This window comes from Mesoplodon mirus (genome assembly GCF_964341445.2).
Source record: "Mesoplodon mirus genome assembly, chromosome: 14".
NCBI lineage: Eukaryota > Metazoa > Chordata > Mammalia > Artiodactyla > Ziphiidae > Mesoplodon > Mesoplodon mirus.
In genome coordinates this window covers 10,127,091-10,197,664 of record NC_138990.1, presented here as the reverse complement: position 1 = coordinate 10,197,664, position 70,574 = coordinate 10,127,091, and the positions used below count along the sequence as shown (strand labels likewise).

General features: G+C 53.9%; 1 protein-coding gene across 2 annotated transcripts; it reads right to left on the bottom strand.

Annotated features, from left to right (window-relative positions):
- Positions 1 to 15,652: 15,652 nt before the first annotated feature.
- Positions 15,653 to 49,423, bottom strand: ATOH8 (atonal bHLH transcription factor 8). Of its 2 annotated transcripts, XM_082642784.1 has the most exons (3): positions 48,161 to 49,419; positions 38,572 to 38,763; positions 15,653 to 16,736 (listed from the first exon to the last, which is right to left on the bottom strand). In XM_082642784.1, the coding sequence occupies exons 1-3, from the start codon at positions 48,920 to 48,922 to the stop codon at positions 16,731 to 16,733; spliced, it is 960 nt and encodes a 319-aa protein (XP_082498910.1). In that variant the 5' UTR covers positions 48,923 to 49,419; the 3' UTR covers positions 15,653 to 16,730. The 2 variants fall into 2 exon arrangements, with proteins under 2 accessions (XP_082498910.1, XP_082498911.1); XM_082642785.1 differs by lacking the exon at positions 15,653 to 16,736 and having other exon boundaries at positions 38,577 to 38,763; positions 48,124 to 49,423.
- Positions 49,424 to 70,574: the final 21,151 nt, after the last annotated feature.

The window sequence follows — 70,574 nt, the reverse complement described above, 5'->3', positions numbered from 1 at the left end:
ACACTAAGGATAAATAATGTCTGATCCCACATATATAAGGAATCTAGAATAGGCAAAGTCATGGAGACAGGCAGTAGAATAGAGTTACCTGGGGCTGGGGAAGGGGGAAATTGGGAGTTACTGTTCATGGGTTCTGAGTTTCCATTTGCGGTGATAAAAAAAATTCTGGAGATGGATGGTGGTGATGGTACACTGTGAATGTATTTAATGCCACTGAATTGTATGCTTAGAAATCGTTAAAATGGTAAATTTTTGCTAATCCACAAATAAATAATCTCCCTCCAAAAAGAGGGACAAAAATCCCTTAATGCTCAAAGTGAACTTTGTGCAATCATCTTAGCAGGTAATAAGACTAATTTGAAAATAAGGGCCCAGAAACAAGAAAACACCCGGTCCCAAGACCAGCAGTGTCGGGCTGGCACGAAGTGAAGGGTGTGGAGGGTGTGGACGGTGGAAGGGGGCAGCGGGGCTTCACAGGAGAGGAGCCCACCCTGTCCAAGCCTGTGTCATCTCCCCGCCACACTCCTCAGGGTTCCTTCTGGTCATTAGTGAGGAGCCTCTGGGCACTGCCCAGAATGCACTGGGAGTATTTCTAGTCACATAGATTTGAGTCTGTGTTTGTATAAGCCGTGTCGTAAAATGCATTCTCGTGTCACAACGTGAGGTCATTCACGCTAAAACGAATCCTTTTGTTGAATTCGTATCGTCCTGAGTTTAAACAAAAGGAAGGACCCTTCAGCTGATGCCCTGGATCAGGGGAACCTTACCAAGCTATAAAAATTCAGACTCTGCTGTTCTGAGTGGGGAAATCAGGAAAGCCCCAGGCCCAACCCTCTTAATAGAACTCTGTCCAAGTGAGGCTTGGTTCATGGGTCATGTGTGACCCATGACTGTCATCAGGGAGAAACGACATTCTTAAACAGCCTATGAGAAGATGGAAGGCACCCACCTCAGCTCTGCTGCTATCTCTGTTCCTGAGGCGGGCAGAGACCGAAGAGAAGGTAGGTTGGGGCGTGGAGGCAGCTCAGGGGGAAGAGAGGAGGAGTCCAAGACAACCCAAGTGGTTCTCTGAGGCTGGGGAGGGGGGTCGCTCCGGTTTGCTGAGCTAGCTCTCTGCGCAGGCAGGGGGAGTGACCATCACGCTGGGGCTTCTTGCCCCTGGGGAAAGCCGAACCACCTATAGCACCCACCAGCCTCGCCTGCCAAGATCTGCCTGACCCCTTCAGGGCATGACCACCCAGGGGCCTTATCAAGGAGAGAAGCACATGTCAAACTACTAAGCAAAAGCTCACTTTGCAGAGAGTCTTCGTTAGGATAAAATTTGGCTGCTGTGACCGAGATCCAAAGCTTCCCAGACTGTATTCCCACTCTGGCACGCAGGGGAAATGACAACAATTATATAGCTCCACTGGCCCAGGGATGGCTCTAGGCAATCAGTAGCTTCACACACCTGTAACCCACACACCAGGGAAGCCCAACGTTGGTGGGGAAGCTCTGACCTTATTAATACAGATGTTTACTTCCCTGTCAGATAGAAGAGTGAGTTATTATGGTGATTTTGCTCTCTGAAGCTATCAAGGGCCCACACCCTGTCTATGTTGTTGCTCCTCCATCCTTAGCATGTTGCCCTCATCTGAAAGATCCAGGATGGCACACCCACACCCACCTTCCATACAGAGAGAGGGCGAAGGGGAAACAAAGGCCCACCCATCCTCTTAAGAGCACGTGTTATCTGTGGCCGCATAACAAATTACCCCAGAACTTAGTTACTTCAAGCAATATACATTTATTATCTCAGTTTCAGCAAGTCGGGAGTTCAGAAGTTGCAGTCAAGATGTCAGCAGGACTGTGATCATCTGAATGCCAGCTAGACTGAGGCTTGAGGATTTGCTTCCAAAATGTCTCCGTCATGTGGCTGTTGGCAAGAAGCCTCAGGTCCTTGCCACGTGGGCCACTCCATAGGGACTTCTTGATTGTCCTCATGATATGGGAATTGGCTTCCCCATCGTGCTTATTACAAGAGAAAGCAAGGAGGAAGCCAACTGCTTCCTTGCCCTAACCTTGCACATCACACACAATGACTTCTGCCATATTCTGTCCATTAGAAGCAAGTCACTAATTCAAAAAGATACCTGCACCCCAATGTCCATAGCAGCATTATTTACAATTGCCAAGGAAGCAATTGGAAGCAGCCAATTGTCTTTGGAAGCAACCCAAGTGTCCATCAACAGATGAGTGGGTAAAGAAGATGTGGCATATATATACAGTGGAATACCACTCAGCCATAAAAAAGAACAAAATATTGCCATTTGCATGCAGCAACATGGATGGACTTGGAGGGCATGATGCTAATGTGGCATAAGTCAGATATAGGAAGACATAAATATTGTATGACGTCACTTATATGTGGAATCTAAAAAATACAACAAACTAGTGAGTATAACAAAAAAGCAGACTCAAAGATATAGAGAATAAACTAGTGGTTACCAGTGGGGAGAGGGATGGGGGAGGGGCAATATGGGGTGGGAGAAAATAGGGTTATTATGGGATTATATGAAATCAAGTGTGTGAAACTTTTGAAAATTGTAAAGCACTATAGAATTTAAAGAATCTTTCATTCAATTTAAAAAATTCAGAAAAAAAAAAAGCAAGTCACTAAGCACAGCATAAACCTAAGCAGAGGGGAATTAGATTTCACCTTAATGAAAGGAGTGTCAAAGAATTTATGAACATGTGTAAAACCACCACAGGACACATCCAAAAAATTGTACATATTCCTCTTCTGCTCACCCCGCATTGGCTAGAACTCAGTCACATGACCAAACACAGTCCAAGAGGAGCTGGGATGTATTGTCTTTGTGGTAGTGGCTGGACACCCAGTGGGTGGTCTGTTACTATGGGAGGGAAATGGAGCGTGAGTAAAGTTTCTGCCTCCAAACAAGCAAAAATGCAGATATGCCAGGTGAAAAAAGGACCCTGTGGAATATAATTTACATTCTAGGCAAGGGAAACCATGTTTCTCATCATTGGCATCCTTGAAAATGCTCATGACATATGGACAAGTGAAAAACGCAGGTTGAATAACAGCATGATGCCATTTAAGACAATTGATATATGCAGATCTCAATGGGTGCGGAGGATGAGAGGTGACTGGAAGGATGTTTGCCAGCACAATAATTGTGCTTATCTCCAGGTGGCTGAATTACTGGCAGTTTTTTCATACATTTCTGTCATTTTTCTATATCATTTACTATTTTTCCCCCAAATAGAAAAAGACATAAACAGTATTTCTTCCTATCCTTTCTAATCAACCCACCTCCCCAAGCTGGTCTAAAAAGAATGTCGGTGAGAAATTCCTGGGTGTCCTGCCATGAGTCTTGCTGGAAAATCTGTCAGTTCAGAGGCAAGCCAAGCACAGGGCAGCAGGAGGGGAAGGGCCAGGGGTCTGGTTAGACAGTGAGGATGTGCCAGTGGACATAGTACCAGGGCACGAAATCACAGCTGAGACCATGAGATCAGTGGTGGGAGGCATGCCGTGAGAACAAAAGTCAGAACAGAGAGTCAGACCAAAAGTGGGAGCAGCCAAGGTGTGGTGCCCGAGGGAATGTGCCAGGGTCTGGGCAAAGTCACAGTCTAAGCATCCAGGCTGAAGACAGTGTTCCCAGTTCCAATGAGCCCTAGGGAACAAGAGGAAAAGAGATTTCAGAAACTGATGCTTGGTATTAGTGATGAGAGCCAATGCAGGTTGAAAAGACCCCTGGAACCTCAGCCAGGGCACTTCTGGGGAGACGCAGCTAACTGGCAGCCCCAATGCAACCAGGAGGCTGCCGGGGAGCATGGTATTGCCCCAGCAAGAGAGGCCTCTGTGGGGCTGGTGCTGACCGCACTGCCTCCCGCCTGGGCAAGGATGGGTGAATGGGTTTAATCTTGCCTGCCAGCTCTGATCTACGACGAGTAGCTCCCTGTACTCCTGGGTTGGGAAAGGTTCTAAGGCTAAGTTTGGGCTTAGGAGGAACCACTGAAGTGATTGATTGGTGATGTCTGCCAAGGCCCAGAGGAGAGAGTAGGCCAGGTGCCATGATTCCAACAGCTTATCCTTCTCCGCTGGGGATTCAGCACCACGCTCTCTTCCCCCACTTGCCTGTCTCCCATAGTAGGGAAAAATTATCCATACTCCCCCCCTTTTCACTTTGGCTGATTCACTGCTAGAGTTTCTATATACAGAGAGCCTTTTTATGTAGCTGTCATCAAAAAGTACATCCTAATTATAAATGTTTTTTCCACTTGGCAATACAACACAAAGATTTTCCTATGACTTTTTTTTAATATCTTTTTTTTTAAACTAACACAAGTACATTGTAGAAGAGACAAAGAACCAACAAGAAAAAAACCTTAAAACATCTTTCATTCCAAAAGGCACAGGGGGCCCCAGAGCATGACAGGAAGTGGCAAACCAGGAAGATGTTCACTCTAGACCAATCACTCCAGAATCTCCATAAGTATCAGAATTGTATGGGATTTTCTTTTAAGAAATCAGGATTCCTTCTACAAACTCATGAGAAAACGTAAACCTCTCCCCCCAACAGCAACAACAAAAAAGGGGAGCAAAGACTATAAAAGAGACAATTCATAGTAATAAAAATTCATGAGGTCAATAAATAAGAAGCACGTTCTTCCCTAATCAGTCAGGAAAATGAAAATTAAAACAATGAGATGGGGCTTCCCCGGTGGCGCAGTGGTTGAGAGTCCACCTGCCGATGCAGGGGACACAGGTTCATGCCCTAGTCCGGGAGGATCCCATATGCCGCGGAGCGGCTGGGCCCGTGAGCCATGGACGCTGAGCCTGTGTGTCCGGAGCCTGTGCTCCGCAATGGGAGAGGCCACAACAGTGAGAGGCCCGCATACCGCAAAAAGAAAAATAAATAAATAAATAAATAAATAAATAAATAAATAAATAAATCTATATGTACATGTTTTAGAACAACCTCACTTCCAGGATCTCCTCTACAGAAGTAAAAAAACCCAGAACATGAAGATACATGTACTAGGACATCTACTGAAACACCCACCTATTTGTTCAATAAACAGTTGTTGATTAACTACCATGTACCAGGCACTAGGAATACAATGAATAAAACAAACACACATCCCCGATCCCGTGGAGCTTATCTTGCAGAGGGAGGAATCAACTTAAAAACCAGATACGTTTAAAAGACATAGCATGGAGAAAAATACAACAGGGAAGAAAGACGGAGAGAATGTTAGGGGAAGTGGAGTATGCGGGGTGGGGGGAAGAGGGTTGCACTCTGAAACAGAGTGATCACGAAAGGCCTCACTGAGAAGGTGGCATCTGATCAAAGAACTGAGGAAGGGGAGGGAACAAGTCATGGGGACATTCGGGACTGGAGCATTCCAGGTGGGGGAACGGCCGATGCAAAGGCCAAGGGGCAGACTGGCTCTGGTGTGTCCAAGAACCAGATAGAGGTACAGGTGGTACAGGCTTTGGAGGCCACTGCAAGGACTTGGTTTTACTCTGAGAGGGATCTAGCCGTCTCTAGGATGCAGATAGGAATTTGGAAGTCAGCAGCCTACAAAGGGCATGCAGCCCTGAGGGAGGGAGGAGGGGGCGATTGTGGGAACTGAGGACCGGGCCGCAGGGCATCCCAACAAGCAAAGGAGGCTGAGGACGAGCAACCAGAGAGGTAGGGAGCAGCCCAGGGAGACTGGGCTCCATTTCAGGGAGGGCAGATGGGCTGCATCCAATGCGCTGGCTGACAGGTCAAGTCTGATGAGGACTAAGGACCAACATCCTGAAGGAGACGGGCTGGTCCAGCCCTGACGGAGGACTTCAGTCACTGAGGGTGGGCCCTTGTACAAGCCCCCCAGGAAGGGAAGGGCAAAGAACAGCGAGAGCAGAGGGGATCAGAAGGCAGCAGCTGAGCAGCCTGATGAGGGGCTGCGGGGGCAGCTGGCCGGCTCCAGAGAACAATGGAGTGCCCTGTGTCCTTGAGCTCCGAGAAGGGCGCCTCTCACCCAGGGCTGGGAGGAAAGCGGATCCCCGCGTTAATTAAGTCCCATCAACAGCAGGTCGGTGCTTGCCAAGCTGCAGGGCGGGGCCTGATCCAGGTCCTGCCTCTAAGGAAGCATCCAGGCCGCCAGGACAGGCACTGGCTCCTCGGAAAAGTGCTCATGCCTGGAGGAGGAAATGAGTCCCTGACCGAGAGCCCGGCCAGAGGAAGGCCACAGCCCTGGGAGGAGCCCGGGTGCCTGGGGAAAGGCCAGGCCAGCGGAGGCCAGTCCTGAGTGAGAAAAGCAGATGGAATGAAATGCCTCTTCCTTCCTGCTGTGGGTGATGCCTGGTGGGGCAGGGCAGGCTGAAAAGGGTGAATTTAAAATAGAAATGAGACAGATTTTTAACTCAGCCTGGTGCCGAGTGATATTTTCTGGAGAGAGAGAACTATATCGCTGGAAGAGGCTTCAGGCGTCATGTCCTCAAACCACATATTTTACAAATGGAGAAACTGAGGCTCGGAGAGGGGAGGCATTTGCCCTGGGTCACACAGCCAGTGAGCAGCAGGGCTGAGAACCAGCATCAGGGCCCCTGGCACCTGTGACAAACTGCAGGCCAGGGGGTGCCTGGGAAATGTGGCTGCCACCTGAATCCATGTACTGAGGAAAGGAGCCTGGGGAGGGGAAAGCAGGAGACATCAGAAGCCAATGGGCAGAGGATCGGGAGCAGGGAGCAGGGAGCGGGCTCTGTGAGCGGGGAAGACCCTGGGAACAGCCTGGCCCAGCGGGGAGAGGGGGCTAGAGGTCTGTGAGAAGGTGGGTCTCAGTGGGCTCAGGACCTAGAGGGAGGGGCAGACAGGCCCTGGGAGGGACGAACACCCTGCACCTCGGCCTGTGGGCACGTCCATTTCACTTCAATCCTCTGAATACCTTCAGGCTGGAGAAGCTCAAGTACTCCTGGGGCTCCACTCCCTGTGTGTTCCGTCTGGCATCCGCTCCTTATTTATTTCATGCTGAGGACACTCATCCTGTTTAAGACTTTCTCCCTTGCCTGAATCTCTGCTGGGCTCTGCAGGACAACCTGGGCTGAAGAGGGATGGGCAGGACCCTCTGGGCTCACCCTGCAGCTCCTCACCAGGGCAAGGAAACCCCAGGAGCCCTCCCAGCCCAGGCCAGCAGTGCTGTACGTCGAGGCCACAGGGCCTAGGACTGTCCTGCTATGTGTAGACGGACAGACCTACTCTCTTTCCTCCAGGAGCCCACAACCAAGCCAGAAACATAGATGGAGAGGCAAGCAACGGTGCCAGAAGGGGGAAACGTGGGTGTCCTGAGAGGCCCGAGGCATGTGGGGTTTGGACAAAGGTTAGAGGACCTTTCGTTGAGGCAGGAGGTGTGGAGTCTGGGGGTCTGGGGAGGTGAGCTGTACCCAGAGGAGAAGGACGACCACTTGTTTATGTGTAATTTCTCTGAAGATGCTCTGTTGGTGTTTGTTGAACAACTCTGGAAGGTATCTGCTCCTTCAAATAATTCTCCGGTTCAAAAGGTAATCCCTCAGGAGAAATACAGCTGTTCTAGCAAGACGGAGGAAGAACCTCAGGCTCCGGGTGGTGGGAGAGCCCATGTGGGGAGCTGTAATCTGAGCCTTGAACTCAGGAATGCAGGCAGGACAAGGCAGTGTGGAACCCAGGATGGAAATCAGCTGTGAGGGACCTTGGAGGTCACAGAGCCACTGTCTACTTGTCTACTAAAGACGGTCACATGGGGAGTTGAAGGTCTGGCCAAGCTGGACCCCGGGCCCCCAGGTTCCCAGAGGACCACACATTCTCCCCCAGTCACAAGGGGCTTGGCTCTGGGTGTTTCCTCCCTTGCGTTTCCCAGATCCCTGAGCTTGGGAGAAGACTGCACAGCAGAAGGCCCTCTGGAGCGGGGTGAGCCCAGAGGGCAGGCACTTTGCCCCAGCAGGTCTGCCCATGGGAAGTGCTGACTCCCAGTGCCCGTGGGAAGGGCCGGGAGGGGCAGTGGTTCGGAATAGTCTGTCCAGCTCCCTGAGGAGCAGGACAGGGTGCACCTGTGAGGCTGCCAGAAGGGGGCTGGGGCCTCCCTCGGGCTTGGCTCTGGTCCAGTCCTGTCATCAAAGCCAAGGGAGGCCGCCCTGACAGATGTCACCAGCACGGAGCTGTCAGTCATCCCAGCAGGTCTCCTCAGCACAGCCACCATCCTGTGAGGGTTGGAGGACAGGGCTCTTCCTGGCTTTCCCCCAGCGCTGATCACGGATCACCCCTCCCGGGTCCTTCCCAGACAGCTTCACCTCTTGGGGCTTTAGCCTCTGCCTTCAGTTTCGAGACTGAGCCGATCAGAGCGCCTCTGGCAGTGCCTGGGGCAGCCATGTGGGTAAGGAAATCCTGGCCTATCCAAAATCCCCATTAACCAGCAGTCCCCAAACTGTGTTCCATGGACCTCCCCACATGGTGTCCAGCGAGAGATTGGGGCATGAAACAAAGAATAAATGCCCTGCATCAACAGATGAATGGGTAAACCAAACGTAGCGCACACATACAACGGAACATTATTCAGCCATGAAAAAAGAATGAAGTTCTGATACACGCTTCAGCATGGATAGACCTTGAAAATCTTAGGCTTAGTGAAATAAGCCAGACACAGAAGGACAAATATCGTATGATTCCACTTATATGAGGTACTAAGAATAGGCAAATTCATAGAGACGGAAAGCGGAATTGAGTTTACCAGGGGTGTAGTGGGAGAGGCGGGAAAGGGGGAGTTATTGTTGAATGGGTACAGAGTTTTTGTTGGGGAGGATGAAACAGTTTGGGGTATAGATAGTGGTGATGGTTACACAACATTGTGACTATATTTAATGCCACAGGATTGTGTACTTAAATGATTTAAATGATAAATTTTATGTTATACATTTTACCACGATAAAAAAATTTTTTTAAAGAGTAAGTGCTCAAACAACTTTGGGAGACACTGTGTCCTCAAATTTAAATGGAGGGGCAGTACAGGGGTAGGGGATTAAATTTTTTTTTAGTAAAAAATTTTTTGAATTTAAAATTTTTTTAATAAATAATTTTTAATTAAATATATATTTTTAAAATGTTGTTATGGGATTATATGAAATCATGTGTGTAAAACCTTTGAAAATTGTAAAGCACTATAGAATTTAAAGAATCTTTCACTCAATAAAAAATAAATTTAAATGGGTTTTCCTTGTGCAGGACTTTTCAGAGCCTTTATGAAGGAGAAATATTAGCTATGGTTCCCGGTGGAGAGGATCACTGAACACTTTGTTCTTAGAAAGCCTATTCATCTTTTTTTTTTTTTTTTTTTTTTTTTGCGGTATGTGGGCCTCTCACTGTTGTGGCCTCTCCCGTTGCGGAGCACAGGCTCCGGATGCGCAGGCCCAACGGCCATGGCTCACGGGCCCAGCCGCTCCACGGCATGAGGGATCTTCCCAGACCGGGGCACGAACCCGTGTCCCCTGCATCGGCAGGCGGATTCTCAACCACTGCGTCACCAGGGAAGCCCATCTTTTTTTTTTTTAATTTATTTTTGGCTGCGTTGGGTCTTCGTTGCTGTGTGCGGGCTTCCTCTAGTTGCGGCGAGCGGGGGCTACTCTTTGTTGCGGTGCGCGGGCTTCTCATTGTGGTGCCTTCTCTTGTTGCAGAGCACGGGCTCTAGGATCACGGGCTTCAGTAGTTGCAGCACGTGGGCTCAGGAGTTGTTGCGCACGGGCTTAGTTGCTCCGCGGCATGTGGGATCTTCCCGGACCAGGGATGGAACCCCTGTCCCCTGCATTGGTAGATGGATTCTTAACCCCTGCCCCACCAGGGAAGTCCCCTATTAATCTTAAAGCTGCCCCCGAAGTTACAACATTTGACTTCCTAGGCTGCCTCTCACACCTGAAGGAGGCACTAAAATCTTTGTCAAACCCTTTGTCCTGATTTTTATTTAGAAAATAAAGCATAGCATAGCTATCCCAAAGCGTACCCGAAGCTTGATTTTTTTGTTCTATTTTCTTCTCCAAAAATAGAAATTTATTTCCTGGGACTTGGAAGGGTTTTGAGTTCTTTATTAAAAAAAAAAAAAAAAGTGTGTGAGTTGCATGCATATGTGTGCCTGCAAGAGGAAAATTCTCTAGAAACTTCTGGTTGTGGGGATGGAAATGAAATCCCGGAGGAGGAACGCATGTTGTCTGTGGGCCAGATGGCTTTGAATGTGGTTTGGGGTATGGGCTTGGCACGGGGCTAAGGTCAGGGCCCTGCTTGCCTCTTGGGGGAGGGGGGCAGGCTCTGTCCTGTCCCGTCCTCCCCATGGTATCACCAGTCAGCTGCCTTTGGTTATAGGAGAGCCTGGGGAAAGGAATGTGCATCTCTCCAGGTCATGCATCTCTCCTCCCAGAGGCAAGACCCTGGATGCCTGCTCAGCTGAGTGTGGGTGAGAGGCCCGGCCAGCTGTCATATGTGCTTGTGACCTTTCCACTGGGCATCATATTTTATAGTCTCCTGTGTTCAGGCTGGGATTTGGTGGTGACCTGGGGTTGGGTAGGGAGATGTTAAATTGAAGAAAAAAGACTGGATTCAAGCCCCAGCTGTGGGACAACTTCGGTGAGTCACAGCCCAGAAATGTAGTGTCAGAGAGTGAAGCCAGAGGGGAAAATATTTATAACTGCCGGAAACATGATGAACCTGTCAAAAATACATGAAATCAGCTAAATAAATTGGGAAGAAAAAGGCAAGGTCTTATTTGGTTTTCTGTGAGTGTAAACATTTTAAAAAATCATCAGGAAGGAGAAAAATAATTCCTCTATACACAACTGCCTTGTGTGAGTGATGTTTTGGGGAAATCAAGGGAAAGTGGCTGTGTTCCCTTGAACTAAAGCAGAGTAAAGAGAAGGGATCAGCCATAGGAGGCGATTGAGAGAGAGATAATTAGATCAAAGCAGAGATAACCATGGGGATGTAAGCCCCTCAAGAATCCTCAGAGATCTGGGGCAATGCTGGCTTCTCAATGAAGGTGGGGCGGCGAAGTGATGTTCTGATTAATATATATGAACAGGAAAGACGAGTCCTTAGGATAGGAGGACATGCGCCCAGGCCATTGCTGTTGGGTTAAGCAGGGCTTCTCTGCCTGTCCAGGTTCTGGGATTGAGAAACCTAGATTTCCCCTAGGGAACCAGGGGTCCGGGTGGATGCAATACAGAGGAAAGTTAGATCAAACAGGAACTGTTTCCATTGCAGTAAACATGAGGGTCCAGAAAGAATCTTGTTTTGTGGGCAGCCAGAGGAAAGGGAACTGAGACATGAGTAAGAAAGAAGGGCTGTTAACACCTGGGGATAGGATTCAGCCAGCATCCTTAGATGCCCAAACTGGGGGTCACTGAGTCTGGGGAGGCATTGGAGTCACTGGAGGAGGGGATGTGACCATCCGTGACAGGTCCTATAGGTAGCTAAGGAGACTGGACTTTGCCTGGAGACGGTGGGCCCAGGGCAGGAACTTCAGGAACCACCTCCATCAGCAGGAGGGAGGGGCAGCAGGGGACAGATCAGAAAGCGGGAGGCCAGCCAGGAGGTGGCCGCATAGCCCCATGGGCATAAGGAAGGTGACCTCCTAACATATCCTCAGTCACATCAACCTGATGGTGCCCCAGGAGGCTGGTCTGAGGGTGTCCCCACCTACCACTTACTCCAGGATGGCCCTGAGACCAAGATGGCCAAGAGAGCACATCTCTTCAATGGATTAATAGTGACTGCCTGAAGCACTGTCCTGAGCTCAGGCAGCTTCAGGGACCAGGGAGAAAAAGAGCCACCATTGATTAGAGATGTCTGAGGAGGGGCATGAGGGTGGGGCAGCGTTCATTCATTCATCCACACACCTTCACTAAATGTTTATTCAGCACCTACTGCATGCCAGGTGCAGGTGCTATGAAGCTCTCCTCTTTGCAGGAGCACAGTTCTCAAAGGCTCAGCCACAGAAAGAGCAAAAAGCCCCAAGCCTGGGCTCCACTCTGCTCTGGACATTCTCCCTTTGAGCCTCTTTGAAGCCTTGGCAAAGGCCTGTGTCCGAGTCTCTCAGGGTCTTGAATAAATTAGCTGCTTGGTAGTTATTTGCGGAAGGAAGAAAATACATGCGTGACTTACCATATTTTTCATTTTTATCCATTCATTCAACAAAGAAACCAATATATACATTTTGCAAGGCCTTTTCAAGGATTTGGAGATGTATTTGATCTAATCTTTGCCCTCTAGGAATTCATAGCGCCATCTGGAGATTAGACACATGCCTGCATAGCCGTAACACAAAGTCATTATTTATAAATCCAAGTTCCTTGGAGTGCCTGGCTTCAGGGAGGCAGACATAGCTTGTCTGGGGTCCAGGGGACCAGAGGGGACCCGTGGGAAGTTGAGGACCCTGGGGCAAAGGGCGAAGCCAGCCGCCCCCTCGTCTCCGCCCCTCGCCTGGGCAGGGTCTCCTCCATGCCTCCCTGTCCTCCTGGAGCCTGGAAACAGAAAGCAGCTGTGCAGGTGGCAGAGAGACAGAGGGAGAATGGCAACACAAATCCGCTTGGAGATGGCTGAGTCTGGCTTTGAGAAGGCCAGGCTATTTGTCAGCCGGGCTGCTGGCAACAGTCCCTTTTAGCCCAGGAAGCAGCGTGGAAGGTGGGAGGCAATTGCAACCCCTGCTCCAGCCCCCTAGCAGGACTGCCCTGGCTGCCTTACAGTACGACTCAGCCTAATTAAGCGGTACCCAGGTCTCTGCCCTGTATCCCGGGCACAAAGGAGCCCTGTCTGCACCTCAGTTCCCTACACGGTCCCTGCTCACGGCTCTGCTACGCAGTTCCCCGCCCCTGAGACCTGCTGGCTCCTGCTTCTCTCACTGGCTTGGAAGAAAGGGGAGATGGGCGGGAGGGATCAGGAAAAGAAATAGGACAGCACAGGACAAGGTGAGGTGGAGGGGGGCGGGGGAAGGAGGAGGTCCAGGACAGCGCGGTGGGCCACGGGGCCGGGAGGAAGGACAGTGTGGGGACACAGAATCCACCGGGGCCCTGGCCACGCTGTGAGACGAAAAAGGGGCCCAGGGACGCGTGGAAGGCCCTTCCCAGAATTTACACCTCTCTTCTGGCATTGTCCGAGGCCGGAACCAGGAAGCAGCGGGCGGCCTGTGTGCATGGAGTTTTTGAAGTCTTGGAAGGCTCAGCCTTGAGCTGGGGAGATCTCCGACTCGCAGAGCCTTTCTTTGTGGTTTTGTCCTTTGGAGAGCAGGAAGCAAGCATGCTGCAGGAACCAGGCATGCGCCACAGGTGCAGACACGTGTGTACACATGTGGCCTCCAACATGGACACCCTCCCTCTGTGGCTGGTGGCTGATGAGCCATCCCCGGCGTGTGGAGCCAGGACCCAGAGCAAACAACGGAGCACAGAGGGTGTGTGTGCAAACAGATCTGCAGGGGCCCTGTGACCACACCCTCGGCTGGACCAGGACAGGCGCTGTCAAGGCCCCATGAGGGTGGCTCTTCATAACTTTTATTTTGGTGAGGGCCTTCTTGCATGGTTGCTTACACAAACTGTTGAGAAGGCTGACGATGAAATCTGAATCCATGTGAAATGGATTTCCCTTCCCTGGGAATGTACACAGTGGGTATCTGGGTGTGCATATGCACACAAGAAGGAGTGTGTGTGTGTACATGTGTGTGCACAAGAACACAAGCTGCTGTATTGGGAGAGAAGCTGGACAAGGAAAGAAAAGCCTGGACTTTCAATCACTCATATACACACATACCTGTGTGCGTACATTCATGCCGTCGTCTGACGGTATCACAATTATTACCTTGTCTATTTGTATACGCGCGCGCGCACACACACACACACACGCACACATATCCCTGTACGTTTTGGGCACAGCCTGTATCCCATATCAGTGATTCTAAGTCACTTTTTTGTCAGAGATCTCAGCCCACTTCAACCAGTAACTCTCAACCTTGCCTGAACATTGGAATCACTTGGGGAGCTTTTAAACATCCCAGATGCCCAGACCACACTCCAGACCAACACAGCAGAATTTCTAGAGATGGAACTTTCGTATTAATACTTTATGTCGGTATTTTTAAATCTCCTCAGGTGATTCCAATGCCTTTCGAGGGCTGAATACTTCTCTGCATGGAAAGTCCTCCTTCCTTTCTTCTGCTCAGAAAACTTCTATTCAACCTTCATGACCCACCTCACATAGCTCCTTTCTAGGAAAGCCCTTCATGATACCTCCCCAGGGAGAGTTACCTTTTTCTTTCCCGAAACTTCCAACAACACCTTAGTCATCCAACTGTATCACAGTTATTTGCTTGTCTATCTGTCCGTCCCACCTTCTGTTCAGAACTCTGAGCTCCGTGAAGACGCTGCGTGAGATCCATCTCTCTATTCCTGATACCCAGCTTAGAGTCTGCTATGCAGCTGGTGATCAGTAGATGCTTCAGAACGGAAGGGAAGTACATAAAGAAGGCCATGAGCAGGAGAGGGGTGGGGGGTAGAGACCATCATGGTTGCTGGGTAGAAAGGCCACGGGTCTGCTCCCTTGTCAGCAGGATGGGGGTATCTCCCCAAACCGTAAGTAACAGGGTCCTCTTAGGTCAACAAGTTTGATGCAGGTTGGTCCACATTTCCTGCTTCCCTAGGAAATGCCACCAGTGTGACTCAGAGGCTCAGAGGGACACCAGAGTGAGTCTGTCATCTGTGCCTAGAGGCCTGGGGTGACTGACCACCTCCCCTCCACCCCGCCCCACTCCAAGCCCACTCTGCGCCCACTCTGCATGGCCTGTTTCCAGGGCGCTGTTGCTCTGAGGAGCTCCATGAGCAGCCTGTGGCCCCTGCCTCTGCCCCAGGTCCAGGGCCAGCCCACATAGCTCGGTCCTCGGCCAGAGCCATGTCTGGGAAACACCGGTGTCAGAAGAGGTGCAGACACTGCAGCCCCAGCCCAGGAGCCCGGGAGTAGACAAGAGAGGGTGACGGTGGCCGGAACCATGGGACAGGTGTGTAATCTGCAAGGGCACAGCCTCCTTCCCTCATCACCTCCCCTCTCCTTGGGCAGCCCTGCCCCTCCTACACAGCCCTCTGCCCTGACAGTCCTTTCCTTGTTCTTCTCTTATTAACCCTCCCCCAGCCCCACTGAACCATTATGGCCCCGTCTTAGGCCAAGGCCACACAAAGACTCTGGGCACGAGCTGGCCTACGGGGCTGGAGAGGCGCTAAGAGCACAGGCAGTGGAGTGAGGCCGCCCGGATGTGAGAACTGTTTCCGTCACTGCCTGGCCCTGTCTCCTCCCCTCCTCAGGGTCCTCACCTGTACAATGGGATTAAAAATTCAGTCCCCACCTTGTAAACTCACAGTATGGAGTAAATGAGGCACGAAGCCGAGAACGCTCCTCACATGTTCCTGACCTGGCCTCCCGGTCACTAGTCCAGGCCGAGGCCATGGCGAGGGCCCCACCCCCTTACACACACACACACACACACACACACACACACACACACTGCTCACTTCCTGAAGGGTTCTCAACCTCTCCCTCCCCTCACAACCCTCTCCAACTGACCGGCCAAAGTCCTGGTCACCCACAGAGTCCATCAACACAAGCAAGTGTTTTCTTTACATGTTGGGGCTTTTACTTCAATTTGAAGCAGATGGTTGAGCACAGATGTGAACAGCTTTGGCCTTGTGAGCACAAGGAAGGAACGGGCCTTGACTTTGACCATGCCCACCTCCCCACATACTGGCCCATTCCCCTGGTCCCTTCCTCCCCTCTGCCCCCCTGCACAACCATCAGAGCCCGCCGGCCCCCAGGCAGGGCGCCATCTTGTGTGCCCAGTCAGGAGGGCGGGCCCCTGGCAAGGAGTGGCTGGCTGGACCGGCTGGGGGTCACCTTGGGGCAAGTCCCTGGGGTGAGGTATGGGTGGTCAATATTGCCCCCCACCCTTCCATTCACTTCTCATGATGCTTAGGGCCCAAGAAGGAGCCTGGGCCCAGGGAACATGGGAAAATCAGGGTCAGAGGCCTGGGCAGCCAGCGGGAAGGTGAGGGGGGCCGGGATCTCAGGTCTCGCTCCCCACAGGCGCCCCCAGCCTCCCTATCACAGCCTCCCTATCGCAGATAAGCCAGAAGGCTTATCTGTGTCCAGCCAGCTCGGGGCCCAGCTGTAGAAAGGGAGTTCCGGGTCAGAGGGTCAAGCGCTTCCAACAGTCACCAAACGTCCATCTTTTCCCCGAGCTCCTAGTGGAACTGCTGACTCGTCTTTGGCGTGAGATGGGACCTGGGCAACGGGAGGAGTAAACATCACAGAGCAACAGTGTGGCTTTTCACTAGGGGGTCTTCTCACCCCATGTTGTTCAGTGTCTCTGTCGAATCTTTGGCAATGAATTTCTGCAGCCAGACGGTGGGCCTCAGGCCCGGGCAAGGGGAAGGCTTTGCTCTCCCCGTCCCACCAGGCAGAGAGCAAAGTGCAAAGTCACTGTGGAGTGGTTGCGGGGGTGGGGGGGAGAGGGCGAGGGTGGGGAGAGGGCGAGAGGGGGGCAGGCAAGCTCCTGTCCTGAGAGGTGGTGGTCTGAGCATCCGGTGGCAACTTAGAGAGGACGACAAGGCTGGACTTGGCGAGCTCACCTTCTCCTCAAGCTGGACTGGAAAGAGGGCCCACAGCAGCGTCCTTGGACAAGCCCATGGCCGGTCACTCCTGAAAGAAACAACCAGTGGGAGGACAGGGATACATTAGGAGGTTGGGATTAACATATACACACGACTCTATCTAAAATAGATAATCAACAAGGACCTACTGTAGAGCACAGGGAACTCTACTCAATACTCTGTCATAACCTATATGGGAAAAGAATCTGAAAAAGAATAGATATCTGTATAGATATATTATATATAGATATAAAACTGAATCACTTTGCTGTACACCTGAAACTAACACAACAATGTAAATCAAACATACTCCAATATAAAAAAATAAACTAGGGCTTCCCTGGTGGTGCAGTGGTGGAGAGTCCGCCTGCCGATGCAGGGGACGCGGGTTCGTGCCCCAGTCCGGGAAGATCCCACATGCCGCGGAGCGGCTGGGCCAGTGAGCCATGGCCACTGAGCCTGCACGTCCGGAGCCTGTGCTCCGCAACGGGAGAGGCCACAGCAGTGAGAGGCTCGCGTACCGCAAAAAAAAAAAAAAAAAAGGACAGTGTCCTCAGCTGTAGTAGAAATGAAGTCTGACCTGGAAATTCTAACACAGAAAACAGATGAACACGGTTCTAGTCTATTTGGATCGGGAGAGTACAGGGGACACAGAGAGAGGGGAGCCCAGAGTCTACAGTGTTCCTTCCAACGTGGAGCCTGGGATGCTGTGAGAACCCAGGTGTTCTGGGGCAAATTGGAAAGCCCCTAGGCTAGACTGTCTTTCAGTTCCTTGCAGTCCTGACCTTCAGAAACTTCACTCTGGCAGCTGAACTTGGTGTTGCTCATGAGAAAACTGACCAGAGGGCGTGATTTGCTACAGGAAGGGACCGGAGATGTGAAAAGGTCCTGGGGCTGCCGGGGCTTTAGCTTTGGGCGAGGTCAGAGCTGGTGGGGAGACTCTTCAGGGGCTCCCAGTCCACCCAGAACACGCAGGAGAATAACGGGCATCCATTAACTGGGCACAGCACACCCCTAATACCACAGTTCCAAATCCTTCTCTCCTGTTTCCTGCAACAACCCTGAACAAACAGCTAAGCACTTAGTTTTGAAGCAAAACATCTGTCAGGCACCTCTGACATGCCAGGGAGCTTCTCACGTCCCCAGCTCAGAGGTAAGTGCTACGAGTTGGCAGCGGCACGATTTGAATCCAGATCGGCAGTGTTTATTCTACCACAAAGAGCCTGCTCCTGCTGAAAGGGAGGCTCGGGGAGCCGGGCTGCAGCCAAACCACGAGGCTGGAGGGGCTGCTAACCACAGGCCCTGGTGAGCCTCAGGCCTGGGCGGCACTGGGCAGGCAGCCAAGGTGCGAGGCCGGGGCAAGGCTGGAAGTGAGGTCCAGGGAGGGCGAGGGAGCCCAGCCAGGAGGAGGGAGTGTCCTCCAGCTAACAGAGGCTAAGAAGGGGAAAAGGAAAAGTGAGAGGAGGTAACATCTTGATGTGGTGAATCCAGGCTCACATCCTCCGAGCCCATGGTGCGTGGCTGGCCCCAGCAGGAATCTGCTTTTTGTTACCGAGTCTGAGGAGGAGGATTAAGAAGCGGAAAGGAAACCCGTGGGGATGGCACTGGGTCTGTGGTCCACGGGGTGATTTACAGCCGCGTCATCCCGGCGCTGGCTGCCTGGGCGGGCCCTGCCGAGGACTGGCCCGGAGTTCCTCCCTTGTTCAGTCTGCCTGCGGTCAGGGAAGGCACGGAAGGCTGGGGCAGCTGAAGCCATCCCACTGGCTGCCCTGTAAAGGCGGCCGCCTGGCCGGGCCCAGCCCCAAGCCCTCAGTCGGCTCTCAGACTCCACTGAAGCCATGGCTGCCACCCAAGAGCGAGGGAGACAGGGGTTCCTCTTGCCAAGGCTGACCTGCAGTTCTCAACCCCACCCTTTCCCTAACGTCTACACTGGACCTGCGTTCCCACCACCCACCTTGGTCCAGGAATGCCAGCACATGCATCATCCGTCCAAGGAAGCCTTATGTCAACTGGAGCGTGGCGGGAAGAACACTGGGAGGCCTTAGGTGCCACGATCTTTTTTGCAATTAATCAACTGTGTGACCTTGGGGAACTGACTCTCCCTCTCTGTGCTTTAATTCCTTCACCTGTACGGCAAGTACATGTACATGGATTAGCACTGCCCAAAGGGTGCTCTTCAGAACACTAGCCAGGTGAGGTATATCCCATGAGTTTGGGAAACATCACAGACCTCGGCCCTACTTTGGAAAGTCACTGTGTCTATGAACATATTAAAGTCTCTGAAAAGTCCTACAGTAAAGAAATTCGTGTGGCTTTACTTACCCAGTGTTTTCCCAACCCATTAGACTGTGTGACTGCAACCGCACTGCGAGCAGTAGAAACTCACTCTGCTCTTCCCGTTATTTAAGGCTGCACAAGGGCATTTCAGAGGGGCCGGGGGAAAGTCTCAGGAAAGTCTGTGAACCTCAGTAGGGGCAATGGGCCCAATCTCTCAGAATCCCAACCCCAAACACCCAGTGAAGGCAGTCAGTTGTTCCAGCCTCAGTCAGATTTCTTCCCCTAGACCAATCTGGTGTGGCTGAGAGACCGGAGACAAACCTACCTATGCTATCCCTTCAGAAGAGGTGGGGTATGTGTGTGTGTGTGCGTGTGCGCATGCATGTAGGTGTAGGTGTGGACGTGTATGTGTGTGCACACACACATGCAAGCATAACTGCAAATACAGGGGAGAGGGCTGGACATACTCCCCACTGTGACAACCACACCACAGACCCCCTTCTCATGTAACTCCTGGCAACATCCTGCTTGGGTCCATGCGAGAAGCACAGCTTGAAAGGGCCTCTGGCTCTGGCCTTTTGTGGGTGGTGTTCCCACTGCGGCCAAGCCTCTGATTATGGCTGGGTAAGGCTCTCACCGTCCTGAGGAGCCCCCTGCAGCATGACCCCTCCACACAAAAGATGCCCTTTAAACCCAGGTCTTGCTGCTCACTAATGTAAACTTTAAAAATGACTAGACAAGACGTCTCCCAGGTCCCTTTCAGCAGGTCTGAGGTGCTGAGTCCGACTGAAGTGATTTGGTCAGGGTGACACAGTGTCTGGGTTGATCACATTCAGAAATCATCTTTTTTTCTTTTTTGGCCACAGCATGGCATTCAGGATCTTAGTTCCCCAACCAGGGATCAAACCGCGCCCTCGGCAGTGAAAGTGCAGAGTCCTAACCACTGGACCGCCAGGGAATTCCCAGGAATCATCTTTTTTTTTTTTTTTTTTTTTTTTTGCGGTACGCGGGCCTCTCACTGTAGTGGCCTCTCCCGTTGCGGAGCACAGGCTCCAGACGCGCAGGCTCAGCGGTCATGGCTCACGGGCCCAGCCGCTCCGTGGCATGCGGGATCTTCCTGGACCGGGGCACGAACCCGTGTCCCCTGCATCAGCAGGAGGACCCTCAACCACCGCGCCATCTGGGAAGCCCCAGAAATCATCTTTTTATCTGCTCACTCATTTGTGGTCAGAATGTCAGCTCCACAATGGCAGGGACATGGTCGTTTTGTTCGCTGCTATAGCCCCAGAGCGTAGAACAGTCTGGACACACAGTAGCATCTCAATAAGTATTTGTTATTTGTTGGACGTGTGAATAAATATTTCCAGTTACCAGGCATTTTATTTACTGTAGCATTTAAGTACCACCAGATATGTTTCCTATTTCAAATGTAACACTGAGCATTTTTGTAACTGTGCCTATGCTTTAGGGGAACTTTTGGTAATTGTTGTGAACCCAGGAACAATGTTGTATCTTTCTGCTTTTGTTCACTTCCAGTTTTTAAATTTCTAATTATACCTCCTCTGCTTACTAAGTTTGTCCCTGGCTTTAAGTGGATTGGTTTCCTCTCGTCATCACTTCTGTGCGCTGCAGGGTAATTTTATCACTTTGGGGGCATTTAAAAAAAGCGATTATTTCTGCCTATAAGTTATTTTACCTTTTAAGTTCATTTTCAGTCACTTCACCTATTTAACTTTTTTTTTTTTTTTTTTTGCGGTATGCGGGCCTCTCACTGTTGTGGCCTCTCCCGTTGCAGAGCACAGGCTCCGGACGCGCAGGCTCAGCGGCCATGGCTCACGGGCCCAGCCACTCCGCGGCATGTGGGATCTTCCCGGACCGGGGCACGAACCCGTGTCCCCTGCATCGGCAGGTGGACTCTCAACCACTGCGCCACCAGGGAAGCCCTATTTAACCATTTTTGACTGTTTTCAAATCATACATCTTTCTGTATTTAAGCAATCTGTATACAGCCTTCTATGTGTAGAAAAAGACATCAAATGGGATTGAAATCCTGAGTTTTTTGTTTTTTATGGTTTGTCCTAAAAGGAGCAGTCAGATTGAAATGTTACTTTAAAATTAAAATATAAAAGACAAGCAGCGAGGGCATGGGAGAAGTCTTTTTCAAGACCCACACTATCAGGCATTATTCTACCTTTCACTTTTACGTACACCAATATATGGGCTAGAAAGAGTTTGGTTCTAAATGCTGACCACTAGGGTTCATCTTGGCCCCAAAGTCAGTGGGACTCTGGGGCCCTGGGTAGGCTGGTTGATCTCTCAAAGCCTCTGTTTACTCATCTTTAAAATGAGCACAGGGGAGGGATAAACTGTGAGATCGGGATTGACATATACACCTATTATATATAAAATAGGTAACTAATAAGGACCTACTGTACAGCACAGGGAACTCTACTCAATCCTCTGTAATGACCTATATGAGAAAAGAATCTGAAAAAAAGTGGATATATGTATATGTATAACTGATCCACTTTTCTGTACACCTGAAACTAACACAACATTGCGAATCAATTATACTCCAGTAAAAATTAAAAAAATAAAATTAAAAATATAAAATGAGCACAGTAATAGTATCCACTTTCTAGCTCAGTTGCAAAGAATCAATGGGACAAGAGAGCCACATTCCCAGCAGGGCCTGGTACACAGTGTAAGCATCAGCTCCCATTCCTGCAAAGAGCTGGGTCCTTGGTGTGATTCACTGGTGTTTGAAAACATAAAATGGCATCATAGGCTGAAAAGTCTCAAAAGAAGTAACCAGAAATAGTCATATGGAACCAACTGTCATCTTGGCCAATCTGCTTTAGACGAATTCTTTTTTAAAAATAAGCACAACTATTAAATTACTTAAGTCACATCCATGACGAATGAATAACCAAAGTGTGGTATATTCATACAATGGAATATTATTCAGCCATAAAAAGGAATGAAGTTCTGACACATGACAGAACTTGGATGAACCTTGAAAACAGTGAAAGGAGCCAGACACAAAAGCCCACGTATTACATGATTCCATTCACATGAAATGTCCAGAACAGGGAAATCCACAGATTAGTGGTTGCCTAGGGCTGGGAGGGAGAAGGAGACTGCTAAAGCATATGGGGTTTCTTTGGGGGTTGATGAAAATGCTCTAAAATTGGCTGGGGTGATGGCCACATTTTAGTGAAAAAACTAAAAAAATCATTGAATTGTACACTTTAAATGGGTAAACTATAATCTCAATAAAAACGTTAAAGTTCTTGGGGCTTCCCTGGTGGCGCAATGGTTAAGAATCCGCCTGCCAACGCAGGGGACAGGGGTTCGAGCCCTAGTCCGGGAAGATCCCACATGTGGCGGAGCAACTAAGCCCGTGCACCACACTACTGACCCTGTGTGCCACAACTACTGAAGCCCGCGCACCTAGAGCCCGTGCTCCACAACAAGAGAAGCCACCGCAATGAGAAGCCCGCGCACCGCAACGAAGAGTCGTCCCCACTCGCCACAACTAGAGAAAGCCCGCGCACAGCAACGAAGACCCAATGCAGCCATAAATAAATAAATAAATTTACAATAAAAAAACTGTTAAAATTTTTGTAAACGCATAAGTAGTATTTGTTAATTATAGAAAAGTTAGAAAACACAGAAGAGTGAACAGAAGAAAACCATCTAAATCACCTCCATCTCCCTGATGAGAGAAACCATGATAGTGCTGGGTGATTGCTGTTCCACATACTTTTCCTTTTTTTTTTCCTAGTTGATATACAATGCTGTGTTGGTTTCAACTGTAGAGCAAAGTGATTCCATTATATATATATACATATATATGTACATATATATATTCTTTTTAGATTCTTTTCGATTATAGGTTATTACAAGACATTGAATATAGTTCCCTGTGCTATATACAGTAGGTCCTCACTGTTTATCTCTTTTATATATAGTAGTGCATATCTGTTAATTCCAAACTCCTAATTTATCCCTTCCCACCCTTTTCCCCTTCAGTAACCATAAGTTTGTTTTCTATGCCTTTGAGTCTGTTTTTGTTGTGTAAATAAATTCGTTTGTATCATTTTTAAGATTCTACCAATAAGTGATATCATATGGTATTTGTCTTTCTCTGTCTGACTTGCTTCACTTAGTATGATCATCTCTAGGTCCATCCATCCACATACTTTTCCTATGCGTAGGCAGACCTATGTTGGATTTCATGGGAGTGAAATCAGCTTGTGCAAACTGCACGGCAAGCTGATGTTTGTGTTTTCTCCAACACTCCAGCCCATACATCTTTGCATCTGGCAGATCTGCTTCCACATCGCCAAGGGCCAGGCTCTGCTGAGGTTATTCTGGGCACAAGCATAGGCCTGGGCTTCTGGCCTCCAAACTTCCCAGGGAACTGGAAGCAGGTATGGACCAGCCCACCCCCAGCGCCTCCCGCCTCGCCTGGCCTGGGCGCCACGGGTGACAGGCAGGAAATTTATGAGCAGTTGGAGCTGGCTGCTCTTTGCTGAGGGCGGGAACATAAGTGTGAATCAACGACCACACTGTGTCCAGGCTGGGAGGGCTCTCAAGGTGCCAGGATCTAAGAGTTGCAAAGTTATAGCCGGAGCCCCTTGTGAGCCAGGAGAATACGCCTGGGGACCATGAACTGGGGGAAAAATTCATTTAGTCATCAAAGATTTATTGAGTTCCTCCTTTCAGCTCTGTGACAGGCATCAGGGTTGGAGGCCCTGCCCTGCAGCAGCTTACAGTCTAACCCCAGGGCAAAGCAGAAACCACCAAAATGCTATCCTGGTAAATGCTGTCGAGTCACCTCTTCCCCCTGCCCACCCCGTGTCCTTCCAGGCCACTCATCAGAGAAGTGAATACGATTGCCAGGGGCTCCCGGCTACAGGGTGCAGATTGCTTCCTGCTAGGAGGACGTCCTGCCCTGCTGGCCCAGGTCAGGAGCAATGGTGGCTCCAGCAGTCTAAAGCGCTCGCTGACTGAGGCCAACATTTATGTTCAGACCTCAGGGTCAGTCAAGGACATGCAGAAGAACTTTCCTACTGTAGGAAACAACCACTGAGTAACACTGGGGACCCCTCCTGTGCTAAGATGCTGGAGCTGGAGCTGGGACCCAGGCACCCGGGCCAGCACTAAGAGAGCACCGTCCAGTCCCGGGCGTCCCCTGTGTTCCAGTACAGCCTTGCTCGGAGTTACTTCCGCCCACGGGAACGGAGGCTCCAGGAGGGCAGGGCTCTGCTGGCTGTGTCCCTGCTGTGTCCCCAGTCCAGGACAATGGGGGCTCCAGTCCAGCTGCCTGCCCCGAGACCCACCTCACTGCAGTCTGGGGAAATGTGTTTCCCCTCTGAAGCCTCCAAGCACTTCATACCGACTCCTCCTATACCTCTCTGTGCTCGAGTTAGGGTTGGTGCAACTGCCGTCACCCACTTGCTCACCCCACACAGCTCCACCACGAGCTCCTGAGAGAGGGGGCCAGGTCATCCTCGGCTCCCTGTCCCCCCAGGCCTGGGGACAGAAGTCAGTGAATTGGCTGAGGGCAGCCTCGTCCGGAGCCCAACACACTCCTTTGCGTGTGCGGTTGTACAGTCCTTGGGAGGTGCTGTTGCCGCTTCCATTTTGCAGATGGGGAAGTGGAGGCCCTAGGTCACATGCTAGGATGCAGCAGAGCAAGGCAGACCCCTCAGTCCCTAGAGGATTCGGCTTCTTCACTGGCAATCGGCACTAGAAAGTCCTCAAGCCGTCCCCCCAGCTGCCACCTTTCTTGGTGCTAAGAACATCTCAGCCTTCATCCCCTGGGGCCTAAGGGAAGGTGGGAGGCCCCGTGCTCGCAGAGCCGGGCCAGAGCTCAGAGGGAGAACCCGCGCCTGCAGGGGACGGGCAGGGAGACCCCAGGCGCCGCCGGGCCGACCCTCCTCGGGCTGCAGGCGGACAATCTCTGCTTCTCTCTCCGTGCTCCAGCCGCGTCTCTGTGCCAGCTCCCTCTTGGCCCCCCCTCTGCTTCTCTCTCCACGTCTGTCAGCCTATCTGCCTTTCTTGGTCCCCACCTCACCCCACCCACAGTACAGGGCACGGCAAGGGCCGAGCTGGCCTGGGTGAGGCCTGAGGCCCAGCTGCTGCAGCTTCCCATCTGGCTGCTGTTGTCCAGCCAATTCCACTTCTCTGCACGCTGCCCGTCCAGACCCCAGCAGCTCAAGGAGCTCCTGCCCTCGCCCCATAGCCAGAGAAGGCACCCGGGCCGGAGGGCAGCCGACAGCTGGGCAGACAGGTGGCCCAGCCAGGTGAGGAAGGCCCTGCTCCCTGGAAGGGTCCCTCGGGCCCCGACTCATGACCCTCACACACGCGCCCCCCCCCGCCAACACTACACATATACACACACCCCCAACCACAGTGTCGGGGGTCCCCGGGGCCCCCATCGTGCTTCTGCATATCTCTGTGCCTCCCCTCTCCCCAATCCTTTTTTTTTTAATTTAATTTATTTTGGCTGCCTCGGGTCTTAGTTGTGGCACACAGGATCTTCGCTGCAGCATGCGGGAACTTCAGTTGCAGCATGCGAACTCTTAGTTGTGGCCCGTGGGATCTAGTTCCCTGACCAGGGATCGAACCTAGGCCCCCTGCATTGGGAGCGCAGAGCCTTAGCCACTGGACCACCAGGGAAGTCCCTCCCCTCCCCTCCCCAATCCTTATAGCAAAGCGACAGTAGGAGTGATGGGGCACCAGCCAGACAAGCCAATTCATGCTAAGGTGCTGGCCCACAAGCCTTTGCAAAGCCCACAGCATGTCTTCAGGAGACCCCCAGGAAGAGTCTAGCTGTGGATATTTCAGGATCAGTGGGGGCAATAATGGGGTGGCTGGGAGAGGCCACGAGGTCCCTGGACAGCCCAAAAAACCAAATGATTTCTGAAAAAAGTGTGCAAACCCCTCCTCTGCCCCCCCCCATCGTCCCTAAGCCCCTCATAGCTAGATTCTGGAGCTACCGTGGGATTCGGGAAAGGGTAGGACATCTCTGGTCAGGGCTCTTTACTCACCACCACCCTGACCGTCAGTGACACCACAAAAGTACTGGGAAGAGAAACGGATCTTTCACCCACACACACACTTAAGCGCATGTACATACACTCCCTGACGTACAGCACCCTCACTGACGCAGTGCGGCGTAGTGGTTAGATATGCTGGCTATGGCATCAGACAGCCTCTGGTGAATCCTGACATCCCCATTCCACCAGCCGTGGGACTCTGATCAGTTACTTAACCTCTCTGTGCTCGGTTTCTCCACCTATAAAATGGCAATAGTAGTCTACTGTCTGAGGTTGAAGAGAAGATTAAAGATCACAAAGGCTGAGAAGCCAAGCACTCAGGGTTAGGCAGCCACGTGTCAGTACACACACGTGTGTATGTATGTGTGTGGGGGGTCTCCCCCCATTTGCACGTCAGCTCATCAAGGCAGGAACTGTGTCTCCTCATCAGGTGGCCGGGGCCCCACTGGGGACACGGCAGAGAGGAGCTAGCTGCCCATGAGATTATGTGGAAGACAGCTAGAAACGCCTCACTTGCTTGGGCTTTCACGCTTCCATTCATTCGGCAAACATGTACTGAGTGTTCAGACTGTGCCTGGCTCCATTCGGAGCATGGGGGGCCCCCCGCAGTGAGCAAACTAGACAAGGACCCCGACCCCCCCAGCGCTGCCCCCGCAGAAGAACGAGCCCCTGAGCAGGAGCGAGTTTCCCTAGAGAAAGGAAGCCGTGTGTTTTCTGTGCCCAAACAGCTTGGACAGGTCCCAGTTCCCAATAATTGATGCACTTCCCTGCATTCTCCGTCAGACGCTACTGGATGTACTTCAGCTTCCTCTTGACAACTCAAGGTCAAGCCCGGGAACGTCAGTCTACAGAAGACTCCCCAGGTCCTTGAGGCTTCTGGGGCCCTTTACCCCGACACTAAATGGCTCCAAGCCTCTTGGCTCTTCTGAGCCCCTGGTGTTGCTTTTTCTGTTCTCTGTTTCTTCCCACGCCAGCAGGCCACTGGCTGTGATTCTGGGGGCTGTCACTGCACCTGCTCCAGGAGCTGGTCTCCTGGTGGTTTCTGCTCAGCTGCTCTGACGTGAGCCTGCAGGGAGTCAGGCTTGTAAGAACTGTGCGCAGAGCTGAGCACAGTGGGCTCCGAAGAAGGTCCTGCAGGGCTCTCCTGTGAGCTTTCCTGCCTGGCCTTTGTGTCGTTCAGCCTGAGTTCCAAAGGGTGGGGCCTTTGTTTTGTTCTCCAAAGTGACCCAGCACCTAAAACAATGCCTGGCACATAGTAAACACTCAAAACTGTTTATTCTTAAATAAATGTACAGCGTCCTTCAAGCTTAATTCATCTTTCTCTGCTTCTGTTGAATAAATGAAGCACCACTGCGTGTATACGTGGAGGGGGTGGGTGCCCAAGTGGATCCTGACCCCTGGGGGAGAGGGGAAGTTCTGAAACCCTTGAAGACCTCCGGGCACCTCCCCAGTGCCAGACACTCAGTCCACCATGTGGGAGGCCCTCCATCTGATCCTGGCAGACAGTGCCTACAGATGCCCCAACAAACCTGCACACACACACACACACACACACAGAGCAGAAGGACAGACTCGGTGTCTGCTGCCTGGCAACAGAGTCAAGTCCACCCAGTCTAAGTCCCTGGGTGGGGAGGGGACACTCGAGGTCCCTCTGCCAACCTTCCGGATGGACAGCAGTGTCCTCCAGGAGCCCCGGTGACTGCGTAGTGCATCCAGTTGATGTGGCCCTTTCATGGCCATCATTTCCTTGAACCCTCCTCACCCACGGACATTTCTATCCATGTCTCATGAGGAAAGCGAAGCCTGGAGAAGGCAAGTGCCCGAGCTGACAGAGCTCATGAGTGGCTGCGCTGAGACAGACCCACGTCACTGCTAGACCCCCTCACCTTGGGAGAACAGAGAGCAGCGATGGTCTAGATTCAGGAGCACTTGTTTCACGGGGCTGGATGAGCCTAGGTCCTGCCTGGCGCCACCCAGCTGTGTGGCACTGAGTGACTTCACCTCCCTGGGTCCCAGCCTCCTCATCTAGCTCCCATGGTTAGTGATGTGGATCTCAGGAGGTCACTGCAAAACTCAGGAGGATAAGAGGCATGAGAAGGCTCTGCAAACTGAAAAGCACTGTGCAGAGGGACCAGGTCACCAGGGGCCTGGCCTAGTCACCTAGGTTCTCTGAACCCCAGTGCTGTCAACTGAAAACAGGGCTACTGGCCCTCACTTTGCAGGGCTGGGGGGAGGAGTAGGTAAACTCGCAGAGGTGGGGTTCTGACACTGTGGTTGAGGTTATGACATTGGTCAGCCCCGTTGGGAAGAAAACCACTCGGTCAAAAATCAGGGTCAACTTTCCACGGATGAGCCACGTGGCCGTTTACCCTGCTGTCCTCCCGGATGAGAAGCCCCAATGTCCTCCTCAGTTTCAGGGAGAGCATCCCTTCTTCCAGGGCAGGTAGGGGATGTCTGGACAGGACTGACTGAACTGGTGAGGAGAAACGCTCTTCCCGGCATGGCCCTGCCCTGCCTTGGATGTAGCGTGTGGATGAAGTGCTCGGTGCTGTGGCAGCCACTGTGCAGTCATGAGGTAAAGACCAAGAAAGAAGCCCGAAGCTTTAGCATCACCAGAGCCTTGGAGCCAGGGAACAGTCTCCTCACTTCACCTTTCCTAACTGTAAGAAACAGGAGCCCTGTTAGTTTAAGCTGCTGCTAGAGGGGTTTCTGTGATCTGGAATGCAAAGCTTTCTGCACTGATTCAAGGCAACAAAAGCCCAAACTCCCAAACTCCCCAAACAGGAGCCTGGGGGAGCCCAGGGGCACTTCCCTGTCTGTGTCCTAAAGCCCCTAGTTCACTCTTCCCTAGAGTCTTTGCCTTCAGCTCAGGAATATTCAGCCCCAGCGTGCGTGGATTTTCGTGGAAGGAATGCTGTGCATTGTTTGGCAGCTTCCTCTGTGCCAGGAGCTGGGACACAAAGATGAAACGGCTGACAGTCTAGCTAGAGAGGTGTACTGAACACACACTGTGTGATATAATGTAATGTAGTATAGAGTTTTAATATCACATAATTTATCAGGTAACATATCACCTAAAAATATAATATAGTGACATAAAATGAGCTCTAAAATCTCACATAATAGAGTATCACATACTATATCATGACTTCATACTGTATCATAGGATGCTCTCCTGAATTAGACTCCACACACCCCTATGGTAAGGGCAGGGAGGTGGCCATGCTATGGGGCCCTGAGGTGGAGGCTGGGGTAGGGGTCAGGGAGGGCTTCCAGGAGGAGCTAAGCCTTCCAGAATGAGCAGGACTTAGCCAGCCAGACAGGGTACAAGGGCATTCCAGGCAGAAGGGACGGCATGAGCACAGAGGCCAAAAATAGCCCCTCTGGGCGAGGAGTTCCGCGTTGATGGAGTGTAAACTGGGATACCGGGGGTGACCGGCTGGAGCCAGGTCACTTGGGGGGAGGGGCAGGTGCCCTGTCAGGGAGTCTGGCCTCTACCCTTGGCCCGTGGAGAGCCCCTGAGGGGTCCTGAGCAGGGGGAGTGAGGCAGTCAGACCTGGCTCTCAGCAGAGCTGCTGGGAGGGGCTCAGGTGGGTACGAACTGAGCCAGGGAGCAGCTGCGCGGCAGGGCCAGGCCCCAGGTGGCCGTGAAGTCTGGGCAGAGAACTAAGCACCGTGAAGGCAGAAAAGGCTCCCTGCTTCACCCTCTAGAAACATTTATACTAGGAGGTCAAGAAGGCAGGGACTTACACCTTCCCCTAGAACCAGCCTCCGGTCTGCAGGGGCAGGTAGAAAAAGACGACCAGGGCCTGCTGGCGCCCCCTGTGCCAGGCGATCCACTGTGCCAGGGGCAGGGCTTCAAGGCTGGGCAGTGGGCAGGACAGGCCTGGTCACTCCAGTGGGAGGGCAGCCCTGCCCTCCATTCTCCTCCCACTGCTCCTCTGGAAGCCCCAGGGCTGGAAAGCAAGTTCTGGTCACTGGTCGGACCGCACATCATCACCAGGGGCCTGGGGCCAGCGGCCACTCCTCCTTCCCCAGGCCCTCCTCACCTTTGGCTCCACGGGGACCAACTTCTCAGGCAGGAGACACGGGAGGGAGGACAGGGTTCACAAAACAGTGTCACATCCTTTGAGCCACTGACCCCTGGATAGGTGGGCAGTCAGGCTGGCGTCTCCCGGATACGACACTTGAGCAAGGCCACCCAGTTACGCAGCCCCCTGGGCAGAGACGAGAGCAGCTTCAGAGTCCAGACTGGGTAGCTGCCCACCAAGGCCTTAGCAGGGAGGGGGGATCTCGGCCCATGCCCAGCCCTGCAGACGGGGAGATTAATGGCCCTGAAATTGTGATAAACTTATATATATTTTGTCCTGCCAGAGCTGCCACCTCTCCAACCGAAAGTGGGAAGAGAGGAGAAAGGAGTGAAGTACGGCCCCTGAGTGAAGCGCAGATGAAACGCCCTCCAAAGCCCGAGCCTCCGCTTGTGAGGACCGGCCACCCGTAGCGATGTGGACGACAGGCTTTCTCCACTGCTGGGGTGAGGGGGAGCCGAGCTTCTGGGTCTCACGGGACAGCGTTGGGGCAGGCAGTGAAAAAGCGGTGCCGGAACTGAGAAAGGAAAGGGGAAGCCCCCAGTCCCCTGCTCCTGCCCCGTGACTCCCCCATGAGGTCACGCCCATCTGACACCTGGGAGGTGTCCCTCTCCCCACCTCCACCTGGCAGCCCTGGGCCTGACTCTCAGCTCCCCCTCAGGGGTCCAGGAGGGGGTGAGGAAGGTGGCCAGGCCTTGCCCTCCCCTCCCCACCGCCGCCAACGCTGGCCTCCCAGCTGCCAGCCCTGCCCCAGCACACCCCAAGGGCCCCACTCAGGCCACCCGGTGACTGCTCCCAGGAGGTGCCCAGATTCCAGGCAGACATCTCCCAGAAGTTTCTGGCGGTGGCGGCGGTTCTTAAAAAAGGCTTCCTGTCATACTGCAATCAGCTGAGGCGCCAAGCGCTGAGCGTTTCATTAATGCCACTGCCGTCCCAGAGGGTCTCCGCGTTGCCTTCTGATGAGTTGACGGCAGTCTCTGCACCCTCTCTGCCCCCGACGCTTCCTCGGGTTGACGACTTTCTGCTGCCCTGCCCACACTGTGCCCTCCCGGGCACCTTCTTTCTGCCCCGTCTCCTCCAGCCCGGGTTTTATGAAAAGAGTCACTTCTAACCATCTCCCATTGCAAGAGCTTTGAGAAGGAAAAACAGTTTGACAGCGTCCAGGATACCTAATTAGGTGGCCTTCAGGCACCTTAGAGGAGGAAGAAAAGTCACAACTGGTGCAAGAAAGGGAAGAAACACCATTAAAAGAAAACAAGGGGAAACCAAATAAAGAGCAGAGATAAAGAGTCGGGAGAAAACAGCGGCGCCGGAGAAACACGGATTCCAGCCGCCAACTTTTACGGCGTCCAGCCCTGTTATTCATAAGCGGGTTTCCTCTCTCACAAAGGACCTTTTGCACGGTTTTCCCTGCTGCCTTCAAACCAGCTGCTTGTGCTGTTGTAATCCTGAGAGATGATGAGGCTCTGAAAGGGTTTTTTGGGAACAGATGGCCAGGGGAGAGCTGGGGAATGTGCCAGCAGAGCGCTGGGCGGGCTGCCAGGGCCTGCGGTGACTGAGTGCTTGGGCTTCCAGCTCGCGTGCTTTCCCTGCCCTCTGCCCTCCGTGGCGCCAGCAGGCCTTCCCAGCGAGCGCTCGGAACATCTGGAGTCTGGGGCTGCCAGGAGGGGGGGCCGCGGCGGCCGGGCGGGGGACCCTCTGTTCCAGCGGAGCTCCCAGGGCCTCGCCACCAGGCCCGCCTTGTGGAACAGCTAATCAAAACCACAGCGCCCGAATGGGAACCAGGCGCGCTCCCAGCTGCAGCCAGAGGCCGCCAGGGCGACTTAACCCCGTGTCAGGCCTCGCTGGCGGCGGCACTGGGGGCGGGGGGCTGCTGACACCCCCCCACCACCGGCCCGGCCCACCCCTTGCCACCCCCAGCGGTCTGTGGGCTCCCCGCGGCTCAATGGAGCCTGCAAGCGCCGCAGCCGGGCTGCTTACATAAGAGCTGCTGCTCCTGACAAGGCCCTGCACCCGCATTTGCTGGGGGTCCCCGGGCGCAGGCCACCCTGCTGGGCGGTATGTGAGCTTCAGGGCCCGGGCGCAGCTGAAGAGCTCGGAGTTTGGAGGCGAAGAGACACGTGCTCAAAGCAGCTCCACCACTTCCTTGCTGCATGGCCTTGGGCAAGCTACAGCCCTCCTCTTGGCCTCAGTTTCCCCTCCGTGCAATGGGGAAGTGGCACTAACTTGTGGGGTTAGCGTAAAGGGTAGAGATAAAGTATGGGAGGTGCTCGGCACGCAGTGGGCACTCCCCACTCGGTCAGCGCGATTGTTGGTGAGAGTCTGTTTATTAGCATTATTACCACGTACAGCCACACGTTATGCATGTTCTTTGGTATGAATCTGTGAACTTTGAAAGCCCAGGGGTTTCTGGGCTGGCTAGGTGCTTGCCCCCCTTTGATGCAGGGCCAGGGGGTTTGCCCCGAATGCTGGACAAACAGGAGTCTCCCATTCAGAATTATTTGCCCTTATCTGCCTTTTGTCTGGTCATTCATCCACTCCAGGCACTGCCCTTTCCTGAGATGATCCTTCCTGGGATTCCATATGAAGTTGTCACCTTGCGGCTGTAAATTCATGAGATTTCCCTTCTGGCACTGAGAAAAGGCCAGCCCTTTCTCCTACTGGATCTCCTTTAATCCTTCCAGCAAGGTGGCGAGGAAGGTTTATAAGCTCACACTTTACACACGAGAAAACGGGGGATCAGAGAAGTTAGGTAACACACCCGAGGTCACATGAGTAGGAAGTACCAGTGCCATGATTCGAACCCAGGTCTCCAGCGCCAAAGCCTACCCTTCCCCTACTTCATGGCCTCGCCAAGGGTCTCCCTGTTGTATGTGCCTTAAAGTTAAATGACAGCACCAGAGAGAACTGAAAGGAACTGTATGTAGGGTTCTCTCAACTCAACACCCACCTGTAGCATCCTGGACCACCGAGCCTCTGAAGGGGTTTCCAGCAGGACGCCCTGGCTCGAAGAGGTGCCCTGGAGGTTAGGGCATCAGAGGGGACTTTTCACATCTCTGACTTTCTGAGCATGAGAGGTTGGTTCTTTCTCACTGTCCGAGACCCCAAGTTTTCATTCATACACAGCGTGGTGGGGAGAAGGGTGGGGTCTGTGAGTGCGTGTCAGGCGGGGAGAGGAGGAGGAGGTGAAGACAGTGTGAAAGGAGAGGGGAAAGCAGCACCCCAGTGTCTCCCCCACCTCGGGACCACCCGGGGAACAGCAGAGGGCCAAGTTCTGCGTTCCAAGGAAGCCAGCTCCAAGCTAACCTGGGGGGCTCCCCAGCCCACGACCCCTCCATCCCAGTCCCTGCCAGCCGTGTGGACTAACGGTGTCAACTGAGAGAGGAGAAACGGCAGCTGAGAGAACACTCCGTGTTAGAACAAACAGCTGGCGACAAACGTCTATGTAATCGGAATGCCAGAAAAAATAAATTGCATCCATTTTTATGATGAGAAGGGAATTTGATGGTGGTTTCCCACCCACCCCCCTGCTTTCCCAGCATAGACGGACTCCATGGGCTTTGAAAGCACATGGTATTTAACTCAGTAACATGGCTTGGAGGATGTGGAAACAGGACCTCCTCTCACCACCCCATTTCCATGTGGGGGGCAGGACAGGGAAGTGGTAGGAGGCCCGGGCACCTCTCCTACTGGCCAGTTCCTCGGGCCTCTGAGCCTCAGATTCATTGTTCCTGGGACAACATCAGGATCCACCTTGAAGGGGTGGTGGGAGGAGTCAACGGGGTGATATGTCAGAAGCACTAAGCACCCAGCACCACGCCTGGCGTGGGATCCAGGCTCTAAGAATGTCAGGTAGTATCAGCATTCTCCCGGTGCACTGCACTGGGGTCCCAACAGTCTCTGTGAGCAACTTTCAGATCTGTGTGAAATGCCCGTGATGGGCAGAGGGGTTGGGAGAGTAAACGCCTGTTGTCATTTAGACAGAAAAAGGAGCTGAGGTGACCTCCGTTCGGAAAGTCTGACCAGAAGGGGCCTTAGAAATCACTTCCGGGGTCCACTCACCTTACAGAAGTGGAGACCAAAGCCCCAGTGGGGGTGACTGTGTACGTGGCAGGTGGGGACAGAGACAGGACGGTGTCCCTCAATGGGGACTCTGGGGATGCAGGAGACCCTGCCCACGAGGGGCTGGATCCAGCCAGAGCAGGTGCTGGAGACGCTGCCTCACATACTCTGGGGCTCCGGAACAGACCACAGAAAGAGCAGGTGCCACCAGGTCCTGTCCGAGGCCTGGTTTCAGCCACCCAGACAGAACCCTCTCGGCTCCCACTGACCCCGCAACCCAAAACCAATGTGCTACCTCAGCTGGCCCCCAGCACCAAAAATACAGAAGTCTGCACCCAAGATGATCTTCCCAACAGGAGTCCGGCTACCCTCGAACCTGCCATCGCCACGAAAAGCCTCCCCTACCCAGAAAGCAGCAGGAAGAGAGAAGACGCGGTCGACCTATGCCAGCCGCGGTGCCTCCTCTGGCACTGGACCACCCACAGGGTGAGAAGCAGCCTCTGGCCTTGCAGAGCCAGCCTTCCCTGCCCAGTTGGCACACGCGGCTACAGTCACAGCACCGGGGTCACCAATCGGTGCCCAGGTGTCTGGTAGGGCCCTTAGCTCAGGGCACCATAATGCACTTATCTCTCCCCACCACCGCCCCGCCAACCGGGGGCCTGTGAGAAACCTGGGGGCAGGAACTTACTGGCCATTTATCGCCAGGGCTTAAGCTATGCCATCAGCGGTAGTAGCTGCTGCCGCTGTTATTATTATTATTAATCATTCTTCACTGGAAGGCAGTGCCCTAGACTGTGGGAAACTGGTCCTCTCCTATCGCACAGGCCCGGCAATGCCCCCCCTGCCCAGGTGTGGAACGGCTCTGCTGCTCTTCGTTCTCTCCGCCTCAGAAGCTCCCAGGAGTTGCTGCTTTAAAAACAGGAGCTGCGGAAACATGGCCCAGAGCCAGGTGCTTAATGTGCATTATCTCGGGCTGCAGCCGGAGCTCGAGCTGAGATCTGCAGAGCCCTTCCACTCCTCCCACCTGTCTCTCTGCTTGGCAGCCTCCGACGGGCCTCTCTGCACGACCAGGGCTTCCAAACGGACCCTGGATCCTCAAAATCACTTCCTGTGAGGCCCAGATATAGAGGACTCACCCCTCAAGGGATATGGGTCCCCACCCCCAGCAAGGAAGGGCTGAGATGGGCAAAAGGATGTGCCTGGGGCCTAGAGGGTAAGTAAGGATCACTTTAAATCCCATTCTTAACACAGGTCTGGAGGGACAAGGCAGCTCATCAGTGGACACTGAGTACAATCTGTCAAGGCGGCACTCTGGAAAAGGGTCGCCCAGCCTCTGGGGCACATGAACGGTGAGAGAGCCACGCTCTGTGGGACGGCTCAGATCGCCATCAGTGGTGTTGGTCACGATCACTCATGGAGGACTTCCTTTCAGCTGGTCACTGACATCAGCATATTTTCTAGTTTCTTCCTTTCTTTATCCTTCATTAGAAATGTAAGCCTGGCTCACTCCCATCCCCAAACCCTCAGGCTGCCCTGAATGGCTGCAGGGGAGGGGCAATAGGGCCTTGATTTGAGCCTCACACCCACCTGCCCTGTCTACAGGGACTAGGGAGGGTCAGGCCCGCGCCATCGCAAATACCCATCACAGTGCCCACGTGCTGAGGATGGGATTCCCCAACACGGAGCTCACTGCCGGTGCTCGATAAACACTGCATGAATGAATGCATGAACAAATGAAGGAATGCGTCTCCAGGGACACCAGCTCCCTTGGTTCTGGTTAACAAAATGATGGCCTATCCCAGGCCCTCAGGGCCACTGGGCGGGTCACTGAAGGCCATCCCCGAGGGCACCCTGAAACTCACCTACCTGCATGGTGACAGATGCAGGAAGGCACACACACCAGGAGTGGGGTGCTGCTGTGACCTGCCCATCTACCAGGGCAGTTACAGGGCCCAAAAGGCCTCCGATGCCCCAGCAGCCCCAAGACCCTGTCCCATCCCTCCCTCTAAGTCCTCTGGGCAATGGTGGTTGTCCAGGCATGGTCCTCGGGAGATGGCAGCCTCAGGACGGCCCGCTCGGCAGGAGGGGCTGCAGGATGCAAGGGGCCCCTCGCCCTTCGGAGGCGAGGCAGGGCCTCGGCTTGTGGAGTCGGACTAGAAAGGGCCTTGGGAATCTCTGATGCGTCCACCATCCCCGTTTAGTGAGGGGAAAACCGAGGCAAGAAGAGGTCAAAAATGGGTCCAGGGGCTTCCCTGGTGGCGCAGTCGTTGGGAGTCCGCCTGCCAATGCAGGGGACACGGGTTCGTGCCCCGGTCTGGGAAGATCCCACATGCCGTGGAGCGGCTGGGCCTGTGCGTCCGGAGCCTGTGCTCCGCAACGGGAGAGGCTGCAACAGTGAGAGGCCCGCGGACCGCAAAAAAAAAAGAAGAAAAAAAAGAAATGGGTCCAAAATGATACAGCTAGTAGGTGGTGAGCCAGGCCTTGAACTCAGGGCTCTTTGATGCTCTTACCCACAATCTAACACCTCAGTCTCCCAATCTGGACAATGGGGAGGCTGGACCAGAGAGTCTCTAAGGTGTCTTAGATTTGATGTGATCTCAGGGGAAGCCAAACGCTCGTCTCTGCTGGGCATCGTCACCCCACCACCCCCCTTCTTCCGTCACCTCCCAAGCATCTAGTTCCTCCCCAGACCAGGGCACTTGCTCCAAGCAAAGAACAGCGAAGGAGGGTGGCCCAGCACTCTGGCCTTTGGTGGCTGACGGGAGGACTTGGGGAGGGGGGGATGGGGGCAGAGATGGGGGAAATGGCGCCTGCCCACCCTGCCCATCCACACCTCCGGCCAACCACCGCCGAATGCCAGGGGAAGTTCACCGGGAGTTTACGGCCTCCTTTGTCACAGAGCGCTGCATGGAGCCATCAATCAGGCCCTTAATTTACCCACGTCACTCTCCAGAGGAAAGCCGCCCTGCGAGCAGCCAGTGGCGCTTCCTCTCTCACCCACTTGATGAAGATTTCATCTAATTGGTCCACATTAAATCACTCCCAGGGTCTCAACGTGCCATCACCGCAGCAGTGGCAGTGGCTGGCGGTGGGGACAGGCCGGGGGCCCTCCCTGCTGTGGGCAGGAGAGTCCACAGAGAGCCTCCCTGGCTGGAAGCCTCTTGAAGGGGCCCCTGGGAAACCTGGAGAACCCAGAGAGGGGCCTCCTTGAAAAGGGGGGCCGGGGGAGGAATGTCAGGGATGCGGGGAGGGGCCGGCCAGGAAGGAAGGAGGAGGTGATAGGAAGGAATGAAAGGAGGAAGCCAGAGTCACTGAGCTCCCCCCCAACCCCGCTCCCCACCCCTGGATGCCCAGGGCAGTCAGGCATCTCTAACCACCTCTACCCTCTTCATGGATGCACACTGGGTCCCACCCTCTGTCTCTCTCCCTCTAGCCTCGTGGGCACAGAGATCCAGAGGGTTGCCATAAGCCGTGCTCTGCACAGCCTGGCAATGACCCTCAACTGGAAATGCTGGAAGCCTAGGCCATCTGGGAAGCATAGCTGTGCCCGACACCTTTCCTCCTGCCCACATTTCTCCACACACATCCGGCTTTGTACAGGCTGCTCCCTTTGCCTCAGATATTGTTCCTGCTTCATCTGCCCGGTGACCTCCTGGGTGTCCAGCTCAAACACCACTTACATAAAGATGACCTTTCAAACTCCCTTGGGCAGGAGAGGTCCCTTCTCTGCCTGGCCTTCCCCTGCCCCAGCACAGGCCTGCGGGGCCTCCTTTACTACCCTCTTCTGCCCTTGTCCACAGGCAAGAGGGTCTCTGAGCATCCTGTGAGCTGCAGGGGTGCTGCGACCATATGTTTATCATTTTTATACCCCTGACCGGCAAGCGTGGCCAAGGCTGGGGCTCAGTAAATCTCTTCAGAATGAATGAATGAATGAATGAGTATCACGTGCCTTAATGCGTGGCCTCAGGTAACCCACAGGCCAAGTCACATTACCAAAACACACCGAAGGGCTCTCTTGGGCTGTTACCAGTTCAGGAGATCTCACCCTGATATGACATCAATCAGGGGTCGCATGGGGGATTCACCCTAAGAGCATGTAAGGCCGGAAAGAGCTTCAGAGATGAGCTGTCCTCCTCATTGAAGTGATGGACAAACGCAGGCCCAGGGTGACTGTCCCAGGCACCCAGCAGCCCCATTACCAGGAGTCGAGTCACACACAATCCCAGGGGCCTGAGGAGCCCTGAAGCTGGCACGAACCCCAGCAAAGCTCCTAAAGGCCGAGCTCACCGGTCCCTCTGGAAGCCTGGGGGAGTGAGGGGCTCCCCAAGTTCCTGTCCCCACCTCTCTGTCTTCCCAGGAGGCTGCTGCCTGCGTGGCTGGCACGTACCTTGCGTTTCTTGGCACGGCCCTCGGCCTGCAGGGTGCGGGTGCAGCGCTGTACACACTCGGAGAAGCTGAGGTTGCTATGGTCGGCGCTGTAGTCGAGGTCGGCCAGCCGCGCCAGGGACAGGATGTAGTTACAGGCGATCCTCAGGATGGCCAGCTTGGACAGCTTCTGCCCATATGAGTAACATGGCACCTGGAGGGTGAGAAGGCGTCAGGAGGGGCTGCCAGGGTCTCTGCTGAGAACGGCCCGGGGGCACCTCAGCCAGGCAGGTGTAGGGCCCCTCACACTGACATCTGCACCGCCAGACAGGGGACTGCGGGGCGGCAGAGGTGGCCCATCTAAGCCCTCAACCCGGATTTTATTCCCTGTTCTAAGCACCCGCTGTTTCCACACGCACAACCTTGGGAGGCATCCACATTCCCATGTCACAGGGGAAGAAACCGAGACTTAGCTCTGGCCCGAACGTCGGTTAGCACGAAGCACAGTAAGTTCCCCCAGGACAGAGCTCCACCCACCTCCCTCCCTGAGAAGGAATGTCTCAGAGAGAACCGATGTTTTTTAGCTCTGAGGGTCTATTTATGCATTCAGTGGCACTCATCTTGCTGGGCACTTGGGGTCCAACAACAAACAATAACTCGGGCCTGCCATCAGAGAAGTTACACTCAAGACAGATGTTATAACGTCAGAGCAGAGTTAGGTGCCCGGGACTGTGGGAACAGACCAGAAGCAAAGTGGCAGTGCTCAGCTGGGGGGCCCACACATGATTGGCTTTCTTTTGCTTTTCTCTTTTTCCTTCTGCCCTCTGGACCTGGGGCGCTGCTGGGCATTGCAACAGGACAGCCCCAACCAGACTTGACAGCCTTGACATTCATCACCAACTAGACACTCACTGATGACACAGGAATTTGTATGGGTGAAGCGATGGCATCTCTAACATTGTCCACCAATGCTCCTGCTGCTTGAGCAAAAAGCTACAAAGACCGCAGCAGAGTTCTGTGTCGTAACACGGAGACATCGCCACAAAGTCCACCTGACAGGTGCTAACCAACAGAGCTGCTCTGATGCGTCATTCACCTAAATGGCCCAGACGTGCACTGCAACCAAGGCTGCGGTATCCTCCTCTCTATGGCCCTCCAGGATCTACATACAGCATCCATCCCCACCACGGCTACCTGGTACTAACCCTCAGCCCACAGAGAGTGGGGCGCCTTGCAGGGACCACTCAACAAGTATGCCGGGCACTGTTCTGGACCAGTGGTTCTCAACCAGGGACAATGTTGTCCCTAAGGGGCAGCTGGCCAGGTCTGCAGACATTCTTGACGGTCACCACTGGGGAGCAGGCGGGGAGGGGCTACTGGCCAGTAGTAGGCAGAGGCCAGGGATGCTGCTAAACATCCTACAATGCTCAGGATCCTACGATGCCTCCACCACAAAGAATGACCCAGCCCAAAACGTCAGCAGCGCTGTGGTCGAGAAAGCATAATCAAGAGAGCCGCTTCAGGGGCTTCCCTGGTGGCGCAGTGGTTGAGAGTCCGCCTGCCGATGCAGGGGACACGGGTTCGTGCCCCGGTCCGGGAAGATCCCACATGCCGTGGAGCGGCTGGGCCCGTGAGCCATGGCCGCTGAGCCTGCGTGTCCGGAGCCCGTGCTCTGCAACGGGAGAGGCCACAACAGTGAGAGGCCCGTGTATCGTGTATCGCAGAAAAAAAAAAACAAAAAAACAAAAAAACAGAGCCGCTTCAGATGAGGACCCTAAACGCGTCGACATCTTGATCTCACGTTAAAGCTCACTTCGTCCAGGAGCTTCCCCTGACCTCCCACCCAGCCCTACCCCGGGGACTAGGGCTGCCTCCCCTTGATGGTGCTCTAATAGCCCGCCATCTGTCCTTAACTCTTGATTACCGTGACTCATTTAATGGTCAGTCTCTGTGTGAGCTGTCAGGGGAAGGCCTCTGTATGCAGAGTCTAGCCCAGGTCCTGCCCATCACCGGCCTCCAAAGGGTTTGTTGACTGAGGGAATGAATGAACAGATGAATGCTCTCCCTCCATATCTATCAGGTGACTCCAGAAGGTTTAGAACTGGGTTCAAAAACCGTTCTCTCTCTCTCTCTCTCTTTTTTTTTTTTTGGCCACACCGCTCAGCTTGTAGGATCTTAGTTCCCGGACCTGAGATTGAACCCACGTCCCCTATAGTGGAAGCATGGAGTCCTAAGCACTGGACCTCCAGGGAATTCCCAAAATTCTCTGAGGATAAAGATTTAGTTATTTGGTGCAGAGGTGAAGCTCATACACCTTTGGGTCACCTGGGCTAACTCCTGGCTCTAGCTACAAACCCTGGGCAAGAGACATAACCGTTCTGAGCCTTGGTGTCTTTGTCATATTGCTAACAGGACTGACCACACAGCGTGGTGAGGACTAAAGGAGATGGCATATGCGCTGCACACAGTAAGGCCTGATACAAGTCAGTGACATTAGTACGGTGTGTGTTGCAGAGGGTCTCTAAAGAGGGGCTCCAGAGAGGGTGAGAAGCAGGAGATCTGGAGCCAGGACATAGTGCCTGCTCATGCCCCACCCCGTGGGGGTCCTGAGACCGTAGGCCCGAGGTGAGGTTTGCTGTCACCTCTCAAAATCCTCCAGCAGCCAAGGAGGTGCCCTTCACCAGGCCAGGAAATGCAGGGAGGGGCAGGGAGGTGACACAGGGACCACCAACTCCTGTGCATCCCCCTTCCCCTCCCAGCCCTGGCCACAGCTCCAAACCCATCTGAGAAAAGCCTGAGGAGCAATGCACTTTGCCTGTTCTCATCCGGAGTCCAGTGAATCCTGCTTTATCAGCCTGAACAAATGAACAAGGTCTGTGGCACAGAAAGGTTCCCTGGGGCAGGGGCATGGGTCTCAGGAACGATCCTAGCACCTCTGCCTCCCCTGCACCCAGGGAGGGAGTGCCTGCCTGGTGGAGGCTCTGGACACTGGGCACAGCTCTGTGACACAGGGCCGAGTGTGTTGTTACCCAGAGGCCATGCTGGGAGTTACCCAGCTCTTTGAGCCCTGGGCCCTGAGCAGCTGGGCTTCCCTGCCAGCGGGGAGCAGGGATCTTGGAAGGGATCTGCACGTGGGGATCCAGGGTCATTGCGGGACCACAGAGCAACAGATGAGGTCAAGGCCGACCTAGGGGCTCCCGTGCCAAGTTCTGAGCCAGTTTTGCCCCAGATTTGTCACTCTGTCCCACTGCTTGTGTCCAAGTCCAGGTCTAACAAGAAAACCATCTATTGAGGGGGCTTCCCTGGTGGCGCAGTGGTTAAGAATCCACCTGCCAGTGCAGGGGACACGGGTTTGAGCCCTGGTCCGGGAAGATCCCACTTGCCGTGGAGCAACTAAGCCCGTGCGCCACAGCTACTGAAGCCTGCACGCCTGGAGCCCATGCTCCGCAGCGGGAGAAGCCGCCGCAATGAGAGGCCCGTGCACCGCAGCGAAGAGTGGCCCCCACTCGCTGCAACTAGAGAAAGCCCTACGTCACGCTGCAACGAAGACCCAACGCAGCCAAAAATAAATAAATAAATAAAATAAATTGAGAAGCAACTGTGGAGTTTAAAAAAAAAAAAAAAATCTATTGAGCTCTGGTTGTTTACCTGGCACCGTGGTCACTATTTACAGGTAGTTTCAGCCCATTGAAACTTTCCCCCAAATAAAGATTGTTACCCCATCTGCACATGAGGAAACAGAGAGGTGACATATTGGGCCCCAGGTCACTCAGCTAAGACCCGGTTGGAGCCAGAAGCTCGTGTGTTTATCGCCCAAGGAAGGCGGGCTCTGCAAACTCCCACCACCAGCGGTGGGGATCCTGGTGCCCACGGCCCAGGATGCAGCAGCTGGGCCCCCGAAAGCCCAGCTCAGAGGCACCCTGGCCTAAGAGGATCTGATTCTAGGAGGTCAAGGTAAGGCAGAAAGAGCTGGTCTGAATCCCAAACAGCGGGGTGACTTTGGACAGGCAGCTTCACCTCTCTGAGCCTCAGTTTTCTTATCTGGAGAGTGGGAATAATGCCTGGGTACCCTGGATGACTGTTGGAACCAGGTCATCCCCTTGCTGTTTCTTGTGATCTACTAAGGCCAGGCAGAGGGCTGGGTGTTGTGAATATAATTCATCTTTAAACAGCGCCATGAGGTAGAAATGACGATTTCCACTTTACAGAGAAGCATCTGATGCCCAGGGAGTGTAAGAACTTCCTGTATCTCTCAGCTGATGAAAGATGAGCTGGGTTTTGAACTCACACCTTAGCTGGGCTCTTTCCAATCAGCCAGAAGCAACGGCTTGGGGGTATGGACGAGTATCTATAGCCTATGGTGGGGAGGTGGGCAGCCCACCCTTCTGAGCAGGGGATGGAGAGTTCTGGACTCCATGGGACCCCAGCCTTGGTGCATTACCTGTCTGAGCATCCACAGCGAGGCCCAGAGCCCAGCCATCCCAACACCTGCCGGAGACCACACAGCAGTCATCTGCTCAGCCTGGGCAGAGGACAGAAGCCACAGGAGGCAGCAAGGCCGCTCGGCTCCAGCTCCTGACAGGCAGCCACACTTCCTGTAAAGTAAAAGCACCTGCCCCACGCTCGCCCCACAAGAATTGTTACGCTTCAGAGAAGCAGGTGCAGTATGGGGAGTTTTCACCAGGTCCCACGTGCCCCTAAAAGATTCCATCCCACCTACCCCAAGCTGGACCCTCTCCTGGCTCCAGCAAGCGGGAAAAAGCAGGAAGGGCACCGGCCTGGGATTCTGAGGACCTACCTCTACTCCGGGCCATCCACGTGACCTTAGATCCACAACCTTAGGGGACATCAGTTTCCTCACCAATAAAATGGGCATCAGAATACCTGCTACCTCAGAATGGAACTGCCATGGGTAGATGCAGGGAGGTGCTACAGAGAAGCAAAGCCAGGAACCAACCAGCCAGTGCAGGGGAGGCCTGGAAGCCCTCCACCCTCTTGCCTCTGTGCCAACTCCTACCCACCCTTCAGACCCAGCCCAAGACGCCCACCGGGACTCCTGGACCTACAGAGCTCCAACATCACTGCATCCCCGGCACACAGCCCAGCACTTGATCCCATTTGAAATTTTTCTCTAATCGGCTCGTGTCAGTGAGTGCTGGCTCCCTGGGGTGAAGCCGCTCTACACAGAGCTGTTCAAGGTCCTTGTCAAGTTCTATTTAAACAAAATCCCAACCTGCTACACAGCAACGAGGCTGGACCCTGAGAACCTGGGTCTGAGTAGTTAAGAGCCGTGGCCCAGGGCCAGACAGGACAAATCCTGGTCCCTCACTCCCCCTCTGTAAGCATCCCCATCTGTGAAATGGGAAGGCAGCACGACAACAGGGCCAGGTAAGGCACTTCACCCCGTGCAGTGAGGCTCAACAAGCTGCTGTCCTGGTGACTGTGGATGCGAGGGGGCAGGAGAGAGGCCTCTGTCACCCCTCTCCCATCTGGATGCAAGCAGGTCCGTCCCCTATTCCCTGAGGAGGGGGGTACAGGGTGCAGTGGGGCCATGGGCCCCTGGCATCCTATGGGGTCTGAGATTGAGGGAGGTGCTGGGCTGGGGGTGCCATCCTCATGCCCCCTCCTGGGCCATCCTGGGTTCACTTGTTGAGGATTCCCTGGGACATTCCAGGGGCAGCAGGGGAGGGGGCCACTGGTTTGACACTTCAGCAGGTTCTGAGGGCTCCTCCTTGCTGCCCCAGGCCTCTGCCCGGCTAGGCTGCCATTCCTCCATCAATGCTGAGGGGCTTTCTGCTTCTCGGGGAGAGAGGAAATCTGCACAAATCTGCACACACACCCGATGCCCCGAGGGTGAGCACAGCCTGTGAACCAGAAGGTTCTGCGGGGGAGGCCGAGGCCCACAGCTCTGGTCCCTCCCCTCACCCGCCCAGCAAGGCCAGGCTTTCCCTTGGACCCTCTCCCACCCGGCCTGGAGCAGCCCTGCACATGGGCCAGGCCCAGCTATGCACACATGGCCTTCACGTGAGGCGGCGGGGAGGGCCCCGAGCAGCTGGGCTGGTGGCATGTGCTGTGGCCGGACCATCTGCCCCGCATACACACCCCCTGGCCCCGCTGCCGGGGGTCTCCCTCTCCCCCACCTGCACTTCTCATGGCCAAGCGGCCCCCCACCCCATTCCCTTCCTGGTTGAGAGCGTGATGGGTTGGACAACACAGAAGACTGTCTGGCTTCCCCCTGCTGGGGGTGGACAGCTCCGGGGTGGTCACCAGGCTGAAGAGCGGGGCCGTCAGGAGCCCGGGCCCTGGAGCGTCTCGCTGACTCCGATTCGAATCCAGGCTCTGCAATGCCAGCGGCACACAGCCACGCAGGCTGTGACTGAACCACGCCCCGGAGGGCGCCGGCACCCTGAAGCCTAGTGAATGGCAGGCCGGGGAGGCATGCAGGGCAAAACCCAGGAGGCCTCATGCGGTGGCCAAAGGCTGCGAGACCTCCACCAACTTACAGAAGTTCCCTGAACCTCGGCCTCACCGTCCGTGAAACAGGGGTGAGAATGAGGGCGGGGGGATGGGGGTGGGAACAATACCTACTTCACTAAATGAACTAATACGCATAACACGCTTAGCACACGACCCCGTACAAAGGAAGCATCTGATAAATGGCAGCTTCTATGATTATTATTAAAATGACTACAGAATTCTTATTTCTACATCTGTCAAGGCCTTTGCCCAGCACTGAGGCCGTTGCAGACGTTCGAGAAACGTCCATTCCTCCTACGGCCCCCATTCCTTTCTTCATTCGCTCTCTGCAGAGAAGCGCTGTATGAGGTAAGCATTGTCACCATTTTCCAACTTTAGCAACTGAGGCTCAGAGAGGGAAAGTGACTTGTCCACGGTCACACAGAACGCATACGGCAGAGGTATAACTCCAACTCCGGCCTCCGGACTCCCCGCCCAGTGCTCTTTTCACCGTACCAGGAAGCTGCTCAGAGAAATGAAGCCCCAGACCAGAGCCACAGTCCCAGAACTGACCTCGGTGCTGCAACAGCCATGGCCTCATTTCAGGAGAAACCATCCTTTTTCCTCACCCTCCTCTCCCAGGGTCCATTTCAGACAGTCAAGCCTAAGCCTAGATCCAGAGTCACAGCCTGCCTGGATAGGGGCCCACACACACAGACGCACACGAGTGTGTGTGTGTATTCATGTGCGCACTGTCTACAGGTGGGATACTGAGGTCCAGAGGAGGAAGAAGCGCCTCTGAGACACAGGACTTTCCCCATCGGATGGGGGCTGTGATGTGGATGTTGAGTGTGCCCTAGCGATATTTCCTTCCCTCGCAGACAATAGACCGGTGCCCACCAGCAGCCTTTTTGGGGAAAGGACAGATGGACTGGGCAAGGGGGGCAACAAACCAGAGCAGGCGCTTCTGATCACACATTTGTGTGTGCTCTTGGGCACGAGTACTGATCGTGTGTACAGGTACAGCTGTGTGTACCTGTGTGTGTGTGTGTGTGCACGCGCTTTCTCCCGGAATTTGTCCCTCTTATATAGAACTTCCGCACAAGAAGGACAGAAGTGAAAGGAAACCACGATTATCAATCTCATCTCAGAGAGTCAGCCATGTGTACACCCACCTTCCGACTTAACGAGTGCAGGGCCCACAGCGCTGATACAGCTGACATTGTGAGAAGCATTTGGCCAGGCGGGCATTCCAGAAACTTCTGTCACCTTCCCTAACCCACTAGGTGATCTTGGAAGCGCTTCCTTCCTTCTTTCTCCAGGCCCCAGTTTTCCATTCCATTAAATGGAAAGCTAATTCAACCGACAGGGATGTGAAGATCAAATAAGATGGAATTTGTTACTGAAAGAAGTTAAAGCCACTGGACAAATGAGATGTAGTTGAACACACAGAGACCGTGAATACTTTCTCGGAACTGAAAGAGGCAGCTGGAGGAGTAAAAAGGACACTGAACTGTCAGTTAAAGGACCGAGGTGCCAGCCCTGACCTTCCCCTCACCAGCTGTGATGCTCTGGGCACGTGGCCTCCCCAATCTGAGAGGGGTTGCCCTAGCTGCAAGGTGAGCAGGTGGACAGTCATCTCTCTGCCATCTCATCCTTCCAGCCTGGGCGGTAGGTAGCAGGATGCCCTCCAAGCTGCCACCCTCTGACACAGAGCCACTGCCCGAGGGCGAAACTGAATTCTCCACTGGGCCCACTGCCCAAGGTCCCAACTGTCTATGACAGTTATCTGACTCCTCCATTCCACTCCACCTCACTGACCAATCATCTTACTCGAGCCCAAATGTGACACTTTGGCTCAAAAGTCATAGAAACTCTTTTCCCCAGGAGTTTAATTCCCTTCCCATGGATGGACCCAGGCACCTTCCCTGCCCCACCCACAGGAGGAAGAGGAGAGAGTGTGATCCAAAAAGAAGATCATGTTTTCTGAAATCCTTTGTTGTTGGCTAAAGCCCAGAGAGGGTGAGTAACTTTCCTGAAGTCACACAGGAAGTCAGCTGCACAGCAAGCAAAAATCCTGACCATTCAAACCAGTCACATCCACCCCCCCAACCCTTCCCCATGCCCTGTGTGGGGTGGGGGCAGGGGGCACTTACCACACTCCTCTTAGATCTCCGCTCTGTGAAAATGAGCAGCCTAGAATCCCGGGGCAGTCTCAATCTTGTCTAAGTGGAATTGTAAGACTGCCACTCCCCACTATGGGTAATTCTTGGACAAATATTCTTTCCCATCGGCCCCAGAAGACAGTGTCTGGTGAGGACAGCCCCCACCTGTCCCAAACTAAGAAGCCCCTAACCCACCCCAGAACTAGGTTCTGAAGATTCCCCGAACCAATCAGTCCCCTCAGCAGACCTGCCTGCTTCAACATGCGGCGGGCGGCGGTGGGCAGCAGTGGAGGGGCTCTCCTGCGAAGGCCCTCTCCAGCCAATTCCTGAGGCCGCCCCTGCAGAGGGGACTCAGGCTTGTACCCTGGGTCCTGAAGGACACCAGGAGCGAGGGGTGCAGAGCGCAGAAGCAACCTGAGTTCAGGGGCATCCCTGCTGGGAGGTGGAGGCTGAGGAGGGGCTGACAGGTTCCCGCGGAATGCGGGACCCTTATGTTCTGGCAAAACCAGGACCACCCCTCCGCAGCATTCCGGGCCTCCAAGACCACGCCAAACTGCCGGAAGGGTAGGGGTCTTCCCCCTTTCCCCGCCGGAGACAGATTCCCACATTGCCCCTCTCCACTCCCCACCGCGCCCAAGGGACCCCGGGAGACAAATATTCGCTGCCATAAACGTGAACTATGAGGGGTGAAGTCAGACGCGCAGACAGGGTCACCCCAGGGGGGATGGGGGTGGCTGTAACCAGGGCGTGCCCGAGCCAGAGGTCTCGAACCCTCACCCCCACTTTGCAGACTAAGAGCCGTACCAACGCTGTGGCAAAGGTCACTGCCCCAGGAGGACCCAAAGCTGTCTGGGCCCTGGGGCCGACCGGGCGGGGACAACTTGCCGCATACCCACGCCCTCATCCTCCCTAAAGTCCCCCAGCCACTCACCCACCCACTCCCGCAGTCATACCCGGGCGCAGTGAGGGTGTGTGGCTGGGAGCCGGTACCTGCTTCCTGAGCGCCTCGAAGGCTGCGCTGATGGTGTGCACCCTCGTCCGCTCCCTGGCGTTCGCCAGGAGCCTCCGGGTCTGCTGCAGGGCTTTGATCTCGGAGGAGGCGGCTGTAGCTTCGCCCGGCCGTTTCCTAGGCGACGCGGAGGAATCCGGGTGGTTATTGTAAATTACGTGTGAAATTGACGAGTAAGAACTTTCCCCAGGGCGCGTGGGGGGGGCCGGGCGCACTGAGGGCTCCGGGGGAGCAGGGGCCGCCGACGGCGTGGGGCGTGCTGGCGGTGCGCACAGCAAGATGCGGGGACGTAGGCCGGGCTCCCGGAAAGGCTGTGCCTCGGGACCCCCAGGTACCTGGCCCTGGGGCGCTGGAGGCGGCGGCGGTGGCGGCGGCGTGGGGAGTCCCGGCCCCACTGCGCCCAGGGCGAAGCCGCGTTTCCGCGCGTCCAAGACCTCCGGAGCCCGGGCGACCCCGCGCTCCCCGGCCGTGTCCGCGCCCCCACCTGAGGGAACGGCCGGCGCCACCCGGGCTGGCACCGGGGCCGGGACCGGCTGCAGCCGCTGGGTCCTGTCCCGCAGCCCGTCGGTGGCGGCGGCGCCGGCGCCGTGCTCGGGCGCTTCCAAGTCCAATCGGAAAGTTTTATAGCCGTTCGCGCGCCGCGCCGGCTCCTTGCCTTTCCTCTTGAGCTTCTTGAGGCCATTCAGCTCCTTCACGCACACGGTCTTCCACGGCCCGTCCTCGAGAACCGGGATGTGCTTCATGGCGCGGGCAGCGCGCAAGGCAGGGGCGTGGGGCTGCCCGGGAAGCGCGCCCGCCGCGCTCGCTCTACACGCTGCGCGCCGGCTCTGCCCGGGCGGCCGCGGCGCTCAGCGCCTCGGAGTCTCCAGCTCTCCCCCTGCTCGCTCCCTCCCTCCCTCCCTCCCTTTCTCCCCCTCGTCCGGGGCAGCTGCGCCGCCGGCTCCGCGAAGCCGCCGGGCTGTCCGTTCCCGGAGCGCTCAGAGTGTCATCTGAAGTCGCTGCCGCCGTGCCAGCATTTCTGGAGAACGCCCGCTGCGCTCCATCTGTGTTTGTTTAGCCTCAGTTTACACAGAAGCCCAATTCGCGAGATCAGTCAGCGCCGCCGCCCGGAGAGGAGGCAGCTCCCGCCGCAGCCTCCCCAGCCCCGGCCGCCCGAGCCGCGAGCGCCTTTAAAGAAACAGGAAGCATTTTTCAAAACAGCTGGGCTGCCGGCCGCCTCCTTTGTCCGCGTCCTCTCCACCTCCCCCCACCCCCATCCCTTCTGCCCAGAACCTGGTCCTCTGACTCTCCCTCCCCGCCCCCTCCTCAAGTCCGGGGCGCTTCTCTTTCCCCAGAGGACAGTCCGCTCCCGAGCACGTGCCTTCTGGGCCCTTCGGCCCTTCCCCACATCAGAGCCGGGCCTTGTCTCCCTGGCCTTGCTGACCTCTCGGTGACGCAGCGTCGCCTTCCGCACCCAGCACCTCCGCGTCCAGCCCTCCACCCCAGCTTGCCAATCGAGAAAGAAACAGAATGGCGACTTCTCCTGGGGGGCGGGGGTGGGGGGTAGGTCCACGAGGGAAGGGAAAGGTTCTGGGGTTGCCCGAGACCCCCACTCCCCCTGCACCGCAGCCCCATCCGCTCGGGTCACTTGCTGGAGCAGAGAGACCAGGAGCAGAAGGGCTAAGCGCCAGGCAAACTGAGGCTCTGAAAAGGAACGGGCTTTCCCACGGTCACGCAGCGAGTTAAAGAGGCCGAGCAGCGTGGAAGCTTTGGGTTTAGACGCGGCATCTGGGAGAATCTCAAGTCACCTCACCGCAGGTTGCCCGCTACGTTGCTGTGGGGAATTCAGCCCCAGGCACGTAGCGGGTACCAGTCAAATGGAAGCTTTGGTTATTCTTATTATTAATAACAGAGGCAGAATAGCTTCTAGAGGCAGACTTCCTGGGTTCCAATGCCAGCTCTGTCACAGACTGAGTGTCGTTGGGCGAGTCACGGAACCTCTCTGTGCCTCCCTTGCCTCGTCTGTAGAATGGAAGTAACAATTGTACCTTCTTCCCGAGGTGTTGTGAAGACTAATTGAGCATATATGTGCAAAGCGTTCAGAGCTGCCTGGCACAAAGTGAGAGCTTTGCAGGTGCCCACTGTTATTGGCAGGGGACAGAGGTCGACTGCGCAGACCTTCGGTCCCAGTGCCATCCCACTGGAGATTCTGGGGGAAAATAAAGGGCAAACTCGTGGGCCCTCACCCGAGCCCACCTCCCGGAGGCTGCCCTGAGGACCAGCACACGGTCCTTCACTCTTCGCAGGTCCTTTCTCTGCGGTAGTAAGTTCCTCCTTGGTGGTGGTTGCTTTAAGCAGTTTGAGAGAAGATGGACCCTTGACCCTGGCCTTGGGCTCTGACCTCCGCAGCCACTGGAATCTTTGTCTTTCTTTTCAGTCCTTCACTCCCATTCCCAGACCCACCATACGCGGTGGAGTTTTTCTTGTGAAAATGCAGGGTGTATCAGAGTGCCTTCTCTCCTCTAGGGGAGAATGCCCTGGGGGTGGGAGGAGGCAGATGACATGGTGACCTGTGCCATACACTGTCCTGTGAGGTAGGATGGGGGTCCAGGCAGAAGGTTCAGGGGCAAGAGCATAGATTGGACTTGGCTTTTCAACTCTCAAGCTCCATGACCCTGAGCAAGACAGTTCATCCCACTGGGGTTCTGAATCTGTCCTTGAGGATGATATTTCTGTCCAGCCAACCTCTCAAGATAGTTGGGGAAATAAAAAGAGATCACAGATGTAAAAGGACTTTGACATAAGACTTCAAACATCCCTTCACACGTCGACATTCACACAGAGACACACGCAGAGGCATGCAGTTTTCTGACTATGGTAAATGCAAAACCTCATTTTTTCCACCGGGATGGGTCCCGGCATCATAAAATGTGTGCTTACTGAGGCACCCCCTTCCCTGGGCACCCAGCATCTTCCCATACCTTATCTCTCTCCTGAAGACCAAGGGTAAGCCCCAGAGAGGAGTCCCCATTCTCCTTCTGTTTCCCCCACCAGCCCGGGACCCTCTGAAGAGAACACTCTTCTCACTCTCTGATGACTGGCTCCAGTCTCCCCACCTCCTGTAAGCCTTGGCTGGTCAGCACAGCCCCCTGTCACTCTTGCTGGCCTCTGCACGTGGTCACTCACAAGAATTGCTGCAACTTGTCCTCCACTGAGGTCCTGCCTGAACCCCTGGGTTTGTGAGCTCCCGAAAAGCCACTGTTTCCTTCCTCCCTGTCTTCCAGGAAACTTTTGCTGAAGGCTTCATGCCCTTGACATTCTCCAGATCCCAAGCAGAAGCTGAGACCCCAGCCTACCCACTCCTCATGCACCCAGCCAGTCGGTGGCAGAGTTGGGGGGAAAGCCAAGACCCCCTCTCCAGAGCTGCTGAGGTCCTCTCTGAGCCTCAGTTTCCCCCTCTGTAAAATGGAGATCGTAATATTGTCTCACTGGGCTGGCAGGAGGATTAAGTGAGGCTGCAAGTACAGCACTGAGCCTGGTACGTAAGTGGAATGACGGTGGCCTTACGCCTCCTGGGTTAGCACAGCTGCCCAGGCGCCTTGCATCCCAGCTTTTCCCCCCAGGCTCGGGGTGCACTTGCAGGCTGGGGTGTCCATGGCTAGTTAGGGCGTGCAGAAGTCTCTTGGCAGGACTGAAAATTGTCCCTCAAGAGGCCAGGCTGTGCTCCAGGAAAATCACGTGTCTTGGTTGAATAGCGAAGGCTCCACTCATGCTGATCCTGAGCCTGTCACCAACTCTTCCAAAACAGAGGAGAAGGTCACTGGGATCCCAAGGGGTGGGAGGAAGAGAAGGGAGTGGATAGGAGTGGCCGTCTGCACTGGGTGGAGGGAGAAGGAGATTCAGACCCAGCCAGTCTCCCAGGACATGCTCCTTCCCCCTCGCCATGCTGCCTCTCCAGCTGGTCAAATCGCGCGGCCCAGGGGTTGGCATCAGGCTAGCCTAGTGCTTTGCCACTCACCAGCTGTGTGGCCTTGGGCAGCCCCTTCACCTCTCTGAGCCGCAGTTTGTTATCTGGGCGTTATCTCCTTAGTCATAAGATGGAATGCCATGTACCGGAACAGGAGGGCCCAAGTGATGTGAAGGGTCCCTGTTATTGTGATTCTCAGCCCCCCAGGTGGCAGACCTTCGAAGTCCAGGCTAACTGCCCAAGGTCCCCCAGCCTAAGGGCAAACCGGCCACCCAGGGCTCCCTTCCCTCAGCCTCCTGGAGAAGTGGAGGGAGACCAGCCTGCCAGCACCCCCTGGTGGTATGACACTGTCTGGACTACACACAACATAGCCGTCTCCCCACAAGGATTTAGAGCCAGGAGTGGTAGCCGTGCAATGACAGCAATTTGGATTTTGTGAATTCATAGAATTTCCAGGATAAAAAGGTTCTCCAGGCTCCAGGTGGTCTCACCCCCTGTTTGGAATGGGACAACACGGACATCCAAAGAAAACCTATGCCCTACATTAAAAACGTCCCCCACCGGGCTTCCCTGGTGGCGCAGTGGTTGAGAGTCTGCCTGCCAGTGCAGGGGACACGGGTTTGTGCCCTGGTCCGGGAAGATCCCACATGCCGCGGAGCGGCTGTGCCCGTGAGCCATGGCCGCTGAGCCTGCGCGTCCGGAGCCTGTGCTCCGCAACGGGAGAGGCCACAACAGTGAGAGGCCCGCGTACCGCAAAAAAAATAAAAAATAAAAAACCATCCCCCACTGAATCAAGTGTTTGAGGTTACTCTGGGCTAGCATGATCGTGCCACTGGGAGGTTCCACATCCCCTGTATGGCCGGTCCAGGGAATAGGAATGAAACTAGAAAGGGAAGTGAAGGCAAGAGCTTAGGGCTTAGGCCACTGGGAACAAATGTTACAAAGCCAGGCAGCAAAACTCACCACCACACAGGGAATGACTACAGGCTCTATTTCACTAAATCCTTATAACAACCCAGGGAAGTAAACCCATTCTACAGATAAGGAAACTGAGGCTCCTAGACCAAAAAACAAAACAAAACAAAAACTTGCCAATGGAAAGGAAATAACAGAAGTGGGATTTGAACCCAGGCCAACGGACCCAAAAACTTAAGCTTTGAACCATTGTGTTTTGCTGCCTCCTGAGACCTCAGTGAGTAGCATCTGGGGAGGTGAGTCACTGGGCCACCTACAGGGCTGGCCTCTCTGGAAGCCTGGCTGTCCCTGCATGTGCCACCAGCCTGGGCGAGCTTCTTGCTGTCCTCTTCTCAAGGGAAGCCACTGTCCTCCTTTGGACCAGCTCAGTGACCCTCCAGCTCCTTCCAGGTCAGGGTCAGATGGCAGGGCCAGTGCCTCTGGACATTTGATGATCTCAGGCATATGGATCCCAGGTCTTATCCAGGTACCTAGCATTGCTGGGTGGAACCTGCCCAGCAATTCCTTAGTGCATATGCACCACCCATGGGTGAGGACAGGATAGCTCTGCAGGGTGACATCTCAAGATTGCCATCTTCTTGGCCAAATGGGATGGAACCTTGGATACTTGCTACATGGAACACTACATTCCTGAATCCGGAGTTCCTATTTCTGGCTGTCTAGATTGTTCCAAAGTGGGTGTGTCATCTATTCGAGAAAGGGAGGAAGAACAGAAATTAGACTGCCAGAAGGCAACAGAACGCATGTGATCAGTGCCTTCCAGAGCTGTGCTCATAGCCACCCTGGATAGGACCACCCAAGGCAGTGAGCAGAAAGTAGAATACAGTCAGCCTGGTGGCCCCCAAGTTTCCTCCCTACCTTTCAGTCGCAGTGTCTGCACTGCCACCATTAACCAGCAGGATGCTGGGTCCAGAAGACAGAAACGAGACATCCAGGCAGAAAGCTGTTCCAGAGTCACTCTCCAGTCTTCCTTCCTACCTCTCCCTATCCAAGTGACCATCCCCGCTGTGGGAAATTCAGAGAGTCTTTGGGGCTGGGAAAGGGGTTGGATGAGGAAGGCCTTCAGCAACCCCCCTCTGGGGCTCCCTCTCTGGGATGGGCCAGGGTGCACCTTCTCAGCCCTGAGCACGTGCTCTGTGGTTAATGGAGCAGTTTCCCCTGCACAGGCAGAGCCCGTGGGGTGCACTTAGTCCTGGCTCCTGTGGTCAGGGAGGAAACAGGAGGATTGGCTCAGGAGAGAAGGGGTTCAACAAGCCCCAGAAGGAGGCTGGCACAACAGGCTGGCAGGTGCCAGGTTCCCACACAGTTGGCCAGATGTCCTTTGAAACCCAGGACACATCATGTCATTCCTCCGCTCAAAACCTCTCCGTGACTTCCTATTTTTCTCAGATGTGTTAGGAGCTGCCAGCAATCCTCTCCCCCTGCAAGCTTGGAGACAGGGGTCTGTTCCTCCACCCTGGGAACCCGCACTGCCTTGGCTAACGGAGGCCTGAGGGAGTGGAAGTGACACCGTGCCTTTAAGGGCACTGGCTGTTTCAGCTTCCTTCCAGTGGGAGCCCGGTGTCTGAGACACCGTGTGAGCAGTCCAGGTTACTCTGCTGGAGAGAGAGGCCTCGTGGGGAGCACCGTGGTGCCTGACCTGTGAGTGAGGAAGGCACCTGGACACCTGGCCCAGGGGAGCCTTCAGACGCCTCCAGCCCCAACCTCTATCTGGCTACAGTCACACGGGAAAACCTAAGTGAGGACCGCCCAGCTGAGCCCGGTCAACCCCCAGAACCATGGGAATGAATCCTGAATTGTTGTATTAAGCCACTACATTTTGGCGTGGTTTGGTGTGCAAGCAATAGAGGACTGGAACATTCGAGCAGGAGCCACGGTTGGCGTCTGGTCCATCCCCTCGGTCCTCCCCCCCCACCCGCCCCATCCCTCTGCTCTCACCGCACTGGGCTTCTTGCTACTCCTTGAACTTACCCAGCAAGCTCCCTCCCGCCTCAGGGTCTTTGCACTGGCTGTTCCTCCAGCCTGGAATGCCAGGTAGCCCAGGTAGACTCGTGGCTTCCTCCCTCACCCCCTTCTGGTGTTTCTATGTCACCTTCTCAGTGAGGTTGTCCCTGGGCACCCCCTATACCCTCCTCTTCAATATCTCTCCCTCTTCCCTGCTTTAATTTTTCAAGTACTTACCATTATCTGACATATTATGTCTGTAGGTGTATAACTGGGTTTTTTATTTATTTGTCTCCCCCACTAGAATGTCAGCTCCATGAGGGCAGGGATTTTTACCTGCCTTGTTCACTGCTCTATCCAAGGATCTAGAACAATCCTGGTATACAGTAGGCACTCAATAAATATTTACTAAATGAACGAAGGCTCACTGATCAGTTTGGACCAGGTCTTACTCAGCTAGTCAACCAGCTGCTTTAACAGAAGAAACCAGTGGATCCAGAGTTGATCATGTCCCAGGGACAGCTGCTCTGACCACCGGGAACTGGTGGTTGGTCGAATTCACTCTCTTTTCTCTGGTTTCATGTCTCCTGGCCTGATAAACAAAGTGGGGGACCATGGGTGCACATCAACAGTCATTCATTCACTTGACAAACCTTGGGCCGAGCCAGGCCTCACGATGGGACTGGGTCACAGAGAGGAGGTGTGTGCCGTCAGGAGCTCAAGTGATTCCCATCTCCAACCTGGTCCACCTGTGACAATTCAACACACATTTGTAGACACCTACTGAGGCTGTCTACACCGACAGCACAAAGACAGCTACTGAGGGGTACAGCAGTGAACAGAGCAGAAACCCCTGCCTCACGGAGCTAACATCTGGGGACAGGGCACGAGGTATCCACCTCAAGGCATTCCAGGTCCAGTAGAGAAATAATACAGATCTGTTAAGAGGCGTAAACACAGCACGAAGTGATCCACTCTGTAAGGAAAGCTGTGGGAATTCCGAGCACGGCAGAACTGCTCTGGAAGACTTCCCGAAAGAAGAGGCATTTGAACCAGGCTGGAAGGTCAATGAGATCTGGCCGGGCAGACCACTTGCCTGACAAATGCCCATGGCTCACTCCCTTACCTCCACCCAGCCTCCTGCTATGTCACCTCCTCGTTAAGGCCTCCCCTCACTACCCACTTACAACTGGAACGACCACCGGCCCTTTTCTCCTTGTCACACACTTACGCATCACGTTTATGGTCTGCGTTGCCACCCAAAGGAGATAGAAAGTGGCAGGAAGGAGCGGCGCCTGCTTCCTTACGCAGCCTAGAGAAGGTTCGTCCCAGTGGCTGGTAACATGGCAGGGGAGAGAGGGGATGGTCACATGGCACCGCCCTGACTGTCGGGGATTCGCTAAGAAGTGAGGGGATATCTGAGCCTCAAGGAGACTTCCTCAAGAAAGCAACACAGCAAGCCAGGCTGCGCTGGGCGAGCACACCCCCAGGAGGACACGAGGGCTGCCCGAAGCAGCTGAGTCTCCAGGCTCTCTGCTTCCTCTGACCAGCATCTGACCTGGCCCTGCCCTCTCTGGTCCTCCTCCCTCCCCGACACCTCGCTGTCCCCCAGATTCCTTCATTCCCACGGCCTCCGATGGGGAAAGTCCAGAGTCTTCCGTGGCTTCTTCTCTGTTCCTCCTCTATGCGCTATGGGCTCTGTTTCAGCAAAACGACATCATGCATCATAACTCCGTGTTGGTAATGTGAATTTTATCACCTTTGTAGTTTTGTTTATTAATTTATTAACTTATTTCCATTTATGGTTACATAAGAATTAAAAGCGTAAAGCATAAGTGTATAACTACGTCTTAGGGCTCTGTGACAGTGTGTCACCTTTCGAGACAGGAGCACACATTACCCAGGTTCAAGAAATTCTGGGCATGGGGCTTCCCTGGTGGCGCAGTGGTGGAGAGTCCGCCTGCCGATGCGGGAGACACGGGTTCATGCCCCGGTCCGGGAAGATCCCACATGCCGCGGAGCGCCTGGGCCCGTGAGCCATGGCCGCTGAGCCTGCGCGTCCGGAGCCTGTGCTCCGCAACGGGAGAGGCCACAACAGTGAGAGGCCAGCGTACCGCAAAAAAAAAAAAAGAAAAGAAATTCTGGGCAGGACATTATCAGAGTTGTTCTGCAGCTTTGACTTTCTGGTCTGGGAGTCGAAAGATACATTCTCTTCCCAGGACCAACTATGTACCCTTCCCTTGGGCACCTGCTTCCCCTGTCCCCTGCCCCCTGCAAGCCTCACTTTCTTTTCTTTTCTTTTTTGGCCACGCAGCGTGGCATGTGGGATCCTAGTTCCTGACCAGGGATCGAAACTGCGCCCCCTGCATTGGAAGCGCGGAGTCTTAACCACTAGACCACCAGGGAAGTCCCAAGCCTCGGTTTCTTCATCTATAAAATGGGAACAGTGAGAAGGTGATGGCACCTACCTACCCCGAGATCTTCCCATCCCCAGCATCTTAGCATTTGTCTTAAGCCTCTTCCAAACCCAGAGCACAATGGGGGAAAATGAAACATTCACTCGCTAGAGAGAAAACTCTCCTGCAGGCCTAACCCCCACTGCAGGCAAGAGAAGCGCTGTCACGAAGCCATCAATCCCACTGGAACACTGAAGCTGGATCAGCCAGGGGTCGGGCGGGGAGCGAGCCAGAGGCCCATTAGTGCTTTCCTCATCAGGACCTAGTTGTCAACAGCCTAACAAGACCTGGCTTAAGCCAGTGATCTCCTGGGAGCTGTTACCAGTCCTCACGGGCGTGCTCTGTGGCTAGATGTGAAACCAGTGTATGATAAGTTCTTCTTCTTCTTCTTTTTTTTTTTTTTAGGAAAACAACATTAAATTCCCCAAGGAGCACATTCCTTCATTGTGAAGTATTCCCTACCCATCTCCCCCATTCCCTCAGAAAAGAAAGGAAACCAAAAAGGCTTGGCTACTTCTTCTGTACAGGCTCCTTAAAAAACTATTTTTACAGCTCTCTAGAAAAGTCCCCTCTGATGGCGGCAGCCGGAGCACATGAGGGGGCAGGATGGAGCTGACGCAATGCACATTTATTAGCAACGTGGAAAATTAAAAAGGTACTGGCTCGTCCACGGCCCAGCTCAAGGGCAGCCCCACAGACCTGGGAAGCCCCAGTGACAGCTGTTGATCTGGTGGTCTCCAGGCTGAGTCCTCAGACGCCTAATCAGTTGCAATCCTAGATGGGCACAGCTGGAGGGAGGCTTGGAGACCATCTAGTGCCCGGAGGCCAAATACTTTTTTTTTCTCTCTCCTTTTTTAAAAAATTTTAGTTTCTTTTTATACAGCAGGTCCTTATTAGTTATCTATTTTATACATATTAGTGTATATAGGTCAATCCCAATCTCCCAAAGGACAAATGCTTTTTATCATGCATGCCAAATCTAATTGATTGGTAGGGGCTGCTTGAAGCCCTGTGTTGAAAAGGATTCTGAGGCTGGATCTGGGTCCCATGGGAATGAGTGCTGTAATTGATTAGCAATGTCTGCCATGGATGAAAGAGGAAGAGGGCAGTATTCATGCCAGGTGTTGACCACTCCTGGTCTAGTCCAGCCTTCCCATTTTATTGATGGGGGAGACTGAGTCCCAAAGCCCATTGTTTGTAAGGTCTTCCCCAGCCTTCTTGCGGGCTGGCTGTTGTTGGTAAGTGGCAGGGAGCCTAAATATCTCTGAGGTCCAAAGATGTCAGATCCAAAGACTGTCTCTGAAAAACCAAAACAATGATTGGGTTTGGTTAATACAGTCCTGTTTCCTGGAAATAACTGGTAAAATCAGTCATCTCATGGGATTAAGTCAGTTCAACCAATGAAGATGATCTGGCAGGCCCAGGTGACCCCGACACCAGTGTTTACCTAACACTAATGGTTAGATGGTCAAAAAGAATCAATGGGTGAGACTCACCAGCTATTTGGCCTCAGGACAATAAAATCCCCAAATGGCCAGTGGAGTCGCTCTAATCAAATGGACAACTATCCATCTGGTCCCTCCCCGATGAGCTTGGGTCTAACCATCCTGTCCATTACTTCACTCCCTCACCCCTATCTTCTCCTCCCTGCCAAGCCTGGCTTATTTCCTTCTCCTCTCCCGAGTCTGGGAGAGACCCTGCAATAGACTCTGCTTTCTCTGACCAAGAATCCTTCTGAAGTGGGTCAGACACCCACCCTCCCACCAAAACCTGTATATCAACTCTGCATCTTAGATTCTCTCCTCCCGTCTATGACAGCTCAGGGAACATACAAACCACCCCTCAGGGGACAGACTAGCTTGACATCACTGAGAAGTACTGGTACCCCTGGGTCCCCCGACTCCAGCTCTTGGGTCATGCTCGTTGCCCTGGATAAAACCATTCTCTCTGGTCCACCTGGGTTTCATGCGCTACTCAGAGTAGCAGATAACTTCTGGAGACCCCTGAAGGGGGCAGTCCCACGGCGAACATTTGGGGTGGGAAAGAACTTGGCGTGTGACGGGGGGATGCTGAGGAGTGCGGGAGGGGACACAGGTCATTGATAAGGTGAGCCAGGCTGTTGGAGAGGCCTGGCTTGCTAGGCACCCTGGCGGGACTGCCAGCCGTCACCTCCTGGGAATGGTGAGACAAAGCAAGTTCCTCTTGGATCTCCCAGCGCTTGTCACACTGCCCTCTGGAAAGTCTACCTTGGCATCTTAGATGCCCAACTCAAATTGAACAGTTCTTTTTCCAGGGACAAAAAAATAGAAAAACAAAAACAGGCCCTTACTCAGAGAACTTGGCTAAGTGGGAAAAGACCCTCAGCGGTGGGGAAAAGTCATGCTTTCACGTAGGACAGCTCTGAGCTGACCCCGCCTGACCATGTACAAGCTAGGAGCTTGGCCAAGTTCCCTAATTGCTCTGGGCCTCAGTTTCCTCCTTTGCAATGTCAGATAGAAAGATCCATGACCCTCATGGGTTGTTGGGAGGATAAGGGATCGTCATTGTAAAGGGCTCGGCACAGGCTTGGCCCGTGGAACTACTAACAGTCTCCTGAGCACCTCTCCTTCCCTTTCAACACAATACATACGGTCCCTGACTTTCCATGGTTCAACTTAAGATTTTTCGATTTTATGACGGTGCGAAAGTGATACACATTCAGTAGAAACTGTTCTTGGAATTTTGAATTTTGTGCTTTTCCTGTACACGCGGTACATACTCTCTTGAGATGCTGGGCAGCCGCAGCCGCAGCTCCCAGCCAGCCCCGCGATCACACCAACGCACAACCATTCTGTACCCAGACAACTTCTGTTTTTCACTTTCAGTCCAGGATTCCATACATTATAAGATAGACAATACTCTATTATAAAGTAGGTTTTGTGTTTGCCAAAATAGGTTTGTGTAGGCTAATGGAGTGTTCTCAGCACGCTTAAGGTAGGCTAGGCTAGGCTGTGAAGTTTAGTAGGTTGGCTGTATTAAATGCATTTTCAACTTAACAGCACTTTCAGCTTCTGATGGGTGTACTAGGACGTAACCCCATCCTAAGCAGAGGAAGAGCTGTACTTCTTGCTTCAGGGCTGGGACTCTACCACACCTCCTCCAGGAAGCCTACCCTGAACACCCTCAGCCATTCATGCAGCCTGCTCGGGGGAACTTCCAGGCTGGCCTGACTGTGTCCTGTCCTGGGAGCCTTGTTTCTCCAAAGAGCCTACGGGTCACCGGGGGCCAGGGTGGTCTGCACCGCCCCTTGCTCCTGAGAGCCCCCAGCTTTAGGCAGAGAACACAATGGGTGCTGGATAAAGTAGCCACACAGATCCTGGCATCCTCTTCCCTCCCCCCACCCACCTAACCTTGCTGGTTCCCCTGATTTTCCAAACCTCTGTCTAGTTTCTTCCTAATGATTCTGTCTCCACGTCTCCAGGGCTCTGTTTGCATGAGGAAAAGAAGTCTACACACACACACAGAGCTCAGAAAGCATTCAGTTGCTCCCGGGCGGGCTGCCAGCGATTGAGTGACCTGCAGCTTCCCCCCCAAATCACATTCCACTGGCACGGATCTTGCCCCGCCTGACGCCAGCCTCCGAACTCGCCCCCAGAGCAAACATTTCCAGTTGGCAGCCCGGCCTTGTTTTTCTGAGGCCCTGATTCAGGCTCCCTTGTAGAAAACAGAAAACAAAATGCAAGGGACCAAAAAGGAATTCAAATCAAATGTGAACGGAGGGGGGTGAGGTGGGGAAGCATTTGCTCCAAGGCACAGGGAAAAATAGGAGCTTGGGGATGTGCAAAGATTTTCTAAGAAGCAAACGCACATGCTCACAAGCCCTCCTTCCCTGCTGGCTTGGAGGCTGGTATCAATTCATTCAGGCCACTGCCTCCTGCTAAAAGACTTACTCTGTTCTCATTCACAGCTGCGCCGGGAGGACGGGGGTGGGGGGCGGGAGGCTGCGGATCTGAAAGGAGAGGGTGGTCTGTGTTACAGGACTGGTGTTTGTTCTAAAGGGGAAATTAAAGGAAGAAAAATAAACACGGCCAGCCGGATTTTCACGCCAGCGCGTGTGGCGTCAGGGCGAGGAGGGGTGCGTGTGTGCATGTGCTGGCCTGTTTGCCTTCTCCAAATAAGAGCTGCTCAGTGGAAAGATGTCATAACCCAGGCTCGGGTGCTGGGGGACAGGCCAGCCAGGGAGGGCTGAGGCTGGCGCCCAAGTTTACCCTTGGGGTCAGGCAAAGGCCAGGTGTCAGGATGGGGCACTCAGCCAGGACCCAATAGTCAGGGCTGGGCGTGTGGGGACCAGACTTGGAAGGTCAGCCCCAAACTGGGCGCTCGGTCCCTGGGGAAGAGGTGGGCTGAGGAGCGTAACTAGGGAGGGATGGACTCGGGCCTGGAATCCGGGTGCTCATCTCAGTGGGAGAGGACCACGACGAAGCAGGGAGGGAGGGATGGGAGAGGCCCAAGGGACAGGAAGGGGCTAGGTGGGGTGGTAGGGTAGGAAAGGGGATGGTGAGGATGCTTAGTGGACTCCAGAGTGAGCGTAGCCTGGCCACGATCTGGCTCAGCCACAGAGCCGGGGAGCAGGGCTGCAAACAACCCCCTGCCCAGGGACAAGGGTCCCGTGAGGGAACTGGGGAGGAAAGAGGCATCCCAGGCCTGAGGGCGTCTCAGGGCCTGGGCTGGGATATAGGCTCCCGGGTCCGGCAGAGCCCGAGAAGTGTGGTCGAGAGCCAGGGGCCCTGAGTGAGCGGGCTGTCCCATGGGACGCTGTGAGAGGCGGTGAGGGCTGGCAGCTCAGAGCTCACACTGGGACCCATGGGGCTGTGTCCCTGCTCCATAGTGCCAGCTTTCCCACACAGGGAAGGTCCTGGCTTCTTAAAGGCTTCACCTGGCAGTAACGAAGAGGTCCCAGGGTGAGGGGCCCGGTGAAGTTTGCAGAGGCTGTAAGTGCTCAGCTGTGACAGTCCAGTGCTGCCGGAGCAGGAAGTCACACAGCCAGTAGGAGAGATCCAGGAACCGTGGTCCCGTGTCCCCCAGAAAATGTAGCAGGACAACCATGTTTGAAGCCCCTGGGGTGTAGAATAAATGTACATCTCTGGCATTCTTTCCACCTGCTGGACCAGACCTCATCTGACTGGGCTACCGAGGAGCTGCACTCTGAAAGGCCAGCCCAGGGGGTTCTCCTGCCCTCCACGATGGTTCCAAGATCTTTCCCCTCCAGCCCTTCTTCTCTGGCTGTACCCCTACCTGCTCAGACTCCAGGAACCATAGGACTCACCACTTTTCCTCTATCACAGTCTGTAAGGAAAGTAGTTAACAAACCTTTCCCAAGGTTACTCTGTAACCTCAAAGAAATGAGTCTCTAATGGTGGAAATTCAGGCCTGGAAAAAGCCAGAGGCAGGTTTGCAGAGTACATGGGAAGCCTTTCAACTAACCCTTAACTTCACTGTATCATTGGGATGCCCCACACGTAGCTTTTTGAAAACATTTTTCCCTTTATTTATCACTTCTCGGAATAGTGAGTTAGTTTTCTCTAAGCAGCCTCCAAATGTTTTTTTATTATTATATTTTAATTCATGGACTTTAAAAAATATTTGACGTGGGACTTCCCTGGTGGCGCAGTGGTTGAGAGTCCGCCTGCCGATGCAGGGGACACGGGTTCGTGCCCCGGTCCGGGAAGATCCCACGTACTGCGGAGCAGCTGGGCCCATGAGCCATGGCCGCTGAGCCTGCACGTCCGGAGCCTGTGCTCCGCAGCGGGAGAGGCCACAACAGTGAGAGGCCTGCGTACGGCAAAAAAATAAAAATAAAAAAAAATTGACGTGTTTCAATTCATTGCAGGGTTTTCGTTTGTTCAGTTTTGTATTTGATGCTCAAATGATCCCATTTTATCCAGGAGAAGCTCCTTCAGTCTGGCATCTGAGTCCTTTTGACACGACCTCAGTGGTGTTTGACAGCTGTCTTATCTTCTAATAAAAGATGCTCTGGGCTTATCTTATATAATTGTTGCTCTGGACCTGGAAACAGCCAGTTCTCCAAGAAGCCTTGGTTCCTTTCAGTGAGAAAAGATGCTTAGAGACCACAATTTGGTCACTATATGTGCTCAGTCAAAAACAGCTTATTCTCTTTCAATCTCTCAATCTTCTCCAAGTGGGACTTGAGTCTGGGCCCAAGGGCATCTGAAGGATACCACACCCTGCCCCATTAAGTATGTCTTTCCTCCTTGGAGGTAAGCTCTCTACCCACCTGAGGCAGCTTCCCCCTCCCCTTATCTTCTCCTCAAAGATTAACCTTGGTCCCCCAGGCTGGCCCATCAGCCCCAAAGCCCACCTCACCATCTTTCTTGGACATATACTATAATGTGAGGAGCATAGATACGAAAATCAGACCTCAAGGGAGTTGCCACAGTTTCTATGCCATAGTTCCTTCATCTGCAAAGTGAGGTCAAAAAGTATTTTAAATGAGAGAATTCAGGCAAAGTTCTTGGCACAGTGCTTGGCACATAGTAAGAACTAGAAAACTTCATAGATATGGCATTCCCTGCCAGGGGAGCCTACGAAGTCTTCATGTGCAAATAGAGTTTCTCCGAAGCCTTCTCTGACATTCCTGAGGCAGGAGGGCCTGTAGATCCCCACCTTGTTATAAAACAGAGACACAAAGATGGTTTGTACTGGTTTTAGGCTTTCTTTCTTTGGCTGCACCTCACTGCTTGTAGGATTTTAGTTCCCTGACCAGGGATCGAACCCGGGCCGTCGGCAATGAGAGTGCGGAGTCCTAACCACTGGACCGCCAGAGAGTTCCCAACGTTTTGCTTTTGAGGAAGGGAGTCCCCAAGTGGGAGAGGAGCATTCAAAGGAAATATGAAGTCCCAGGAGGGAGGTCTTAATTTGCAAGAAACAAACAAATGTATGTGTGGAGGAGGATGGGCATTGCAAGGCACGTGTGGGACAAAAAGGGCGATGGGGATGTTATGTGAATACAATCCACAGTATGGCAGGGCCTCGTGAAATCTGGACCTGTGGGATCTGAGGCTGCTCTAGGGACCAGCTCCCCTCTCTGTGGACATCAATAAGGCTGGTCACAAATACTCAAAATTTTCCTCCTTCCATGCATACAGTAGCATCACACGACTCTTCTACCTTTAAAATTAGGCACAGCCATGAGATTTGCTTTAGCCAATGAATTGTAAGCAGAAGGGGCATGCGTCACCTCTGGACAGAAGCCTTAAGAGCTGACATGTCATTGGCTGAATTTCCTTCCCCCACCTCTGCAATCGTGGAAACCCGGGTCAAAGTGGAGCCTCTGTTGGCCTGAGTTCTCACACAATGACAGTGAGCAGAGCCTTCCCTGCTCACCGGTGATGGACAAGTCGTGTATGGTCAGGAAAAAACTCTTGTTGGGTTCAGCCACTGAGATTTGGGGGATGTTTGTTCCCACGGCAGAATCTAGCCTATCCTGACTAACTGTTCTCCATCTCTTTCTCTGTAGCTCACTCCCTCTGTCAGGGAGTCGGTTATTCCTTCCATGGACTCTAGGATAATTCTTCTCTCCTTGTAGCCTCACCTGCCCCTCATTTCTGCTCCCTGCATAACTTTTACTAGCTTAACATTCTCCCATGGCCCCGTCTCTGCTCCGTGGCCCTGCCTGGAACCACTTCCTTCTTCAAGACATCTCAGTTCAGAGAGACAAAGAAAGACTCTGATTGCCCCAGCTCGCCTCTTCATGCCAGGCCACACGTGGGTTGTTGCCCAGCGTCTAGACTGGCTCTGTGGGCTAGATACCAATTCCTGGTCCAAATAACTGTGGAGGAAGGAGACAAGTGGGGTAGGCGGTACCACATGATACAAATCATAGCACCTACCTGAGGATTCGGGTGGGACATGACTATCTGGACGAGACTAGGAGAGGGCAGGCACCAGATGGGGGGCAGGGGAGGGAGGAGAAAGGAGGAGTATTTGCTTTTAAGCATTAAATCATGTTAACCCTCCATCTACAAGATACTCAACATCTGGCTGAAACAAGAACATTCGATGGAACATCTGGATACTTACTCTGCACAGTGTGAAACAGCTGGATCCTTGGCAGCATCTGTGTGAGTAACCAATGTGGGGTCTTCTCTGTGTGTTTAACATCACATTTGGGCTTTCCTTTGCCTGTAACAGAAAACCAGACTCAAACTGGTTTAAATGTTTTAAAGGGAAATTCTTAGCTCAGTGGGCTGAAAAGTTCTGAAAGGAGGCTGGCTTTAGGTAGGTGTTAATCTAGCAGCTGAACAATATTACCAAGGACCCAGTTTCTTGTATCCTGCTAACAGCTTTATCCCCAAACTGACTCCCCTCAGAGGTCCCAAAAAAGCTACCAGAAGTCCCATGATTACATTTACCTTATTCAGTCACAAGAGTGGAATCATATCTGACCCAGCATCCCTAGCAAAAGGCTTGACATCTACTCTGATTGGACAGGAGGGGGTCACATGCTACAACTGATCCTGTCACCTTGACCTAAGGGTACTGGAATGCGCTGACAGGCTTAGTCACATGCTCCACCCTTGGACCCTGAGAAGGAACCAGCTTCTTCAGAACCCCAGGACATCCCAGTACAAGCTGGAGAATGTTGGGAAGGGGAAAGGGGCATGGAGGTTTACATACTGCTAGACACAAGGTTGGGACTAAGGTGAGGCCAGTGAGGAAGCCAGGGCACAGAGTCTAAGGAGGCACTCACTTTCACGGTTGGGTACCTCACTTGCTTTGCCCTAGTCCCAGCTCTGGCTGCACAATGAATTACCCCAAAACTTGGTGGCTTCAAACAATAAACATTTATTATCTCATGGTTTCTGTGGGAAAGTCAGGAGTTTGAGAGTGGCTTAGCTGGAGGGCTCTGGTTTGGGGTTTCTCAAACCCCAAAGTTTGAGAAGATGTTGGCCGGGACTGCAGTCATCTGAAGACTTGACTGGGACTGGAAGATCCACTTCCAACATGGCTCCCTCACATGGTTGTTGGTAGAAGGTCTCAGTTCCTCCCCACATGGACTTCTTTGTAGGGCTGCTGGAGTGCTCTTATGGCATTATGGCTGGCCTCCCCAGGGCAAGTGATCCAAGAGAGAACAAAGCAAAACCTCCACTGCCTTTTATATCTAGTCTCGCAATTCACACACCATCACTTTTGCCATTTTCTGTTCATTAGAAATGAGTCACCAGGTCCAGCCCCTGCTCAAGGGGAGGGGAATATGATGCCACTTTTTGAAGGAAAGATTGTCAAAGAATTTATAGACATATTTAAAGACACCATGTGAGGCAAGAAGATGACTGGGTCACTAAAGATACCCTGAATTATTGCTCCCTTACTTCACATTATCTAAGGCCGAGATGACACATGCTTTATCTCCTGTGCCAACTTTGATTGACAATGACTGTCAAAGAAAGAGAGCTATAAGTGATTAGTAATGTCTGCCCTAAGCCTAACCAAGAGCCATGGCTCCCTAAAACATGGTGCCCTATTTCTTTGACAACAGAACTTGTCTGTTGAGAATCCAGGTGCAGTGTACTCAGAGAAGGTGGGCCCCAGATGATGAATCATGATTGGCCTAAACCAACCATCCCATGGGAAGGGGTAATCCCATTCCCCCTTGCCAGTATTTGATTGGGGGACAGAGATGTAAACCAGTCTGGCCAAAAGAAGGGGAATTCTGATGGAGAGGTTCTGGGAAATGTTATCCTTTCAGATACAATGACACTGGTGAGGAAAATACTTCCTTTGAAAGCAATTTTAGGAGGACATAATGCTTGGAAGTCCAGCTGCCATCTTACAACCAAACAGAAAAGCTATGAGAATTTCTGGGAAATGGAATCAGAGCCCAGACATCACAGAGCTCTTGAATTAACCGATCCTGGAACTACCCTCCTCTGGACTTCTTGTTTGGGGAGATAATAAGTGCTCTTATTGAATATTTTGGTTGAATTTACTGTTACTTGTGATCCAGAGCAATCTAGTTGATAATGTGAGATGGTCCCATGTTTTATGTACCTTCCCGTACCTTGAGGAAAACTGGACAAGTGCCTTCCTTACATCCTGAAAGAGTCTGACTCAGTATGACTTATCACATCCTTCCTCATGACTGCCAGGTACACTCCAGAGCCTCTTCTTGGCTAAGTGGGAAAGCAAAACCCTACACTTCATTTTCTTTCCTTTTATTAGATGCAGACCTTCTGCAGAGACCTCACTGAAGTAGCCCCAGCCCACTTCAGGTCTGGGCCCCAAAAGCAGGTTCATCAGTCTCTGAGAAGGGGAAGGGCTCCTAGCCCCCAAGGAACTTGCCTATGACAAACCCCTAGACCTGGCCACCCTGGGGTGGAGCCAGGTGTGCTGGGAGGTTAGGTTTAGCCACGAGCACAAGCTGTTCCGAACGGTTTTACCCTCCTTCCCCTCCTCTTTATTTTCCTGCCCCTGTATCCCCAGTTTCCTTCTTTCTCATTCCTTCTACTCTGGAGACGTGGATGCTCAGAACAAAGACGACGATTCCCGGCTTCTCTTTCAGCTAGATGTAGCTCTGGCGACTACATTCTGGCCAGTGAGCTGTCAGGGGAAGCGACGTGTGCAAAGTCCACTTGGGTCCCTAAAGCGAGGGGCGTGCCCTTCCCCCACCCCTTCCTCCACGCTGCAGCTTGGAATTGTTAGGAATGGTGGAAAAAGGACGCAAGCCATGGGCTTCCCTGGTGGCTCAGTGGTTGAGAGTCCGCCTGCCGATGCATGGGACGCAGGTTCGTGCCCCGGTCCGGGAAGATCCCACATGCCGCGGAGCAGCTGGGCCTGTGAGCCATGGCCACTGAGCCTGAGCGTCCAGAGCCTGTGCTCCGCAATGGGAGAGGCCACAACAGTGAGAGGCCCACGTACCGCAAAAAAAAAAAAAAAAAAAAAGAATGCAAGCCTTGGTTTTCACTCTAGCCCTGGACTACCTACCTACAGCTGTATGTAAGAAAAACTGCCATCTTGGTTAAGCTTCTGTTACTGTAGCCCTTCCTCGCCCTCTCCTCCCTCTCTGTGTCTTCTCTCCTCTCACATCTTTCTCTTCCTTCTCCCTTTCCCTCCTGATCTTCAGATCCCCTCATCTTCCCTTCCTCTCTTCTCTCCAACCCACTGGCCCCTTCCAAACAGCAGGCGTCAGGAGCAGGTGGCCCAGATGGCTCTCTTGCTCCCCAGTTCCTGTGAACCCGGTCCTGTCCTGAGGGTCCTGACCAGCTGGGGGTTTGTTCCAGCCCTGAGGTGTCTCCCACTGTGTCCGGCTCTGTGCTCAGCCTGGCCTGCTCCCGGGAGGGACAGAGACAACCAGGGCACCAGCCCCAGGCAGCCCATCCTATGGCCCAATGCCCAGTACCCAGTTCCAGTCTCATGATTCCACGGTGACCGCTGTGATGCCTAGGACTGGACGCTTGCCTGGGCTGTAGACCATCTGGCTGTGCCCTCTGGCTTCCCCAGAAGGGAAGGCTCTTGATGTTGGGGAAGCCAAAGCCAGCCTGAGCTGGGGGGCTGATCGCTTCTAACTCCTATTCTCCAGCCCCAGGTCTGAACTCTGCACAAGTGGGTGATGGTGGCAGAAGACGAGGGGGTAACATGGGCGCTCTCTCCCCAAGGGCACCCCCAAACCACCAGGACCTCCGCCTCCCAGCCCTGCCTTCTGAGCTCCAGTGCCAGCCTCCTGTCCCTGCTCAGCCCTCGCAGGCAACAGATGGTGCCTTGAAGACAAGCCCTGGGTCCGGGCCGGGCGCGGATGTCAGCTGTGGCAGGGCTCCCCTTTCACCCTCCGGCAGGCGGCTGGGGCAACCCCCGCTCTTCACCTGGCTCAGCCCGGCTTAGCAGAGCTAGCAGGGCTGAGGCCAAAGAAGCCACATGCAGAGCGTTAGTGGCCCTTTGGGAGTGGAGGCCTGGCCTGCGGGAGGAGAGGTGGCCAAGGCCCCAGGTGGGTAGGAGAGCAGAGAGCAGCCAAAACGAGCCTCGCCCACAGCCGGGGATGTGAGTGCGGGGCCTCCGCTGGGCTCAGGTCGCAGGAAGCGGAGGAAGGGCTTCCGTTTGCCTCTGGGCTGCTCCTGGCGATGGTCTGGACACCCAGAAGGCCCCTCCCTGCGCCACCCCTTGGTTCCAGATCCCCACCCGCCAAGCCAAGCTCCTTGATCTGAGCCAGCCCTGGACAAGGGGCAAGGTTGGCAATGACTTCACCTGGCCGCTCCCAGATCGGTTACCGTCAGCGCAATGTCCTGACGATGTGATGTCACGTCAGGATTCTCGAAACACTTTCCATCTGGAGTCAACACCATCCTCGCAGCTGCTCTGAGGGCCGCACCCCACTGCCAGCCACGGGATGGAATCAAGTGTCCTGGTGGAAGCCAAGCTTAGGGCAGGCTTAGGGAGAACAAAGTCAAGGCGGGAGCTGCTGAGGGAACAGGGAGGCCCTTGTGGGGCTCAAGTGCAGAAGCTCTGAGCCCACGGGGAGCAGGGAGAGGCCCACAGAGGTCACAGCTGGGCCAAGAGCCCTGAGTCAGGGGCTCAAGGGGGACATCAGGGACCAAAGAAAGTTAAGTGAATGTAAATGGAGCCTCTCTCTCTGGCTCTGGCTCTCTGTCTCTCCGTCTCTCACAGACACACACCATCCTCTCTGCTTCATACCCCCAAGCCTCTGAGCTTTGTGCACGTTGTTCTCTTGCCAAGAGCGCCCTCCCTCCACCTGGCGAATTTCTTTCCTCCTTCAGAGGGCAGCTCACATGTCACCTCGTCAGTGACGCATCTCCGCACACTGACCCCCTCTGCCCCCCATCACCCGGCAGGTTCGAGACCCCTCCTCTGAGCTCCTCAGACACACTGAGCTCGCCGGGCAGGGCTGGCAGACGGGTTCACAGCCTATCTGCCCACTTCCTCCTCTGACGAGGGGCACCCCGAGGGCACGTCGAGGCAGCCTGGTGGAGCTCAGGCGTGACTTGGGCCTCCATAGACACGCGGTCACCAGGGCCTGCCCTTGGGGAGTTTATGGACAGGCATGAGGACACGCTTGTGAGTCAC

Bases quoted from the DNA above. Each gene is read 5' to 3' on its own strand.
- ATOH8 (XM_082642784.1), bottom strand. From the start codon at position 48,922: ATGAAGCACATCCCGGTTCTCGAGGACGGGCCGTGGAAGACCGTGTGC. The intron at 38,764-48,160 runs GTACCGGCTCCC...CTCACCCTCCAG, and splicing joins TCGAGGCGCTCAGGAAGCAG to GTGCCATGTTACTCATATGG.